At 43.0% G+C, this 60,948-nt stretch overlaps 3 protein-coding genes across 6 annotated transcripts in view; 2 read left to right on the top strand and 1 right to left on the bottom strand.

Moving 5' to 3' along the window:
* Window positions 1–2,363: 2,363 nt before the first annotated feature.
* tacc1 (transforming, acidic coiled-coil containing protein 1) lies at window positions 2,364–34,367 on the top strand. 3 transcript variants are annotated; one of them, XM_086198812.1, is made up of 14 exons: window positions 2,364–2,618; window positions 23,673–23,782; window positions 26,310–27,636; window positions 28,074–28,142; window positions 28,410–28,467; window positions 28,928–29,117; window positions 29,700–29,755; window positions 30,114–30,236; window positions 30,370–30,446; window positions 30,539–30,582; window positions 31,160–31,323; window positions 31,412–31,518; window positions 31,608–31,728; window positions 32,664–34,367. In XM_086198812.1, exons 3-14 carry the CDS (start codon window positions 26,381–26,383, stop codon window positions 32,727–32,729), a joined length of 2,331 nt encoding a protein of 776 aa, XP_086054938.1. In that variant the 5' UTR covers window positions 2,364–2,618; window positions 23,673–23,782; window positions 26,310–26,380; the 3' UTR covers window positions 32,730–34,367. The 3 variants fall into 3 exon arrangements, with proteins under 3 accessions (XP_086054938.1, XP_086054936.1, XP_086054937.1); XM_086198810.1 differs by lacking the exon at window positions 2,364–2,618 and adding an exon at window positions 21,459–21,972; XM_086198811.1 differs by lacking the exons at window positions 2,364–2,618; window positions 28,074–28,142 and adding an exon at window positions 21,465–21,972 and having other exon boundaries at window positions 32,664–34,366.
* aggf1 (angiogenic factor with G patch and FHA domains 1) lies at window positions 7,871–16,631 on the bottom strand. 2 transcript variants are annotated; one of them, XM_086198814.1, is made up of 16 exons: window positions 16,504–16,631; window positions 16,357–16,418; window positions 15,960–16,147; window positions 15,149–15,248; window positions 14,825–15,054; window positions 14,575–14,706; window positions 14,268–14,468; window positions 14,014–14,083; window positions 12,007–12,109; window positions 11,829–11,880; window positions 11,638–11,739; window positions 11,378–11,543; window positions 11,153–11,232; window positions 10,922–11,049; window positions 10,731–10,830; window positions 7,871–10,634 (listed from the first exon to the last, which is right to left on the bottom strand). In XM_086198814.1, the coding sequence occupies exons 3-16, from the start codon at window positions 16,137–16,139 to the stop codon at window positions 10,392–10,394; spliced, it is 1,887 nt and encodes a 628-aa protein (XP_086054940.1). In that variant the 5' UTR covers window positions 16,140–16,147; window positions 16,357–16,418; window positions 16,504–16,631; the 3' UTR covers window positions 7,871–10,391. The 2 variants fall into 2 exon arrangements, with proteins under 2 accessions (XP_086054940.1, XP_086054939.1); XM_086198813.1 differs by lacking the exon at window positions 14,014–14,083 and adding an exon at window positions 12,212–12,638 and having other exon boundaries at window positions 8,101–10,634; window positions 16,504–16,629.
* Window positions 34,368–37,571: 3,204 nt separating the features above from the next.
* loxl2a (lysyl oxidase-like 2a) overlaps window positions 37,572–60,948 on the top strand; it is a 29,730-nt gene continuing 6,353 nt past the window's right edge. The window contains exons 1-8 of the mRNA XM_086198802.1: window positions 37,572–37,682; window positions 39,299–39,611; window positions 43,674–43,846; window positions 53,829–54,037; window positions 56,132–56,348; window positions 57,925–58,108; window positions 60,455–60,606; window positions 60,685–60,852. Coding sequence (XP_086054928.1) covers window positions 39,329–39,611; window positions 43,674–43,846; window positions 53,829–54,037; window positions 56,132–56,348; window positions 57,925–58,108; window positions 60,455–60,606; window positions 60,685–60,852 — 1,386 coding nt within the window. The 5' untranslated portion in view covers window positions 37,572–37,682; window positions 39,299–39,328. The remainder of the gene's footprint in view (window positions 37,683–39,298; window positions 39,612–43,673; window positions 43,847–53,828; window positions 54,038–56,131; window positions 56,349–57,924; window positions 58,109–60,454; window positions 60,607–60,684; window positions 60,853–60,948) is intronic.

The raw sequence follows: 60,948 nt of genomic DNA, 5'->3' as shown, positions 1-60,948 counted from the left end.
AGAGTAGAGTAGAGTAGAGGAGAGGAGAGGAGAGGAGAGGAGAGGAGAGTAGAGTAGGGTAGGGTAGGGTAGGGTAGAGTAGAGTAGAGTAGAGGAGAGCAGAGGAAAGTAGAGTAGAGTAGAAGAGAGGAGAGTAGAGTAGAGGAGAGTAGAGGAGAGGAGAGTAGAGTAGAATAGAGTAGAGTAGAGTAGATTAGAATAGAATAGAGGAAAGTAGGGGAGAAGAGAGGAGAATAGGGTAGAGTAGAGTAGAGTAGAGTAAAGTAGTGTAGAGTAGAGGAGAGTAGAGGAAAGTAGAGTAGAGGAGATGAGAGGAGAGTAGAGTAGAGGAGAGGAGAGTAGAGTAGAGTAGAGGAGAGTAGAGGAAAGTAGAGTAGAAGAGAGGAGAGTAGAGTAGAGGAGAGGAGAGTAGAGGAGAGGAGAGTAGAGTAGAATAGAGGAGTGTAGAGAAGAGTAGAGTAGAGTAGTGTAGGGTAGAGTAGAGTAGAGTAGAATAGAGTAGAGTAGAGTAGAATAGAATAGAGGAAAGTAGGGGAGAAGAGAGGAGAATAGGGTAGAGTAGAGTAGAGTAAAGTAGTGTAGAGTAGAGGAAAGTAGAGTAGAGGAGATGAGAGGAGAGTAGAGCAGAGGAGAGTAGAGGAGAGTAGAATAGAGTAGAGGAGAGGAGAGTAGAGTACAGTAGAGGGGAGTAGAGTAGAGTAGAGGAGAGTAGAGTAGAGTAGAGGAGAGTAGAGGAGAGCAGAGCAGAGGAGAGTAGAGTAGAGTAGAGTAGAGTAGAGGAGAGGAGGGTAGAGGAGAGGAGGAGAGTAGAGTAGAGGAGAGGAGAAAATAGAGTAGAGTAGAGTAAATTAGAGGAGATTAGAGCAGGGTAGAGCAGAGTAGAGGAGAGGAGAGGAGAGAAGAGTAGAGGAGTGTAGAGTAGAGGAGAGGAGAGGAGGAGAGTAGAGTAGAGGAGAGGAGAGTAGAGTAGAGTAGAGTAGAGGAGAGGAGAGTAGAGAAGAGTAGAGTAGAGTAGATTAGAGGAGATTAGAGCAGGGTAGAGCAGAGTAGAGTAGAGAAGAGTAGAGTAGAGAAGAGTAGAGTAGAGTAGAGTAGAGAAGAGTAGAGGAGAGGAGAGGAGAGTAGAGCAGAGGAGAGTAGAGGAGAGTAGAATAGAGTAGAGGAGAGGAGAGGAGAGTAGAGTAGAGGAGACTAGAGGAGAGGAGAGGAGGAGAGTAGAGGAGAGGAGAAAATAGAGTAGAGAAGAGTAGAGGAGAGGAGAGTAGAGGAGAGTAGAATAGAGTAGAGGAGAGGAGAGGAGAGGAGAGTAGAGGAGAGTAGAAAATAGAGTAGAGTAGAGAAGAGTAGAGGAGAGGAGAGGAGAGTAGAGCAGAGGAGAGTAGAGGAGAGTAGAATAGAGGAGAGGAGAGGAGAGTATAGTACAGTAGAGGGGAGTAGAGTAGAGTAGAGGAGAGTAGAGTAGAGTAGAGGAGAGTAGAGTAGAGTAGAGGAGAGGAGAGGAGAGTAGAGTAGATTAGAGGAGATTAGAGCAGGGTAGAGCAGAGGAGAGAAGAGGAGAGAAGAGTAGAGGAGTGTAGAGTAGAGGAGAGGAGAGTAGAGTAGAGGAGAGGAGAGTAGAGTAGAGGAGAGGAGAGGAGAGTAGAGAAGAGTAGAGTAGAGTAGAGTAGAGTAGATTAGAGGAGATTAGAGCAGGGTAGAGCAGAGGAGAGGAGAGGAGAGGAGAGAAGAGTAGAGGAGTGTAGAGTAGAGGAGAGGAGAGTAGAGTAGAGGAGAGGAGAGGAGAGGAGAGTAGAGGAGAGTAGAGTAGAGTAGATTAGAGGAGATTAGAGCAGGGTAGAGCAGAGTAGAAGAGAATAGAGTAGAGTAGAGTAGAGTGGAGTAGAGAAGAGTAGAGTAGAGTAGAGTAGAGAAGAGAAGAGTAGAGAAGAGTAGAGTAGAGAAGAGTAGAGGAGAGTAGAGTAGAGTAGAGGAGAGCAGAGTAGAGTAGAGAAGAGTAGAGTAGAGTAGATTAGAGGAGATTAGAGCATGGTAGAGCAGAGCAGAGTAGAGTAGAAGAGTAGAGGAGAGTAGAGTAGAGTAGAGTAGAGTATATTAGAGGAGATTAGAGCAGGGTAGAGCAGAGTAGAGTAGAGTAGAGTAGAGTAGAGAAGAGTAGAGTAGAGTAGAGTAGAGTAGAGTAGAGTAGAGTAGAGGAGAGTAGAGTAGAGTAGAGTAGAGAAGAGTAGAGTAGAGGAGAGTAGATTAGAGGAGATTAGAGCAGGGTAGAGCAGAGTAGAGTAGAGTAGAGTAGAGTAGAGTAGAGTAGAGTAGAGTAGAGTAGAGTAGAGAAGAGTGGGGTATATAACCATAACATAGTGTGAGTCCTTTTAAACCTGCATGTCGCTGTGTAACTGCTGTGTCTTTAAACTCCACTCTGCTGCTGGCAAGCTGCCCGGAGGTTCATTTCCCATCCAGCCACATGGACGAAGCTCCACCACGCACAGAGAGCAAGTTTTTCTCACCCGGAGAGCAGCAGCAACTCTGACAGACATCCGAGCACAGACGAGGACCTAAATCACTGACCGAGGACCCGAGAGGAACCCAAACCTCACAGGCTGTCAGTCGTCAGAGGAACTCAGGTAAGACTCCTTCCCTCCGGGAAACTCAGCTGAGTGACAGTCAGCCAGGTGCACCTTTACTCCCGAAGCTTATCGGCTTTGAAGAGAAATGTTTGCAGTTGTTTTTCCTGGTATTGATCTACTAACTTCAGCGGGACAAAAGTTTGAATGTGCTGTGTCTGGTTAAAAGGTCCTGCTGCTGCCACGCGTGAGCTATTCTCTTTTACATGAACACAAAGCCGCTTTTCATGAATCTATAATTCCCTTAACCAGTGGATTCAGCAGTTTGCAGTGGATGTAATGAAAAGAGCTGGAAGCATTTGTGTGAACCTGTGACTGACAGGTCACTGAGAACTGAGATTGTTGCCCTGGAGGAAGAAGTTTTAGAGAGAACTTTGAGCTGAAGACTTGAAATGTGATGATTGTGTGAGCTGCTTTCTCACAGCAGGGACAAGGCTGTATAAACAGGATGCTTCTCTGGAATACACACACATACACACACACACACACACACACACACACACACACACACACTCAGACTGATGCTCTGGTTGAATGAACAGGCTGAGCAGCGGCACCTCCAGCCGAGATGTTTTCCTATCAACAGACTTTTTCATGCAGACGACGAGTATAGCGGCAGCATCACGTGGGCGACCGTGCAGCCAAGGCTTCTGGAGGGTTTTCTGGGAAGATGAGGTCACAGGGAGACACACCCAGAGCCTCAGAGCAGGAAAGGCCTGAGCTGGAATAAGACGCTCAACAGTGGCCATAGTTTTGTTGGAATTTCTATTCAGTTTGAAGCTCTGGAATGTCTGGTCTGGATGTGGTATTTATGATGACATCACACACAGGGGCAGAGTCATTTCCTGCTCCAATACAATGATGGCCAACAGAAGCCTCATGACAGTTTTAAGGGGGATTACATAATATGTTTTACTCTACCTTTTTTTTCCAAATGGTGTGGTTCCATTCCCCATTTATGTTCATGTGAGAAATGCTTTTTTCTTTTATTAGTGTTTCTTTAATGTTGCATGCAGGAATGCGGCTGGTATGACAGCCATTTCCTCTCAGACAACAAGATCAAGTTGAATGACATGTGATTTTTGAAAGGCTTCCAACCACCCACTTCCTGACCTCTCTTCCCTCCTCACGAGCATACACATTGCACAAGGGCTTCCTTTTATTTATGTGTGTGTGTGTGTGTGTTTTGACTGAACTTTTTCCACAAAGACCACAACCAAGTTTTGAAATAGCACAAACTGTTTCCAGCCCGAGAGAATTCTGATTGTAGAGGCTGACGGTCAAATATGGGGGGGCTGGCTGAGCCGGAAGTGAGGAAATGCAGAAGTGTTTCTCAGTATTGTTGCACTTCTGGTCTCGTGCCTCTCAGCGGAATCACAGGCCAGACGGAGACTGTCATAACACACAGAGATAGAGACCGGGGAGGGCCAATGTACAATGAAATCAGAGTGTGAAAGTCTGGATGAGGGGGAGGCTGGAAAACATGAGATGTTGCGTTGGGGGAGGTGTGTAAATGAGAACACGACTGAGAACATATTGGATCCTTATGGGATGAGCTTTAGAGAGAGTTATGCAATCAGAAACATGCTTGTGTCATACTTCATTACATACAATATATCTCAAAGGTCAGCTTTTATTCTTGGCTGTAGTGGGAATGACACACTAAAGGTTGAACTGACTGCAAAGGGTGGCTTCCTGTCTGCTTGCAGAGCTGTTGTCATCAGCTCGTAGCTGTAATAATCCTGATGATCTGTGACTGGACACGTGTGGACCATTAAAGTGTCTCTGATTGCGAAAGGCAGTCCTCAACACACTGAACAAGCTCTGATGGATCATAATGTTTTCCTCCTCGGACTGTTTCTCTGAGGTATGTTTTCCAAAATTACAGAGTCCAGGGAGTAGCGTTAGCAGCCCAGCCCTAGACCATAATGGTACGCTATGGAAATGACGTTTCACGTTTGGGCAGGAAAATAAGAATGATGAGGAAAGAGTTGCTGTATAGAACTACTGTGGTGTCCCTCAGTGAGGGACGTCCACGCAGGCTCTGGTAGTGTTGGAGTCAAGCTTTACTTGAAGACTGATCCAGGCAACCTGCACCTGCACATTTCACTCCTCCAACAGCGAGGCAGATACAGTGCGATTCGATAATTCAGAGTTCTTGTACAATATTCTTCACCAATATTGCAATGACTTTGAAAGTTTTCATTCTCTGAAATGTGTATTTACACATGAAAAGTGTTTCACCAGCTCGCATCCAGTGACAACCAACATGGATTGATGTGACAATCAATCATTTTCCAGTTGATTCTGGACATCGTACACCTTAATATGCAGGTACTTGTCAAGCGAATTTCTACAACTTTTCTAGGTTTTTTCCTGACTCTCCAAACCCTGACACTGTCTTTTAGTGATCGATTCTTTAGAACTGAATTCATGAATCTTGGCCGTCTCAGGTTCTGGGTTCGGTAGGAGGAGTTCCGCATGTTACCGCTGCAGATGTTGCAGTTTTCTCCCACCATCAAGGACTTAGTTGATATGGGACCGGGAGTTTAATCACATTACGTTTACGTATTACAGTTTCGGCTCCAAAAGATTGTGCATCTGTCCCTCCCTAAAGCCCTGGGTGCTGTCTGAACCAAAACACAATACAAAAGTTGTTTTTCTACTTATGACTTATTCTGTTTATCCAAGTTTTTTCAGCTGACCTATGTTTTAAGATCAAGGAAATCCAAAAGTAAATGTTTTTTGCTTCCAAATTTGCTCACCGCTGATTCAAGCACAAGATAAATTCTTGGTATCATACAGACGGAGGGTTCCTCTTCGTTTCAATTCATATCGTTTGCTCCCTCAAATTATTTTACTTTGAAGAGTTAAAAGGACCGGAATACAGGAAAATACGTCGTTTACAACTGTAAAAGAAAATGTTTGAGAAGTCAAGATTCAGTTGAACAGATTTTTTTCCCTCCACCCTTTAACAATCTCATCACCCATCCCATCTGTTCTAACACCTGATTTATTTATTGCAGGTTGCAGCAGCAGAGAAGGCACCAACAGTGTGAGCAACCTCACTGTTAATAACACATCACACATCACAGGGCCTCACGGAACATTAAAAGCCTCACAAAGTCTCTACTGATTAGAGTGACAAGAACGGCTCCTGCCTACCTGGAATCCCTCATCCAGGTCTACTCGCCCTCTCGCCCGCTACGCTCTGCCTGTGAGAGATGGCTGGTTCTCCCAGCCCAGCATGGCTCTAAATCTCTAGCCAGACTCTTCTCCTCTGTTGTTCCCAAATGGAGGCATGAACTACCAGACTCCATACCAACCAACGTCGGTCCCTTTCCGCTTTTAAGAGACATTTGAAGACTCAACTGTTCAGGGAACACCTCAAAAAGTTTAAGATCAGCTCTTAGCGAATACTTAGCACTGAAAATGACTAATAATAATAACAATAATAATAATACTAAGGCAAGGGATCTTTCTGTGTGAGTCTCCATGTTCTCCCTGTTCCTGTGTGGGTTCTCTCTGGTACTCCAGCTTCCTCCCACAGTCCAAAGACATCAAGAGAGGACGAGGCTGATTGATACTCTAAATTGACCGTAGGTGTGACTGTGAGTGTGAATGGTTGTCTGTCTCTATGTGTTGGCCATGTGATGGACGCGACCACCCTTATCAGGATAAGAGGTACAAAATAAATGGATGGACGGACGGATAGATTATTGGTTGTGATTAAATTATATTAAGACGGAAAAAACTGGCACTTCTTCCGCCACTAGATGGCAGCACCTGCAGCCAATCAAACGAAGCACTTCCTCGTACTTACTGAGGCTTTCCCTTCAGTCTAAATTCTTTCTTGTGTTGTATGTCGCTTTGGACAGAAGCATCTGCCACATGAAATTTTAAAATTGTAGAATCACTCTTAAATACACGGTAGTGATTCTGCTGGTCCCTCTACTGTTGCTCGTGTGTAAAAACACACCCACTAAATTAGAAGTTACTCAGGATACAAACAAATGTCAGAGAGAAGTTAGTGTGTTCTGGAAAAAAAAAAAAAACACGCATCAATGACAGTGTTTGATGATGTCATAGATTTCAAACCAGCAGAATGCAGTTTGTGACGAGAACAGATTGAACCAGACTGACTGCAGACATTCTTCACTTATCTGCTTGACACACTCCCATTGTCTTTATCTGATTTTTTTTTTCATACATGCAACACCGTTTTATGCGGCATGAAAGAGCAGCTGACCCTCCCTCGCTGCTCAACCTTTGACCTATGAAACCTCAAAGCTGCAGGACATGCCAACAAGGAATCCTTGTGAGATAAATAGCAACAACCTGTTGTACTGACTAGATGAAAACCCATCTCAACTAAAAGATAGAAATTAAAAAGTTGCGATGTTTGACCACCTATTCTTTTTTCAATCCTACATGCATGTTGGTCAAGTTGTTTATGTTGGGTTTTAAAATGCAACAATAAATCTGTCCTAACACGGAACATGAACTCTATTTCACATAAGTCCAAACCTGAGTCTGTTCCAACATTGACATGAAAAAAACTCGTCTCCTGGCTGTGAAAGTATACCACAGGAAAAAAAACAAGCTGAATATATTCACTGGATGATTACTGTTATGTTTTATTAGGAGCAACAAAAAATGAGTTAAAAATTTTATTTTGCTAATAAGTAAAATGTTCTTGATTTGTGGAGCTCCTTTATCTTACTGAGAGGCTCTGTTTTAGGTGAAGCGTACAAACCAGGTGAAGACAGGATAAACAGTTCCAGTTCTGACAAGTGACATTCTCTCAGATTACCATTTGTCACTGGTTGTGTTTACACAGCCTCTGAACACCCCAGCAGCTTGAAGAAGGCTCAACATGACCAACAGAAATAAAAAGAGCCAACTATTATTAGCTCGCAACCATGAATAATACTCGAATCAGCTGATTCTGCCCTTAAGGACTCCATGTTTTGCATAATCACATCTGGAAGAGAAAAAAAATGACATTATGAGGCAGCAGTGGAGAGAACAGAGGCTCAGTGTTCTTGACAGTGTCAGGAACTGGTCAAGCCAAATCAGTGGAAGCCCTCAGCCACATCTTAACACAAGAATGAATTCCCACTTTGTCTTATGACTCATACCATTTTTTATGGATGATTTATAGCAAATATAACAGGAAGAAAACAAGATCCCTCCCTAATTCGTCACATTACCGTATCAGCAGCTGAATAAGTGCAGTGGAGATGAGGGAGGAGGCTTAAGAAGGTAGCGGAGCTGAGAGAGGGCAGGAACCACCCTCCCACCTGTAAAGTGTCACAGAGGTCTAAGAGCAGAGCACCAGCTACTGGCTTGAAGAGGAGAGCATGTGTGTTAACTAAGGAGGACCTGCTCACACACACGCTCACACACACACACACACACTGGTGGTGTACAGAGGGAAGATCAGAATGGGTGGAAATATAAGTCAGAAGAAGGGCAATCAGAAGAAGGGCGGTAAACAAGTCAGCTCCAGGAGTCACAACAGTATCACGTGAGTCCTATCAAACCTTTTCAATGTTCCATCTCTAGGATCTCTTGCCTTTGTCAGTCACACAAAAACTGTCTCCTTCTCTTCTATTGTGCGTATTGTATCCTTCCTGACTGGGTCGAGTCTATCTGCAATGCCTGCCTTGACAGTTCTCCCAATAAAAACAGAACACCATATACTTTAGTGGGGGCTACAATGCTAAGCTAGTAGCTGTCCTCACATTCTTTTCCAAGTGACGGTGGGCCTCTCTTCAACTGTACACGTACACGCAAATATTCACACGCCCTGGAAATGAAGCAGCAGACAGATAAGACTGCACACAGACGGACTGTAGAACATGTTTGGCCAAGTGAGCAAGCATGTGTGTGTGTGAGAGAGAGAGAGTACTTATAAGCAAACACAACAACAGTGATTGAAACGGACTTCACCTGCAGTTGAAAGTTGAGAATAAAAACAAAAACAAAAGGGTGAGCTCAAAATTTTAATGTGCATCTAAGAAAAAAAAAAGAAAAAAGGCTTGGTACACTGTTGACACAGTGCGATCAGTTCCAGTGCTGTCTAAACACATCTCATCTCAGCGTGATCTCACTGTGAGAAATATAACTTGACTGTGTCAATATTTGCTCGAGGCGATTCATGCCCTCTTTGTTTGGAGAGGCTCGTTGGCAGCTCGGAACCCGGCAGGTCAAACTCTTCGCTGTCATTTGGACTGTAAACATTCCACGATTATGGTGCGCAGAAAGAAAAATGATGCAACCATTTTTGAGCTCGACAGAGAGATCATAGTGACATGATCATTGAGGTCGGATTTTGTTTCAGCTATCACACTTAAAGCCAGATTTACCGAGCAGTGCAAAAGTCAGGTTCTAATCCCTAAAGGTGGCTGTTTCTGCAGGTGACCTGACAAGGTGCAAATTTGAGAACATCATTCACACAATCAACCGAGAGCAGCGTAACTTAGCTCTTCGCATAGGCACACATGATGAGGGCGCAGGGATTGTGCCAGTTACACAATTACAGATCGTTAATTGTAATCCCGGCAACATGATACAAACGGGGCGAGAACAAGGCGGCGCCAGGACGCACCTGAGCAACGCCAACGACAGAGAGGCAGTGTGAGGAGAACTCCTGTTGGAGAAAAATAGAAAAGTTCCACCTGCTAGAAAAAGACATCTGGAGGACTGTTTTAGACGCAAGATTATTCAGAGCAGCATAAGAAAAAAATTGATAATTTGAAGAACCAGCTGCTGTTCTGACACCCAAGTATTCCTGATGCTGCAGCACACAATCAAGTGATTTTAAAACATACGTTTGTCTTAGAATGGGTGAGACGCCAGGGTGCGCGGTCTGTGTGTCTATGTACATACATGAAATCACCTGAAAACAACAACAGGCTGGTTGTCTAAACGGACACAGTCCACCGCTGGACACTGAGCCAGGAGACGTCCATGCGGTCCAGGGAAGAGATGGGATTTTATATCGGGAATACCAGAATTTGGTGTCAATGCTGATTTCTATTACAGATTAGAAATTGGAATGTTGGTGCTGATGCAGATTCCACAGCTTAGTTTGAGTCTGGCCACATGTGACTAGTCCATACAGTTCTACTAAGTTGCTTTGGAATCAATCTAAATATAATGTATTTGCATGTTTTTGCTCTTTCAGTGACGAGCGTTGCTTGGATTAGTAGTGCCTCATCATTTAACCTTAAATATAATGGCAGTGACAATAATCTTAACGGCGATGACATTGAAAAGGCTGGAGTATCTGAATCAGTATCCGCAAATGTGTTTCTGAATCTGACTGGTATTCAAAGATGTGGAATAATTATTTACAGCTTCATTTAAGGGGGAAGGAGAAGAGGAACAAGGCAGTGCCTCCTAGCAGCAGCTGTGTCAGCCAGGTCACATTTTATTTTAGGTAAAAAGTGGCACAATTGGCAGTAAATTGCCTCCCGCAATCTTTAGTAAATCGTATTGCACCTACGGTTTAAATACTCTCTGAAAGGGTTAACACCCATAAATTCATGAGCACAGATGTCAGTTACAAGTGACCCGTGTCCAAGCCTTTCCAGAGCTTCTTCTGATTGTAACTCTTTCGTAAATCTGGCCCAAAGTGATGCTTCATTGTGCTGAACGCTGAGTTAAGACAAAGTCAAATTACACTATTTACACTCCTTCCTGGTATTTACATATATACATGTTCGGGGGCAGGGAGGCCACTACTCTACATATGTACATGTCTTCTTAACTCTGTCCATCTGTGTCAAAACCTGTGGGGGTGGTCTCAGTCTCTTCTGCTCTGATCCAGGTTTTAGGAGACCTGTTTTGAGTTTTGGATGCCACGTCAGGCTGGCAGGAGTCTGCGAATCTCTCACGAGCTTTCTCCCAGTTCTTCTGAGACTTTGATCTGGTCAGTGAGGCGTCATCCAGGGACATGGCGCCACCAGCTCCCAGACCTGACTGAGATTTTCTGATTTGAAGCTGAATCTGAGGAGAAAATAATGACATAGTCAATACGTGGAAGGTTGGGTGCAAAATTCAACCGATGATAAACATGCACCCCACGATCCAGCAGAGCCTCACCGGGTCTTTCATTCCAGTCCCCTCTTTTCCGAGCCCCTCTCCTTTCTTCCAGCCCATCTTTTCCAACATCTTCCTTCCTTTATTGACTTCGCTGATCTCCCTTTGAGAGAAGATGCAGAAAATTAACTTGAAACACTTATTATTTTTTAGTTATTATTCCTTCGCAGTTACATCAGTGATGATATGCTTACACATGTACAGAGGCGGGGGCATCATCTTGTTGGAAAGTACCCTCACTGCCCACGGTCTGACGTCGAGACTCAGCTCTGTCCTTGTATTTTGGGTTCCTCAGGGCTTTTCCTTCCTCATACTCATTACTCTGTTTACAGAAAAGCAGTTGTCTGAGCTGCACACATAAAGAAAGGTTCTAAATGAAAGACAGTGTGTGTGTGTGTGTGTGTGTGCGTGTCCTCGTCAGTTACCTGCAGGCCATATTTGGCCTTCATCTGCTTCAGCTCCTTCTGTCTCAGTGCTTCTTTGTCCTCCTTAGAAAGAGCAGCACCTGTTTGTGTGTGTGTGTGTGGGGGGGGGGGGGGGCACATAAGTATTTTCTATCAAAATGTCAGTTCACATAAGAACATATTCAGATCATTCCTACAACTGGAGCTCAGTATATCACTACTCTTTTCTAGCTTCAGGTCCCTTACCTGACTTGTCTTCTCTCCTGTGCTTGCTGAGGTGAGCCATCACCTGACCGGGCTCACAGCCGTCACAGGTATCTGTTCCCGAGTGGATGTGGAAGGACAGCACCGTCTCACCCATTTTCACCTCGTCACCATGCATCAGAGCATGAGGGTCACACTTGGTTTTGGGCTGTAGACAACAAATAAATGTCACAGTAATGAGGAAGTATTAAGCAAAAGCAAAAAAGAAAAGAAAAGAAAAGAAAAGGCAAGAAAATATTGACCTGCAAGATTCTGTTGCCATTGATGACAGTTCCGTTCTGGCTTCCTTGGTCCACCAACACGTAGCTCTGCTGCTCCTGGTCAAAGTACACCTCAGCATGGAACTGCAACCAAGCAGAGCTCACTGTAAATAAGTAGAAGCACCGTGTAGGCCTCCCTTACACTAATGAGGACAGGTGAATGTGAGTCGTACCTTGCTGACTCCCATTTCTGGTATGCGAATTGAATGGTCCATATCTTTCTCTCTGCAACAACGAGACAGCGCGATGTCTTCAAGGAAACCATGTTAAATGCATTTTATCAGCATATCGGACTTTTTTACGAACATTTAACTTGTGCTGCCATGTGACGAGAAAGAAAAGAGCCCCAACCTGCCGATGGTCGCTGCAGAGTCTGCGGTGATAATAAACAAAGTTCCCACCTGCAGCACTGGAGATCTGACCACAGTCACTCTTACACATGGCGGCCAGATGTCTGTTGGAAAAGGAGTGAATAAGTGCATTGTGGCAGGAACATGGAGGTCTCAGCTCGTTGCAGTTGGACTGTGACTGATTTTAAGCTTGTTTGCCCTCTCACCTGCCTGACTCTGAGTCTCCATCTCAGGCTCTGGGCTCTTGTTAGAAGGGGAACTAGAGGATGCTGAGAATGAGGGGGTGGACTCCCACTCCTCTCTTTCAGACTCTGTGATCTCTCCCTCTTCCGGCTCACTGTTGCCATCTGAGTCATCACTCCGTTTCTTCTTGCGCGTCTCCGACTTCGATTTCTTTTTCTTCTTCTTTGATCTACCCTTACTATCATGGTGGGAGCCGTTTTTCTGCCTCTTCCTCTTTGATGAAGATTTACTTCTTTCCCCCCGGCGTTTAGAGTCTTTTTCTCGTGGAGGCACGTCTGGACTATGAGACCTTCGTTTTGGTTTTCGTGGTTCTACAGTCCTCTTCGCTGTCTGCCGTTCCACCCACTCAGTGTCTTCTTCTTCCAACTTTACCTCATCACATCCGGGTTCCTGTCATTGGACAGTCAGTGGTAAGAGAGCATCTCCAGTGATGGTCACTGAGAGCAGGAGGGCTGGCGGGCTTTGTAGATCCAAAGTGATTTGGTACAGCTTTCTCATACTTGGTCTCAGTCGTCAAAGACACGTCACTACACGCCTCCATTACTGAACTCTTCAGTGATCCAAATATGATTTGGTGTTGAGATTTACAAGCACAGGTGATCTAATACTTGAGTCATTTACGGTTTATGGCACTATACAAAGTAACCAGCACCATTTCAGTGATAAGGACAACTGTTAAGATCAGGGGTGGGCAATCATGTGCCATGGAGAGCCGTGTGTATGCAGGTTTTCCTTCCAACCAAACACTTTAACAGGTGATTCCACTGATTAACACACCTTCAACCATTAATCAGTGGAATCACCTGTTAAAGTGTTTGGTTGGAAGGAAAACCTGCATACACACGGCTCTCCATGGCACATGATTGCCCACCCCTGGTTAAGATGAACTCAATTTTAAAATTTCCCTCGAGAATGGTGGTCCCTCATCTTACACACCCATTAATTCTGATTATATGACATTTTAATGCAGCTGAAATCATTGGGAAAACAAAACACGGGAGCTTTACAGCTGATTATTGGCTTATATCTGCAACAGCCACAAGGACATGAGCAGGGATGAGACAGGTTACATAATAAACCACATTTCAGACTATCAGTATCACGGTTTTGAACTATCATTAAATTTGTGTTAAATTATTGGCCTTGAGACCAAAGCTGTTCTGCATTAACCGAAGTTGGCATAAGTCTTCTTGGCACGGCTGCACTGGGACATGATGGAAGGCAGCTGGAAGTCTTTGCAACCGTCATGTTTACATAATCAAACTGTGCTGCTGCTTATTTCATTTGGAGTTTCATTATAGAACTCGTTGAAGTGATTTTAATCTATCAACATCATGCTAACCGTGATCATTTCGGTGGGCGGCCCACTTGCCGGCCCTAATGTGCTTATCCAGTTTATCAAGTTTTAATATCTTCAAGAAGTTTGAGGTATATGGTAAAAGTGTATAGATTAAGTTAAAAAAAATCTCACGTACAATTACTGTACTTTGCAAAAATAGGTATTCCAATCGGATCAGGGAGTGACGACACCTATGATTCAATAACAGCACGTTGCTGCTGTAAATAAAGCTTTCAATTTGTGGCAACAGAGGTTTTAGCGTGCCACAGGCCACACTATCAGGTCAAAGTACTGTTCACAAGAGAGTAACAAATCTGTAGTCTTCACTGGCTCTGCGATTTATGACCACTTGGTGGCAAGAACCAATATTGCTTCAAAAGATATGTTTTGTTTCAATTGTTTTGCATATTGCAATTGAAAATGTACCTCTGTGAGCAGCAGTTTTCCAGTAAGAGCAAATCTTCATTTTAGCCAATGAGTTAGTCACCTCTCGCACCTAGGTCAGAGGAATAGCCTTTTAGTCAACTAGCTTCAAGTTTAGACAAAGGGAGAAGAATGCATTTGAAGACTGAGACCAAAAAGTAATCAAGTTGCTGTGATAAGCCACAATTCATAACTCTAGAGCCAGCAGTCAGCACCTTGGTATCAAACATGTCCGAGTAATTACAGCTGTTACAAACCTTATCAGCTTGATGGGAGGTTTTCTTGATGTCTTTCTTGAACCGTCTGCTTTTCTTTTCAGCGGTACACTTGTTTTGGGAAAACTCTCCACTAGTTTGTGCTGCAGGAACTTCAATCTTGGAATGAAACTGGTACCGTCCACTCTCTGCATCGTAGTAGTAGTAAATACCCGTGTTGGCATCGTAGTACAACTGACTGACCTAAGGATGAGAATATAATTAAGATGGCTGGTACAAAAAAAGTTCAACTTAACACTGGTAAAGACGAACCAATGATACAGAAAAGATGAGAAAGATGAGGACAAACCGAGTCGTAGTAGAAGCTGGTGCTGTGGTCGTAGTACATCCCAGTGGTCTCATCAAAGACAAACCCCGTCTGCGTCATGGCCTCCTCTGCAGTGGCCCTCAGCATATCAGCAATGGATCCTCCATCACTCGCCTGAAAGAGACCGCAACGAATGGTCAAATCAAGTAATAAATATAACAAACCAGTCCATTACTGAACATCTGCAGTTACTTGTAATTATTGAAATTCTTTAAATCATAAAAAGACAGACCTCCGCTGTGACTGCAACAGTGCTGTCAGGTTGATGTGCCACATCAGCAGCCACATCTTCACCCGCTGTTGAAACCTCCGCTGCCTCGTCCATAGCATCCACTGCTGCATCCACTGCTCCATCCACTGCTGCATCCACTGCTCCATCCACTGCTGCTGGGATCTGGCCGTCCTGGGCGTCAGCAGCTTCAGGGTTCTGATAGTGGCCTCCGTAATAGTAGTTGTAATAGTCTGTGAACAAACATCACAACGAGGGCTTCTCTCATTATCTGCGAAAACTAAAACATAAATCATTCCTGTCAATTTACAGTAGAAGATAACACACCAGTTTCAGTCCAGACATTTTCTTCTGTCTGGGTTTCAACATGAACTCTCTCTTTATTTTTCTTCTTCCATTCATGAATCTCTGCGCTCAGCTGGTCAACCTGAAACAGTACATTTGGATTTCATGGGAAATTATTCTTCAGGCACAAAAACACTTGTTGAAATTAAAGGATGAACAGATACGAAAATTGTGGAAAAAATCCAATTAGTGATATTAACAATGCTGTTACCACAGATATATTTTTTCTACGTATTTTTCACACCATAGGGGATTACTGCATAAAACCCAGTTTGAAAAGGATTCACATTTGTATCTACTAAAATACACATGTAAACTTAGTGAATTTGAAAAAAAAAAAATCCAAAACACTTGGAAAAGCACATGAATCAAATATTCATGGTATTGTTATTTATTGTTAAAGACTTTATTGTTAAAGACATTAGTAGTCCAGTTTTTGCATATTAAGCAAATATTGTGCATCCTCAATATACACGACTGCAATGGCATTAGAATGATTGGCAAATTCAGAATGATTTATCATGTTGTAACACCATAAAAATGCAATGTATATTGTTAATTACACATATGAAGCATGTGAATGTCAGTAATGTCCCTTATCAAATACAGACAGTAATTTAGACATCCATAACAAGAGTTTAGTCAGTAAAATTTAGCTTAATTACACAAATAGCGCAACAGAATATACTTTAGCATATAAGCCCTGATCAGACATCTGTGTCTGTGAGCTGGACAATTAACCACAGCTTCATCTGTCAGTATGTGAAATGCAGTGCAATAAGTGGGTTCTGACCTGCTTCCTCAGATCTTCATTGTAGCTCTCGGTGCTCCTCTGCAGCCTCTCAGACTGGCTCAGCTGCTTCTGCAACCTGGCCAGCTCGGCTTTGCACTCTTGAAGCTCCTCTTTCAAAGAATCAACTTTGAGACGAAGCTCAGCCACTTCTGAGTCTTTCTCTACTTCCTCGTTCTCCATTTGTTCAGCTAAACACGTGCACACACATATATTCGCAGCGTTACCGTTTGGAACACATTCAAAAACGCAGCTTGAAAATACTAGCAACGCTGAATTGAAGCTACATAGATACTCTGACGCACAACTGTGGGGCTTAACTGTTTTAACAGAGCCAGTTAGCATTCATTGTCAAGAAAGCACAAAAATCCTGTAAATACAAAGATGCTAACTAGCTCACCGTTTGCTTCGTTTTCGTCTCTCAGACAATAAACTGCCTGTCAGCGCGGTACATGATCCAACCTGAAAGTTGAGAATAAACATCTTGAAACCACCTCGTGTTTTCGACACACTCGAGTACATGTTTTGATGAGAATTTGACAGTTACAATTAAAACCGTGAAGATGCTGAAAGACAACCCTTACAGCGGCCGCCATTAACAAATACAACAATTACGTCAGAACGGAAGTAGTTCTTCTTCGGTTATGGCGGACTTGGTGGTCCATGATTCTCCTCACTGTCACAGTCAGAAGCACTTCACCGCCACCTCTCGACTAATTCTTGATGATAGACTGTATTGGGGAAGATATCTTCAGAACAAATTAGCTGTTATTGTTTATGTGTCGTCTTTTAGTGAATTCATCCAGAATTTTCTGCTTTTCATGAAAGGAGCTAAAGAGTTCTATTGCAGAGATCCAAACTTTATTCACTTTTACCCATTTTATGTACCAACTTGCTCCATTTATATCCAGCAGTCATCAATATTTTGATTTTCGCTTTTTTAAAGTTATATTCTCTCTTGCCTAGCGTTGCTTTTTTTGTGTTCTACATTTAGTAGCACACTTTTTATGTTAGGACAGAGTTAACAGAGTTAAGCATTAAGACCAAACTTGTGGATTTTCTGTTTTTGTTTTGTTTTGTTTTTTACAGTATATGTGTTCCTCTCAACTCCTTTAAGTTAAATTCTAAAGAGGTGTGATGTACAATAATGTCAGATGTAACATCAATGGGAGTACATGACATTTTAACTCTTAAATGTGACAAATTCTCTTATAATTGATGCTTTGTACTTGCTCAGATCAGAAGGAACTAGTACACAGTTTATTTGTTTAATACTAGCAAAGTCATCTGTACTTTTATTTTAAATATATTTTTTCTAAAAAAAACAAAGTATAATAAGTCTATTTCTGCTACTATTATTTAGACGTGTCATTGCTGGGTAAACCCAAGAGTAAATGACTGAATTAATTATGGTCCTGATAAATTTAATGTGTCTCATGAATTCCAGTGAACCAGAATAAACAATAAGCATTCCCTCATCTAAATGAAATGGTGCCATGATTAATGTGATCTACTAGCACTGCTATGATGTAACAAAATAGCTGCGTGAAAATGGGCTGATCAGAGAGGCCTCTGCACACGTTGATGACAGTATACATCATATTCTGACTCATGAGCTTTAATCAGAGAGCAATTTTCAGTTATGACTATGACGGGAGTTTTTGCTGGTGTATCACATATGATTTGTGTCTGTCATGATCTGTATCACAGTATCTGGCCTGTTTTTTTTAACAAATCATTGGCAAGGTAAACACACGCCATTATTTTACTGTTTGACCACTAGAGGTCACTGTTGTATATGAATTCTGCCTTTTGACAGAATGAGAGGATGAGTGCTTGTCTGAGTGGAGGCAATGTAGCGTCTTTGGCAGGATGTGGTGTTAATATTTAGTCAGAGTAAAACCTTTTCTGAAAGTATGTAGCTGTTTGTAGTTTCAGTTTGCTGACAGTCGTTTCTGGTATTGACTTGTCTCAATAGTTCTGATAAAGAGAAACCCACCAGCAGAAAATTACAACAAGGGTCATTGACTTGTCTGCTCTTCCTGTCTGTCCTCTGTTACTCAAACATATCTACTGATCTGATTTTGACTCACCTCCTTCCTCCTGCGTTTTCTGCTCCCATCCCCTTCCTCCCAAACTCTTAAAGGAATGATGCATTTGATTTGTTTGCTGGGCCATCTTTGCGTGTCTGCACTTATTTTAGGCTCCAGAGGAAAGACAGGTGTGGCTCCACTATTGTCCGCAGTCTCCATTTATGGATTTAGAGATGTACTGCATGTATATCATGTGATTAATGGTACAGATTTGATCTCTGTGAGACACTGGAGCTGTGGCGTTAGGCCGGATATCAGAGCGAGATAAAGAGAGAGATAAAGTAAACAGCCTGAAATGGAGGCTAAAGATAAAAGGGCAATCAGTCACATTTGTTCTTGAGTTGCTGTGTCAAGTGAGGAAAGCTTCATAATAGAGAGAAAAATCAACTTGTTTTTGTTTCCACTTTTAGTAATTCTCTGTTTTCTCAAAAAAATACCTCATGGGTTCTTCCCACCGTGACTGAAATTTGAGCCTTTTTTGGGAGTAGTGTTTGGATTTCGATGGAGCGTTGGACTTCTTGGCAGGAGTTCTGGTGGCTGCAGTGGTGGTGGCAGAGCAGCTCTTTGGAATGAGAGAAAGGGGGTCTTTTAAGTGGAGACACACACATACACACCCACTCACACATGCACATGCACGCACACACACACACTAACAGACACACACACACACAGCTGCCTAATGCTACTTAATAATGTTTATTGGTGCTGTTTTTTTAGAGTAGAAAAGCACCAACCTAACAATTCTCCTCTGTCAGTATGACTAGCACTTTGTTTTTGAGGGGGACGAGGAAATTAAGATTTAGTGTTGTGAGCGTGGAAACGTGGCAACTAATGGCGCTTATTTTATTTTGGCTTATGTAATCCATCTCTCTGTGGTTACCATGTGTTTTCTGGTGCTACCTAAGTTGAGTGCAGGGGGCCATTGAGAATAAACACTCCTTACAAGCCAATTTAGTCTTTGTTCACTAAAACACTGATGTGGAAAATTCACTGCTGAAGTTTATTGTGTATTATGGCTTTTGCCTGCCAATCGCCCATGCTGATCAAGGAATGCTGACTAGGATTAGCACTTATGTTGTTTTCTGAGGTCTTCTGGAAACAATCGTATCAGTAACCCATAAATAAAGCTCCACTTTGATTTACGTGTTCTACAGTTAATCCACCTGCAGATGATCAGTGCACTCCAGAATCCACCTCACCCTGAACTCACCACATATTCCATCAGACGGTTAAATGAGGCCGTAAGGACAAACTCCACCCTTGCAAATCTGGAAACTCTGACAGAGGCCCATGTGTCTCTTCTCCGCAGTGGGAATGTGGGAGGTGTGTGTGGCTGCAGCATAGCCAAGCCAAACCCTCCTGTTCCTCACACTGGTCTTTAAACTTGTATTTTAATACCCAGAAGATGCATTTCATTAGGGCTCATGCAACAAAAACATGCTCTACCCATCAGTTATGGAAAAACGTGGATTTAGAGAATGAGTTTAAAACAACAATAGCATGTCACCATTATTAATGCTGCTGCTAATACGAGGGAGTTGTTGATGCCCAAGGAGCTTCAGTCAGTTGTACAGTTCTTGGTTGATTTCATCTTGCGAGCACTGCTCCTCTAATCGTCCACCTTACACAAAATGAGGCCTGAAGGTCTTTTCCCCTGTCATACATTATTGGTTTTACTGCCAGTATGGACAGAGTGAATGAATACAAGCCCAGGGACTACAGGTTTAAATGAGCTATGTAGCTAACTCTAGCTTAAGGGTTTCTGTTATCAATAATTGCTCATAAATGAACCAGGAAACTAAACCAAACTAAGGAGACTGATGCCTCTGAGCTCTGACCACTTGCTCCATTTAAGCCCTCTGAAGCAAATTTGCACAAGAGCCAATTTGTGGGATTACAAATCTTGTCAGGAGATGAACACCTACACAAAAAATACTCCCCCCCCCCCCCCCCCCATAAGATTACATTATGAACGGAGATGCTGCAGATGAGTAGATACATTTTATGGGGTCTTAACTCATTTTTGAGTCTGATAACATTTTGAAAGTCTACAGGAGTCACCAGATGAAATAATTTAATCCCCATTTGGGTTACTCAAAGGTTAAACCAGCTCAGTTCATTGAACTCTCTTGTGTGCTTGCTTTATACCTGGAAGCCACCAGGAAGTTTTCCTTGGCATCATGCACCTCTCAGCAACTTTCATCAGATGGATTTGGCTGTATCTTTTTATACACCCATGGCGGCAGCATTATGTAACTTGAACTGACTAGGCAGGAGTTCCTGCTAGCTTCAGCACTGCTGTCAGGTAGTAGTTGCTAGCTTGGTACTGTCAGTACAGACGTAGTGGCAGAGCGGACAAGACTGAAGGTAATTTTTATGGAGGGACATGAGGAAGAGAAAAGGTGGCCTTTACCTACTGCTGGTCATACAGTTGTGATGCTAACTTTTAGCAACTGCAGTGTAACACCAACAGCTGTGGGTCCTGATTCATAGCCACTGTAAAAAGATCAATCGAAATAGTAAAGATTATCACAGTGCAACTAGAAGTCATATTTCCTCTTGTAAAGCATGTCTCCTCATTGTTTCTGTCTTGTCATCAAAATCAGCAGTTTCACTTCAAATCCATAGTGCGGCACTCTGCTAATCTTCAAATCAACACATTTAAATGCGTCCTGTGTTTCTTGTCAGCAGAGGCTGCTGCTGCTCCAACTACATAATGCTGCTTTAAGTCTTGACATATCTTGTTTGATTCTGACTCTTAAAACATATCAGAGTTGTTATTTGCACATTTCTATCAGGCCTGATCAATGAATCAGAGCAGCAGCCACAGTCATATGACCCTCGCTGGGCCGTGTTTGTGACTGCGGTTACTGAAATCTTTCCATGTATGTGTCAGAGTTCTCTACGTCAAGACTTTCTTGATGAGGACAGAAAATTGAGAGTTTTTTCAGACAAACTTGAGAAACAATGTTAAGATGGAAGAACTAGGGCGGCCTCCTTCCCTGCTGCACCTGCTTGAGAGGGTTTCTACCGTTCAGTGTTCAAATGCAGACTCTCAGGCCAATTGAATCCAGCCAGGTAGCTCTCCTGGGGCTATCTGACAGAACTGGTTCCCCTGGTCATGCATGCCTGAGTGCATGATGGTGAACTGCTAAACAGCCTGGGGGAGCTAAGAGTGCTGTTAGGTACAGCCCCACATTCCTAACCTCTCTCTGGGTTATAAAATGTGGAGCCCCAGCATTTGGGCTCCTCCTCTACCCCCTCCTTTTTCCTCTGTTTGTTTTCCACCTCCCTCCTCCCTCTGCCTCACAAGAACATACCATTCTTCAACCACAGGGGGAACTTATCTAGCAAAGTTGCAAGAAGCTACATTCATTTCCATGACAAGCTTCCATCCTCCCCCCTCTGTTTTTTGTGTTGGTGGAGTGAGCTGATGTGAAGGAGAGGTTGGAGGGGGTTCAGAGAAGAAGAGTGAGAACACTTTGAAAACCAGCTGATCAGAGAGGTGGTGTTCCTACACAGAGGCAGGGAGGCAGTGATGAAAAGAGCCGGAGTCATTTTGAGACAATATTCAAACTGAAGAGCAGGAAGGAAGTCTAACCTCCCCCACATGGGAACTCCTGAGAACAGAGAAGCTCCATGGGAGGACATGAGAACACTTTAGGGTGGAAACCTGAAGAAGAAAAAAAAGCACAGAAGGTGTTAGTCAAGTGTGTGAATCATCGCCCCGGAGTGAGTCAACAGGGTTGACGGGCAGAAAGAGGAAGGATGTCTTGGTTGTCACCTGTGTCATGGGCCAAATGGACGTGGACAGCAGTGCGAGGGGGAGAAGGAGAAGAGGATGAGGAGGGACAGGAGGCGTGCGAGGAGAGGGAGGACTGTGTAGAGGAGGAGGAGGATGAAGAGAGATCTCAAGGCTGCAGGCAAGTGGACACTCCTGACAGAGTAATTCACAGGAGGAGGGTGCCTTCATACGAGTGTGTGCCACCTGTCAGGTTGAGGAGTCTGAAAAATGCTAGAGGTTTGATGAATTCAGAGTAAAAAATGATGCAGAAACATTGTGTGTGTGTGTGTGTGTGTGTGTGTGTTGTTGTTGTTGTTGTTCACTGCTGCCACATTTCTGGCGTGGCTTTGGTTGCGATTGTGACAGCCATAACTATACATCCTCCTTTCTGTGTCAAAATAACACCCAGTCCAACAGTCAGGTTTAGTCTGAGTGTTGCACACGAACGCACGCACGCACACACACACACACAAACCATGTCTATTCTTTCATCTCGCTCTTTTTCGAGAGGACTTGATCCACGTGGACTTCTGTGCCGCGAGCGTGTCAATCAGAAATGTGTGGGTGTTTAACCTCTCTTGTACTGTTTAACTCGTGTAGGGTGAAGTCAGTCAATACCTGCAGCCATGATAAACTGCCAGTAGTTATCTCAGCAGTTACTTCAGTATCCAACAATATGATGTGACCTAATGAATGTTGCTGGACTGAAATGGTGAAATCAGTCTAGGACGGAGTTCATATTTTTAATTTCACGTCTTGAATGTAAAGACATCCCACATGGCCTGCAGTGTGCTGGCCTCATGTGTGTGGTGCCAAAAATGAGACAGGAAGAGTTGGCTGCTTTAGTTCCTCTTTTTCTTTTTGTCCTTTACTTTCTCTCAGCCTTGCTGTAATTCAAGCATCCACCCTGCTATTCAGCAGAGCTGTTTCACTGCTCAGAATCAGAAATCTCACTGATACCAGTATCAGAAATGTTTCTGATACCGGTATCAGTCTGATACTGGTTAAAATACCAGACTGGTATCAGCAGGTATGTGAGTCTGTGCATCGATGTGATATCACACCATTTATTATCCCTGAAACAGGATCCTGATACTTCTGTTAGCTTAGTTATCTCCTACTGATACTGCACAAAGGGAATCAGCTCCTCTAAGCAGTTCTAAAATTTTGGCCTACACAGGAAGTTGTTTGTTTTTTTAACACCGATGACTGGATCTGTTCTTGTTATCAAGTTCAATTATCTGAATCAGAACAAGAAAGTTAGATTTGGTATCGAAAACACTCAGTTGTTGCTGGACATGTTACTCTGAGAAGTGGAGAGAAGTTCTGTGGGGAAGTGCAGACTAACAGAAACAGTGATTGAGCACTCACTGCAGGGTTCACCCCCGACATTTGTACTCTTTTAGGTACACACTGGCCTAGTTTTAAGGGTCTTGCATATTCTGTCATATTGAAAACTATTCTGTTGTATATACAGTATGATTATGTTAAGAGACAGCTTTGTATGTATGCAAACAACAGATGGAAATTATGTGTTATCGTTCCTTCAGTTCAAATGCAATAAATCTGGCATCACTGTTCAAGAACAGGAATGAAGGATCTCTTATTTATTCGCCCGTTGGGAATAATTTTCTCACTAAGAGTCATTATTGGCATGATTGAAAATGAGTTAAATGATCTGGCATCAAGAACCCATTCCAATGTATTACATCACGGCAAGCCCTGACCTCAGCGCGTTATGAAATATAATGATAAACAACAAATTCAGACAGGATGTCAGGATCTCCTTCTTTTTCAGATTTGGAAAGTTCATTTCCTCTTCCTGTGTATCTTTCGCAGCTCTGACTCCGAAGGTCATTTCGACACTCCAGAAGCAGCGTCGCCCGTCCGCGCCCCTCCGCCCGTCCCAGGAGAGCTGGAGAACAACGACACGGATGCAGACAAACCAGGTGAGGCCACTGCTGAGCTCATACCAGACACAGAGGAAGACAAAGAGACAGACAGCACACGGTCTGACATGTTGACCTGACAGCACATAGAATACGCTTATCTATGAAGTTGCTACGGAAACAGGAGACTCTGATGTTAGTGTGAACCAGGAGACATCCAGTATGAACAAGTGTTTCCAGAGTGATATGATTTGTTAAAACAATCATTCACACTTTCATGAATTCCACCGCTGTGTCTTAACTGTTCGCATGGCGAGTCACTTTCAGAGTAATTGGATACATATGTAGTCTGGCTGCTTCTGGAATGTTCTACGGCTTTAGGTTTTAGCTGCCTTTCCTTCACTGTGGTGTTTACTAAAATACCAACTTCTAAACAGTGTAGCTTTAATTGAAGATCGTCAAGGTTACATAATAAACAAACAGGCGGAGCAGCGTGCACTGGATGCTGGCTTGTCAGACTCGCGGTATTGGTTGGACTGAGGGTGTGATGATAGCAGAGGTGATGTCATTTTCATTTGAATCACCAAAGGGTGGAGCTGAGTGTGGGAATGGCATTTGCCTTTGGAATTTAACAGGTTCAACAAAAGATTAGGGTCACTCTGTTGTGAGTTGGTCATGACAGAGGTCAGAGGTCAGGGAGTCACTGAATAAATCCTGTCATCAGACAAAGCAGCATACAGCTTTTGAGGTACTCTGACAGCGCACGCTAACGGTAAATATGAGACTGTTGTTCTTTTGGAGGGAATAATCCAGCCAGTAAAACAGCTCCTGTAACATTTTCCAAGAGTAAACATTGCCAAGGTCGTTAGTTGTCTCTCCTCTTGGGAGACTGGAGCAGAACGTAAAGATGTCTGTGACTGTGTTTGTTTGTTTCAGCCTCAGGTCATACCTGACACATTTCTAGAGAGTTGAAGGCATCATTGTTGCCAAGATGTTTGTGTTCAGAAGCCTTTCACTAGCCTAGAAATCTAGACTGCCCCTAGCGGTTTGCAGCCAGGGTCAGTCTAGCAGCAATACCTGAACTCAGGTCGGGCCAATCTCCTCATGCAGGCTTGTTGGTAGGCAGGCTCACCATCATGAAGCCAGGTTTGTTTGCAACCGTTTTGCAGTTGTAGTTCAGAAGTTCCTGTAAATAAAAAAGATGGCTGCTGCTGGCGAACAGCAGTCCTTCAAATTTGCGTTGGTCTCAATGATGAACAATTTAAAGTTAAGCTTTTCCTTGGAAGAAGAACAGAAAAGGGCACTTAAGTCAGTTGTGTTAAAGAAAGATGTTTTTGGAGTTTTGCCGTCTGGATACAGGAAAAGTTTGATATATGGCGTTTTTCCAGACCAACATCTTGATGTAGGTCAGGCTTGCCAGGCTGGCCTCTCACAAGTATTCAGATAAAAAAAATACATCGCATCATCGCTGACCAGCCTTTTTGGTGAATAAATGAGATCATTAAAGGGACATATTTTTGTCATTTTTAAAAGGAGATTTTGTTTTCAAATTCTCAACTACAGTTTGCTAACTTTGACCAGTTTCTTGCCAGTTTTCATGTAATTTTTCTGTTAAATTTCAGCTAACTTAGAGAATGCTCGATCCCGTTTCGTGTCTGAATAATAAAAGGACTTACTGAGAACCATTTTGGGGGTCAAGAAAAGTATAAGTTTGAGAAAGTGGACAAATCTGTGGGACATTGAACTGACATTTGACATGAATTAATGCACATGCACGCAGTGGTATTTTGCAATGCGTCGGTTTCAAAAATCAAGAATAACACATAGCTGACTATGTGTTAACCTAGAAGTGACTTTCGGGAACAGATTACATTATAAATACCATTTTGAATGGCAACCTAATGCAAAATAAGCTGTTTTGAAATTCAAATTCAAATTCAACCCCAGGCTTCATTTTTGTGTTATTTAAAACAGACTGTGCAGCTTTTATCCTGCTTCTCTATAAACACACGAGGGAGAGGACCAACCGGGAATCTTTTGATTTTATTATTCTCGCCTATATAGATGACGCATGTTAATATGGGCATGTTGAATGCAGGACTATTCTAAAATAAACTCCTGCAACATGATAATGTGACTGAAAGTAGGTAGAACCACAGCAGGCTCTAGTCTCCTAGCAACATAACACGACATGAATATGGTGGGTATGACAGGCGAACTGAAACACGCTGGGGTGTGTGTGTGCAGGCACGCGTGCAGGCACGCGTGCAGGCACGCGTGCGCGCGCGTGTGTGTGTTTGTGTCTCTTCCTGGAGGGCAGCAGTAACTGTCACTGTTGTCATCAACACACAGTAAAACATAAATCATGGTTTAAAATTTGTATTATCAAATGCACTCGTTGGCTTAAATGTCACAACCCTCATACTGAGATGTTGCCATAGCAACAGCAGCAATTGGAACAGTCGGCTGACTAGTAACCTGCTTTCAGAGGACCAATAAGATATCATGAGTTCATTCATGTGTATACTGTTCTATTTCTAATCCTCCTGTTATTAATTCTGCTGTTGCTACTGTTATTTATCTCCAGATGTGGATCCAGATGAGCACCTGATAGTTGCTGCTGCAACTGGGGACCAGAATTCTGTGCTCTTCCACAACATGGGTCAGGATGAGCCTGCAGTCCCTGTACGTAGCCCTCTGGACACAGACACCCAGACACCAGAGGCAAAACGAACAGAGACCCTGTCAGAGCCCGTGGACTCTGAGCCTGTCCCTGTTTCATCCTCAGTGACAGCAGATCCTGATGTAACAGTGCCATCCTCAGATCAAACCCAACCCTCTATTCCAGACTTAGCTGAAGAGCCAGTTCTGGATTGCACTTCTGCTCCTGCACTTGTTCCACCCCCAGAAACAGACTCAGTCCAGATCAGTGAACCTGCAGCTAGCCTCGTGACGAGGCTGCCTGAGGAGACGCCACTTGTTGACTCAGAGCCACAACACAATGACCTCCCCACCCACACAGAGTTGACTCAGAAGACCAAAACAAGCAAATCCAAACCTCCATCCTTGAGGATAAAGGCGTCACTGAATGAGAACGACCAAACGAACGACATACAAGAACTTCCTATTCCCAAGGGTAACTACAACTTTGACCCCGATCAGCTGGATGACAGTTTTAACCCCTTCACCTGTGGTGGATCCAGAATCCAGAACTCTCCCCCACCGTTCAGTTCAAGTTCTTTCCCCAGACCTGAGCCATTGGGCAGCTCACTGCCCGTCTTCGAAGACAGCTCAGCAGCACCAGCAGAGGAGTCTACATCCGAGACAAAACCAGTGATGCTGGAGTTTGGGTTGGATGAGGGGACCGTCAGCAAGCCTCCTCCTCGGAAACTAGGCAGCAGGAAGACAACCAGCAAACTGTCAGCTAAGAAGCAGAAGTCCAAAGTGTCAGAGACATCCTGCAAACCAGCACCAGAACCCACAGCATTAGAGCCAGCCTCCCAATCAGTCTCAGAACCAGTTTTAGAGCCTGATCCAGTTTCAGATCCTTCTTTATCAGTTCCAGACTCTACTGTACCTTTGAACCTGGATGACATTCCTATTCCGAAGAAGGGAACATACAATTTTGATCCCAGTCAGTGGGATGACCCCAACTTTAACCCTTTTGGTACCAATAGCAAAGTGAGCGGTTCTCCAGTGCTCTCCAAAGGTTCCTACAGCTTCGACCCGGATAATTTTGATGACTCTGTGGACCCTTTTACCCCCTCCAAAACACTGAGCACCGAGGACTCACCCAGCCTTGCTGCACAGTCTGAGAAAAAACTAAAAGATGGACGCAAACCAAAAGCAGAGCCCCCACCAGGAGGGAAGAAAGTTCGGCAAATTCCCAAGAAAAGCAAAGAGAGGACAATCAAGTAAGTCTGCTGCACAATAACTCGACGGGGATCCAGTTTCCATCCATATGTTTGTAATCTTCTTGAAAGGTGGTTACGTTAACACTCAGTTTGTAATTTGAGGTTGTAACAGTATCACCAATCATAAAACTGTGGTTTACTGCACCGAGCGTGCTCCCTCTCTAGCTGAAGGTATTATTATTTACATGTGCTGGCGGTGGGGATGCCAGACAGCGCTTTGAACACATGCCAGGCACTTAACACTGCACACTGGCCATTGGTGTGATTCCCAAACAGGTTAAATATAGCAAGTTCATAGATCTAATAGCTTCTGTGGGGCTGCTAGCATCTCGCTCCAGCTCTCTGCTGAGGTTCTAACACGCTGAGCCTTCACTCACACGCTCTCCTTTGTCTCCTCTTCATCCTGCATCCTCTTGTTTGTTATTCAACCCCTAAAGCACCGCTATTCCGTCTACTTCTTTTGGCCTCAGGACATCTGAACAAGTCAAGTCTCTCTGTTTTCTGTTGTAAGTACTTTCAATGCTTTCTTTCCTCTGGGAACGCTCTCATCCAGGCATGTGCCCCGTCAGAATTCCGCACATCTTCATCAACTTCACCTTGCAATCCCTTCCTACATCAGCTTCTGTCTTGTGGGCAGAATATATAACTGTGTGTAACGCTTTCAGCTGCAGTACATGGTTGTAAATGTACAGCGCATCGATACATTTAAGAATCCCTGTTTTGTGCATCAGCGTAAAACTTACAGGAAAATTTATACTCTTTTTGTTTTGTAGGAATTCCTGTAAAGCTCAGAAATATGACGAGTCGTTGGTGCTTGATGAGAGCAGTCAGGTAACGTGAGTGTGGATGTTGTGTTAGCTCTGACTTTACTGCATTGTCACTGCAATGCTTGTTATTCAGCAGATTTCCAACCCCTGGGACATCACCTCTTAACACAGACACAGACACACACACACACACACACACACACACACACACACACACACACACACACACACACACACACACACACACACACACTCTTCCATAAGCTGATGGGAGTATCAGCAGTCTATCTGGGTCTTCAGAGTTGTTTGGGAGTGCTGCAGTCAAATATTAGGCTGCTGTTCCAATTTGTACTTGACATTATTACCAACTCTACCCCTCATGATGTATGTATGTGTGTGTATATATATATATATATATATATATATATATATATATATATATATATATAAATAATGTATTTTTTCTTGGAAAGAATATACCGTAAAAGTTTTCATATGAAATAATTAATTGATGTACTTTTCAGGTGGAGGATGAGGTGGTGGTCCAGACCCCGGAGATGGCTCAGAGAGTTCACCACGCCACCGATGAGGAGAAGCTGGCGTCTACAGGCATCATGGCTCTGGCTGTAGACAGCCAGGAGGAGAAAGAAGAGACGGAATGCAAGAAAGCATCCGTCAAAGCACAGCCAGACAGCCCCATATCTGTCACAGATGGTAGGTTTGCTGCCAGTTTTCTTCCCTCTCCACCGTATGAAAGCTGTGTGTTTGACTGAGGTCATTATTGACATTAGGTCATTAATTCAGTTAAAGTAATGGTTTGAGTTGTTCAGACTAAGTGTTGCACTTATTTCTCTTTAATCTGACTTTAATTTAAGGACTAGCTACCTAAAGTGTTTTAGAGCTGCGTGCATCACCAGGGAGGTGTCAGCTCCAATACCACGAGGAGTCTGATCTGGGATTTATCTCCATGTTTTTCTCAAAAACCAGTTTTGAAGTATTGCCTGATCAGTGAACTCAGAACTGCAGAGCTGAAAGAAAGTGTGAAAAGCAAAACAGTGGCTCCTGCCTACTCAGCAAGCTCCTGTCCTGGATAAAAGGGTGTTATAAATATCACGCTGGGGGGGAAAAATGGCTACTAACAGTTGTCTGAGTCAGTGCTTCTGGCATCTCTGAAACCAGATAACTGACAGACAACTGATCTTCTGTGGATTTCCATGATTTTATATAATTTAAAAAGATCTTTACAGCCGCTGAAAGTTATCACTGTGTGTATGATTAAATGTTTTCCCTTCAAAGGTCCTGAGAGCCAGATAACAGAGGAAAAGGACACCTGCAGTCTGAAAGATGATACAGTAAGTGGACCAGAGGGAGGAGCAGAATGAATATTTAAACATGACCGGCTTGCCTTCATCTCTGTACGTTCTCACTCACTCATTTAGCTTGTTTTGCTAGGGACGAATAGCTTTTACTCAAATGCAGTCTTTGTAACCGCTGTGGGGTGAAGAGATGATTGAAAAAAACAGTTAACTCAAACATGAACAGAAAAGACATCACGTGAGTCTGCGTGAGCACAGAACTCCATCTGGGATCCGTTAGCAAGACTGAAGCACATCAGTCATGTTCAAGAGTTTGTCAGACGTCCAAATATCAGCCTGCGGCTTAGGCGGGTATTTGTTTATGAAGACATGCTGCGTTGTCTGAATATTGCAGAGTGAGATGTCTGCGAATGTAACGACTCTCAGCAAGTCTGCAGAGACAGCAGTGCTGTCCCAGGAAGACACACCGATGAGTGAGATGGACAAGGCTGCAGTGCTCACTATGATCAGAGAAGAGGTAACACACACACACACACACACACACACACACACACGCACGCACACACACTCACACAGAGGAAGTGAAGCTGGTGATTATTGCTTTTCTAGATGTTAACACACCCCTTCATATCTTCATGTCTACTCATCAGATCATCACCAAAGAGATTGAGGTGAACGAGTGGAAGGCGAAGTATGAGGAGAGCCGAGCCGAGGTCATGGAGATGAGGTACGAAGGCTCCTCCTTCATGTTAAGTCCCGCTGCAGCGGGAGGCAAACATCAATAACTTCATCAGCCTCTTTGTATTTTTATTTTGACAGGAAAATTGTTGCAGAATATGAAAAAACAGTTGCACAGATGATTGGTGAGTTACTGCCCCCTGCTGGCATACACAACACTGTATCATGCTGCTCTGTCCATATCATGGCTGCACTCATGCTGTCCTTGTTGATATAAACTTGAGATCTACTTTATTGTTAATGTCTTTATTTCTGCTGCTGTCCTTTCTTTTGCACCACTAGTTGTTTTATTGAGTTTTAACAGAACTTCCACAATCCTGAAAAAAATTTTGACTAGAAAAATAAGTGGAGCCTGCGTGGGTTCTCTGTGGTACTCCAGCTTCCTCCCACAGTCCAAAGACATCAAGAGAGGATGAGGCTTATTGATACTCTAAATTGACCGTAGGTGTGACTGTGAGTGTGAATGGTTGTTAGTCTCTATGTGTTGGCCCTGTGATGGACTGGTGACCTGTCCAGGGCCAAAAGCAGCAAGCAGCTGGGATAGGCTTCAGCCCCCCCCCCCCATCCCCCCATGCGCGCGCACACACACACACACACACACACACACACACACACACACACACACACACATTTCTAGTCGCATGGCACTTTAACATGTTGTGTGCAGCTAGCTAATCCTCTCTTCTTTGCTTATTTTTTCAGAGGATGAGCAGCAGCAGAAGACTTTGTCCTGCAGCAAGTCAGTCAGACAGCTGACCCTGGAACGGGATCAGGCCCTCGCTGACCTCAACTCTGTGGAGCGCTCCTTCGCTGACCTCTTCAGGAGGTATGAGAACATGAAGGGGGTCCTGGAGGGCTTCAAGAAGGTCAGTAGAGCAACGAGTGTCATGAGATGATGTGTGGCCTGCCTTCACGCAACATTCAGGTGACTAGATGTTCTCCACGTCTGTCCAGAATGAAGAGGTGCTGAAGAGGTGCGCGCAAGACTACCTGATTCGGATCAAGCAGGAGGAGCAGCGCTACCAAACCCTGAAGGTGCACGCTGAGGAGAAACTGGACAAGTGAGCGTCATGTTCCCATGCCTGTGAATTGTGATTCCAAGATTAAAATCCTGAAAAACCTGTCTGACAATCTCTCTCGGTTCTATCAGGGCTAATGAGGAGATAGCCCAGGTACGGGCCAAGGCCAATGCTGAGGGTGTCGCTCTAAATGCCAGCCTTCGGAAGGAGCAAATGAAGGTGGAGTCACTTGAGAGAGCTGTCCTTCAAAAGGTATGATCACAGTAAACATTGTTTAAGACGCATCTGGTGTGTTAAGTTTCGCCGATGCTGAAAGAGTCACCTTCTACTAGCTGAGATTTGTGTGGTAGTTTAACCTTCCCCGTGAAGTTTGAAGTCCAATACGTGATAGAACGCCACTGAAAATGACAGGATTAGTGGGCTTTTGTTTCACAGCAGTGGTGATATCTCAGTGCTGTTATCCTGATGTTAAGACCATTAAGGTTCGTAGGTTGGAAAAATGCTTGAGGGCCTCGTCCCCCAAAGCCTCGATAACCTGAAGCATTTTTACTTTCCTGTCACTCCGAGTGAATGAAGAAGCTGAGCTAGCAGCCCTAACTAAAAGGCCTTGCCTCAAAATGATTTTTCATCTTTGATTGTTTTAAGCAAATTAACAAAGGCCGCTCATTTTCTTTGTCTGGGGACTCCAGTTTATTATCTCTCTCTGTTATTTATTATCTCCGCCCTTGGTTAAAGACCGCAATTCCCTCAAAACCTGTTGAGTCCCGTCCTGCTTTACTTGTTAGGTTTATGTTTACAGTGAAGAATTCGCTGTCTCTTCTCAAAGTTAAAAACCAAAAACATTTAGTTCAACTTGTGTTCGAAATGTAAAAGTTCCTGTTTTTTATGATTAGAAGATTTAATATTGAGTAAAAAAATAAAAGTGATTAAACTGAATTAATCATGTTAAAGCTGCTCGGCCTTGAGTCCTTCAGAATGTGCAAACGTTTGCGCTGCGACTCGACAGACACGCAGCCGTTCATTTACTGACTTCATAACTGCTGGAATCATAGACAGAAGGGGACTTATTGATATGCAGAAGAGTTGGTTTTTGTAATATATCCTGTTGAATTCCATCTTGTTTTGATTTTGAGGAGTCACATGGTCCACCCATTCACAAACACTGTCTCTATGCGTTTGTCTCACAGAATCAAGAGATCGAGGAACTCACCAAGATCTGCGATGAACTGATCGCCAAACTGGGAACAGACTAGGAGGCCTTTAATCAAACGCTGCAGCGCCCGACACCCTAAGCACAGGTGCCCCCCCCCTTCAGCTCCAGCTCCAGACATCTGTCACTACAACATCTGCTATTTCTTGGTCACACTTTGTCTGAGCTCGTATGTTTTGACAAACGTATCAGTGTTACACGGGCTCATCCTGAGACATCCAACCAGATCATTGGTGTGTCAGTCAGCAGCAGAGCCTCATCCTGAGATGTATTTTCATTCTTTTGAAGGATCGGGATGACTTTCCAGTGGGACTTGTTGATCTTTGCGAAGCTTCGAGATGAATTTGGGGTGTAGCATGTCAGTTTCATACAGCACATTTCACACCAAATTGCAGTTAATGGTGAAAGCACATGTTTTAGCACAGCATCGCTACAGTATCTTATAACTGAGTGCCTAAACTGATCTGAGGTCATTTTGCAGTGCACAAAATCTTCTTGATGTCTTTTCTATTGCAAGGCAAATGTTTGCAGTAGATAGAGCAGTGATTCTCAAAGTGTGGACTGGCGCCCCCTCGTGGGCTATGAAGGTACCATAGCTGGGTCATCTACAATAAATACGCACCTAGTTTTTCATTTTGATTTAGTTTCAAAGTTTGAAATTACCAGAAAATATTTATGATAAAATATTTACATTGTAAAAAGTAAGTGAGATTTAAATCAGGTTTCTTCTTACCTTATTTTTGCTATTTTATAGCAACTTATATTCGGTGTCTGGTGTGTTCATTTTGAATCAACAAGCAAATCATTGGAAAATCAACATGAATCAGTGGAATACAAAGAGGACCTGATCAATACAAGAGGGACCAGGAGACGGTCTGGTCCATCTGGGTGCTGTGCTGGAAGGTGGCAGCAATGGAGAGTAGTGGTTTATAGCGATGGTGGCGATGAAAGTTTGAAGTTGTAAAACCTTTGCTCGTATTTACCCGTGTGCCATCTTTCATTTTCACTCATTCTACACCTGAGTGTGAAAAGCACATTCTTACGCTACCACGTCAATACTTTTGAATTGTGGTTATATTTCATGTGTGAGCCCAAATATTCTGGTGTGCCTTTATTTTTGTCTATAGCTTACAAAAGAAAATGTTGTGGGTGTGAAGTTCCTTGATTCTGTTGCCAAAGTTCATATTTCAGATCCAGATATTCTACAAACAAGAGCAAGTTCTAATGAACTTTCCACTTTTAATGCATTAGAACCTTATCTTAGATGGGATTGAACCTGAAGGAGCACAAAAGTGCAATAAGGTCAGATGTTTTCCAGACACGGTCATCCAGCTCCTCCTCTTCTTCTCTTCAGCACAATCAAACGCCATGTAAAGTGAGATGAGTGTGTGTGTGTGTGTGTGTGTGTTTGTGTGTGTGTGTGTGTGTGCCTGCGCGTGCGATTGTGTGTGCGTGCGTGTGTGTTCTCATTGTGGTCTTTCATTAGTTGTAAGGTGCTTTTTAATGCAAATCCATTGTAACAGTACAAAACTGTATGTGTACATTTTATACTTTATGACAAAGAATGACAGTTTTTGTTCTAATATTTGTACATTCAGTACTGATATACTCAGATTGTATATGTCAACTGCTATATTTTGTTCATTCCTGAATAAATGGTTAAGATTTGATATGATATCCTCCTTTTACTTTTATCATCAATTGTTTTTTTCCTTTTTTTTGGCACTAAGATGGCAAATACCACCTAATGAAAAATTAAATGTGTGGCTGCACGGTGGTGCAGTGGTCAGCACTGTCGCCTCACAGCAAGAAGGTTCTGGTTCAAGTCCCGGCTCCACCACAGGATCTTTCTGTGTGAGTCTCCATGTTCTCCCTGTTCCTTTGTGGGTTCTCTCTGGTACTCCAGCTTCCTCCCACAGTCCAAAGACATCAAGAGAGGACGAGGCTGATTGATACTCTAAATTGACTGTAGGTGTGACTGTGAGTGTGAATGGTTGTCTGTCTCTATGTGTTGGTCCTGAGATGGACTGGTGACCTGTCCAGGGTGAACCCCGCCTCTTTACATTGACTACTTAAGTAACTCAGTAATTTAGCAGATTTTTAAAACTAAATGGATTAGGCAGCAGGGCGGGGGGTGAGGAGGAAGGAGGCATTTATTATTAAACATCATTATTATTATTACTAGTTCTTAACTCTCAAACAGAACTGATACCTCACCTCCAGGCTGCTGCTGGGATAGGCTCCAGAATACCCAGATAAAATGTAAGCACGAGTAAAAGTAGAGAAGATATTCATTGCTTCTGATTTTTTTTAAGCATCAAAAGTAAAAAAAAACAACACATTCTACATCGTATTTGTGTATTCCAGCTCTCAGGAGCATCGAATGTTTGAACCCTTAACCTCTGAATGGTGTGTTAAAGTGGCGTGTGTTCCATTTGTGCTGCTGCTGTTCTTTCCTCTTGAGCTTTTTAGACTTTAAAAGGTCATAGTCATCATCATCGTCATCATCATCATCATCATCACTTTCAGGTTTTGTCATGATTCCAATGCATTTTTTTTCCTTCAAAGTGACCAGTAACTAATGGGTTCAGATAAAAGTAGTGTGGTAAAAGTACCCTAAAATGTACCTTCAAATGTAAATACTCATGTACAAATACCTCAACACTGTACTTCAGCATAGTTCTTGAGTTAGCATACAGAGATACTTTGCACTGTGAATTTAGGACAAGATGAGGGAGACTTTGAGAAACTGAATGTCACGATCACTGAAATGACATCACAGCAAAACCAATTTGAAACCAGAAGTGGCTTCACTGCTTCGGGGCTGTGTGACGAGCTGCAGCAGCTCTCAGTCGCAGCAACAACCTTCCTGCTTGCTGAACAACAAACTCTCTAATACTGTATCATTGGCCAGTTTTTATAATCTGCTCATAATCTCAAATAATCTAGCGAAACAGATTCCTGCTTTCCCCTCCTATCCACCCTAATGATGTTTACTCAGACGAAACAACTGGTCATCCCCGTTACACCTCAGCTGCCCTCAACTGCAGCCAAACCTGTTGGGACCAGTTTGCCAAATGTGACCGTTAAGTTTTAGTGTTGGAGCCGTTATGGGCCTGCAGATGAGTGGAAGAAAGCCTTCGTGTGGAAACGAATGAATTATTGTTAAGTTAAGTTAAGTGAATATTAGCCAAATCATGTGACTGAATGCCAACAGGTCAATTCTGATGACAACTAAGTATTAAATGCAAAATGATGTGCAATGAGAAATGTTTACTGATAAAAGCTGACGTTCTTTGTCATGCAATAAAAATTAACTTGGCAAACCATATTCCGGGTAATTATCTCCACCAAGGTGTGCTGGTCTGCCAGGGTGGGTTTCAATCCAGGCCCATGGAAGAGCACATCAAGTTTGGGGTCAGATCCAGATCGTGGAGCAGATCCAAGAGTTTCTTCTTTTTTTCTTTTTTTTTCAATTTCAGGAACTTCTCGTCATTTTCATATATTAGAGGAGCAGATTTGACAGAGGTCTGCATTCTTTCCCAGCGTACTTTTAGCTTGAGTCATTTGTTTATATTCTTTGTCAGTAAACTCAGCGTTATAAATGGCTTAAATATTTATGTTCGTATTCATTCTGTGTATTCCCGGGAGGAATCTGGAATCCTCCCATTGTGACATCCATCCCTGTGGGCATATCATGTCCCTCTGCGCAGTCGATGCACCTTCTCACCACATGGTGGTGTCTGTTATCACCATGCAGCACGGGGGCTTTCCTCTCATTACCTAACCGCAGTCGTCGGGATCTACCTCCCCTGCAGGTTTATGTTGGCTTTTTCCTCACTGGCGCAGTCGTAGAGGAGGATTACTGACGGCCCTGATAGCATGGAGGTGACATTGTTTTCACCTTGTGCGTGCGTGCGTGCGTGCGTGAAGCCACAACAGAGCTTGAGGGCTTAGTCGAGTCTGTCTGGACCACCACAGCTGTCCACAGTCACAAAACTTGACATATGAGCAATTTAGACTGAAATGAAGGCTGAGCTGATAAAACCAGCGTGGTCCATGAAAGGGAGCTGACAGTGGGGGTCTGAGGAGGGAGAAGGTCCATCGGTCCTCCACCTTACTTCCCTGGCGCACTTTCATGAAGTCTCAAAGCTTTACGTGTGTACTTGCCATCAAAATAAAGTTTGGATTGGATGGACCTTTGAGTACTGAGTCTCTGGTACCACGGTAGTGATGCCCACTGAGTGCTCATGGGTTTCATTCTATTTATTGTGTCAGTGACATCAGTCATAAGGGAAACATTTACACACTGTCTCTTGTTCTGAATGACTTTGAATGAAAAAAGTACTAAATTGAAGCAAAAACACACTCCATGCACGTCTTTCATGAAACGCTTTCACACAAATTTGTTCTCACAAACCGTTAAGGGTATTTTTAAGGCGTTAGCTTAGTCTTACAGACAGGAAAGAAGTCTGACGGCGGTCACATGTAACACCTACATATTTATTGTGTGACAAATGGCCTTCAGACTTGATCTCCTGTCTGAGAATAGATTCAGAGTTTAAAAAAAAGTTGTGTAAGAACAGATTTATCCAAAAGAACATCTTAACAATGTCTCAGCCAGCACTCAGTAGCGTTTACAGCATGTCACACAAGTATAACCCACTTGATTAAAACATTCAAAGAAACGTGTCACGCACATATTACGGAACTTCGTTAAGGGTTTCCAAACGGTCTGCGTGGAACGCCGGCGGTGTGCTTTTGTAACCCTGGTGCCTGGCCGAGAGGGGCGGGTTCAGGATGCTGAGGGCGCCTCTGATTGGCTGCTGTGAGTGGTGAGGAAAGGGACGACAGCGCGCTGCCAGCTGCAGAGAGAACGGACAGAAGAGGGCTGAAGGAACAAAGAACCGCTGCTTCGCATCTCATCCTCCTCTACAGGTTGGAATCATCAGGTCTCCCTTCAGAAAAACAGAGTCCGGCTTATTCTTGTGCTAAAGTAAGTTTGATCTCTCACTTTGAAGAAACTTCAGCCTACTGATGGGCTGCTGTCTTCACATGTGACCATTACTTTCTCAGATAGAATCAAAAAGTTTGGAGGATATGACTTCAATATGATTAATAACACATTACTATTTAACTGAATTTAATTCTGCAAGTAGCAAATTATGTGCTGTTACTTTGCAAGAATTCAAGAATTGCATCTCTCCTGTTTTGCTGTTGACAGTCAATTGAACAACCATCCAGACATCCATGAGGTCTGTTTTCGGTGGATGTGTTGGCTTCAGATAATGCGATGGTTGATTGGTAGTTTTCCAGCAGACAACAATACAGCATCAGTGGCTTTGAGCATCAGAGCAATAAATTCAACATGTGGACTTTTTAATTATCCTGTAAACTTCCTTTGCTACATTTCACTGACAGACAGCTTATTGTTTGGTCTTGTTCTTCTGATACAACATGTTTTCTTATTTCTTTATAAAACATTACAGTTGTTGCAGATGTGGGGAGCAGACTACCGAACCATTCTATCCACTTTACGTTCTAATTATAGGTGTATTGAGTTGATAAGTGTTTATTGCAGGAATGTTTCCTCCCTCCTCTTCCTCTCCTTAAGTATCTCTGGCTTTAATCAACTGCTGTGAAAGAAGTCACACTAAATATTAAAACTAAGTCATGCTGAACATGTTCCTTTCACGGGAAGATAAACCAGATGTTGAACTTGGAGGATCACATGTGATGTCTCACGTAGCCTGAAGATTTAATGGCTGTGTACTGCGGTGTGTGTGCGTGCGTGTGTGTGTGTGTGTGTGTGTGTGTGTGTGTGTGTGTGTGTGTGCATGTGTGTGAGTGAGTGTGTGTGTTCTCTAAGCTCGTCCACAGTGCAGTTTGTTTGGTTGTTACTATGACGTCAACCCCCTGCTCTTTCAACATGCTAAAGGGGGTGGAGGTCTTCCTCCTAGTCTTCAAATGCTTACTTTCACTGTCTTCCTTCCCTCTGTTTTAGTCCAAGAACATTCCTGCAGTGAGGGGGAACTCGGGTCCCTCTGTTGACACTTTCATGGTCTGCCATGAAATATCAGGGCGGAGTCAAGTCTCCCTCTGAACCTCAGTTGTGCAGCCTGCAGGCGTAGATCAGATAAATGAGAGGGGCAGCACCCTCCCTGCAGGAGCCAACATTTGCTCTCCATTAGGCTGTCAGAGAGACGGTGTCGAATTCTTCCCTCAGCAGAACCAATTTCTATCTCACCATTATCAAATTCTGTAGGTCTCTTATTGGTCGGGGACTTTTATTTTTACTGTTCACTTCATACACTGTAAAAAGTGGATTGAGGAGATTATAATTGTGGTTGGGCAGTGGGACGGTAGAGGTCCATGAGCCAAACAAAACCATCCCTACTGAAACAGCTCGCTCACTCAAATTATGGATAAAACTACCACACACCACAAATTACTGTCTGCCTCTGCCGGTCCTCAGATCAGATTCAAACCTCAGTTTAACTCCAAAGCATTGGAAAATGTAAGAGTCTAAATATTCAGAAAGCATAACTCATATCAGTATCTACTAAGTTATTCGAGCAGATGTTTACACTAACGTCTCCTATCTTCCTCTAGATCACGGTCTCTTTTTCCTCCTGCTGCATCATGCTGCACCCAGTCATCATCCTCTTCTTTCTCAACGCTCTGCTGTGCATGTGGGTCCACTGCAATGCCCAGTCAGCCTTCAGCACCCCAATAATACAGCTGCGTCTCGCCGGAGACAAGCGGAAACAGCATGAGGGCCGTGTGGAAGTTTTCTACAATGGCCAATGGGGGACGGTGTGCGATGATGACTTCTCATTCTCTGCTGCTCAAGTGGTATGCAGAGAGCTTGGCTACATAGGTGCTGAGTCCTGGTCGCCCTCAGCCAAGTACGGAAGAGGAGAAGGTAAGAAAACTAGCATGGAGTTAATTATCTGTTGGGTTCCAGGTAGGAACATAAAATTTGGGGGAAACAGGCTTATTTGCCATCCATCCCAGACAAGAAAATAGATACCTTTCCTCCTCTGTGTGTGCAGCAGGAGGCTGAGACCCACAGAGGCCAACCAACCGCTAGTTAGCTTAGCACAATAAATGGTAGTGGGTGGGAAGTGTTTACCGTACTTCTTCCGTGCCAGCTCAGCCTTCAAATGTTCCACCTCTGAGCATTCTGGTTGTGATAGATCAGAATCCCTTACAAAGTCAGCCTTGATTTGTAGCAGCACTGCCCCGAATCACTGCCCCCAGTCAAGAAAGTAGCTCAGAACGTTTATCTGATTCCAATATCTCATTTTTTCATAGTTTTAAGTAGAAAAAAAAGTGGTTATGTTAATGGAGGTATGATAACCCGCCCAGTCTCAACCATTCATTGTGCTAAGCTAACTCACAGTCAACTGATTGCCGTGGGTCTCATTTCCCCACTGCAAGCACAGAGGGGAGAGGGTATCCATCTTCTTGTTTGGGTCTTGGGAGGATGGACAATGAGCTAATTGTTAAATGCTGTGCCCCTTTAACTTGGTATTATCCAAGTAAAAGTCTTCAAAGTTGAACTCAAAGTCACGACTGTTTGTTATCTAAGAACTGAGGTGAAGGTCACAAGGGGCTATTATCAATCACCCAACCACCAGCCAACAGGACAGATGCTGGAAGGCTGTATACGTCCTCCTACAATTCCATATGCTCCATGAGTGAGCTACAGGTTTTCCCCAGTCTGACAGCTTATACCCTCAGGTCCTGTTTTCTCCATTAGACTGAGATGCACCAATCAGCACTGAGCTTGTGAAAGCAACTGGGAACACAGCAGAAGCTCAGCTGCACTTTCTGACTTGTATAAATTCCTGCATTTGCCTTCAAGAGTCCCACTGTCATCATTTACATTTATTAAGTAATCATGCAGAATACTTTAAAAAGATCCGCTAATGCAGTTGTGTGTGCATGCCTCCATTGGCTGTGCAACTATTTGCGCTACCTGTCAACGATGGCTTAAAGATGATGGACTCTTTGACCCACAGCATTTTTAAACAAAGTAGTCAATGTCTAATGGTGACACCCCCCCCCCCCCATCACCAGGTGTAACATTTGTAAGCTGTAATGTTTGGCTTGTACTCATATTACTCAATCTTTAAAAGTATTTCAGAGTTACTTCTTCACTATGATTAAATTCGTCATTGTTGTTTCAAATACTGGCAAAGTATGTGGGACTGGCAAGTGTTAGTCAATCCACCAGTCTGATGCCACATCATTTATTAGCCTTGAAACTGCTCCCTGCTACTCTACTGCCCAGTTAGCTCAGTTGGTGCTGACTAATATAACATTCAGGAAGTCATTTCTTCTTTGCTGCTTTAAAACTGCAGCCAATACAGGAAGTTGCGCTGTGCTTCCTCTGGCAAGTATTGTTTTAGAAGACATAGCCAGTATGTTCCATTAGTCAGATGCAGCTAGCTAGCAGCAGCAGGGTTAGCAATATATATACTTGTTAAACTAATCTCCAGAAAGTGTGTTGAAGTGTTTGTCAAGGTAACTCTTATCAGAGTAAAACAAGCCCACCAATATCAACATGTGGTTGTCAACATTAAATATCACATTTTCAAAACCCTCCTGAAGTCCAAACATCTTCTTTGTTTAGTGCACTTGAATCAGTTCCCGAATCTTCTTGGTGCATTTCACATCAGGCAGGTGGGAGTCCACATTTTCATTTCCGTGAGCCAAACTGTGTAAAGGTGAAACAAACTCCTGTATGGTGCATTTATGGTGAGAATGTGACCTGAAGCAAATCCGACTGAGCTCAGTGTTACTGGATGCAGAGAAAATAGTAGGAAATAGAAAATAGTAGAAATATGGATTTGTCCTGTATTTACTCTCTCTCTCCTGCCCAAGACACACGTGTCCAATTACACGAGCGAACAGATTTCTCTAAAGGGCAAAATGTTCCATCAACTGAATCATGTCAGAGTGAATGAACTCTGAGTGTGAAAACACCACTATATGAACTCACACCTGTTAATGCATGAGCTTGTGTGAAGGACAGCAAGCTGATAAGGTGTGATGTACATACGTTTATCCACCAACACACGTGCTCATCTAATTCTCAGCATTGAGAAGACGAGCGCCACGGCTAAAATGTATGTCTGCCAACAACAGATTGTTGGACTGGTTGGTTTATCTGCTTGGATTCAAAACTGGATTTGATCGTGATCAGTTTCTATCAACCCATCCTGACTCAAATGTTGGGAAACCCCTGAGTCGGGGTGAAACTCCCCAGGGTCTCAGAAAAATTACAAAAAAGCTGGAAGTTGACGTTGCATCCAAAGCTTTTATCACCGTATGAACAAGTGAACGATCTCACAAATATGGAATTGAGGAGGGTTTCTCCTTTGGAATCGGTTGGAAAGTGAGTGTTTTTGAGGCTACACACAAACTGAATGAATGGAAGATTTTTATTTGTGTTCCCTGTTAGTCATGGAGGCATTCTCCATTTCCCGGGATGAGGACTGATGTTTTGGTCGAAGAAGCCACTTAATGTTTTTAAGGAGGACATAATAAGTTGACGGAAATCCCTCCTGGAGGAGGAGTGTTTTTCCTTCAGGATCATTTATTAGATTCACAGCTATTATTCAGAACCTCAGTGTGTTAAAAGAAATCGTAAAAGGTAAATCAATTTTAGGATGAAACTTTCTAGATTCCAGCTGCACAAAATCCATTTAATACAGATGTTGTTAGGAACACCGTGCTCAGTCCAGTTGAGGCTGTGTGGCTGAAAGTGCCAATAAAAGATCAATCTGAAAATAAATGGCTCTTTTTACTTTGGAGAAAGGAAATTAAATTCCCTCAAGACCTACAAATGATAGCTTTGACAAAAATAATCCAGCTGTTCTTCAACTGGCAACAGTGATGATATTTGTTTAGACAAAGGTGTGCTGAGCCCACACCGGTTCTCAAACCTGGAAACTCTGTGGCAACTCCTGCCGTATTTCAATACCAGACTTGGACTCTTACTATGAAAACGGTCCAGGCGTAATCGTCTGCTGCCAAGAAGCAGCAACGTGACATGAAGTCACTTTCTTGGTATGATCAGGATCCTCCTCAGCAACATGTCGGGACTGACAGAGTGACCAGAAGTCCGCTGGTGTTTTCCATCGTTGTAGTCATGCGGTTTTACTTCTTACTGACTCAGACAGTCAGCTGGACAGGTGATGATTCACCACAGCCATGACAACATTTACTGGCCAGGTTTGAGTCGAAAGGATGCATCGGGTCATGTTAGAGAGCAAACACGGCTCCACGTGAGTAGCTTTAGTGTGTGTATGCATGCGTGTGTGTGTGTGTGTGTGTGTGTGTGTATGTGTGTGTGTGTGTTTGTGACCAGACTTCGGTGGAAACACTGAAATAGAAATCAGAAAAAGTGTGATGCGGTTTTGGCTGTCATGTTGCAATTTCAAAACATCCTTTCATTTTTATTTTCATACGGATTAATCCCCTATTTTGGAAAATTACAGGGAATTAAAGATTGTACAGGGTTTTATTTTGGATGATCATTGCAATGGAATCCATAATAGATTTATAAATAAAAAACACAACATATCGTGTTTTAGAATGCATTCAAGGAAAATTCTAGTACATTTCAAACAGATCCTGAATTTCTATGTTTTGAGGGTGGAATGATTGATGGGACGTTTCTGTCAGATACATGACCTTTATTATTATATGACATTTTCAGGGCTGCCCATCTGGCTTTTTTGCTCAGTAAAGGAATGATTCAAACAATTTCAGTTCCTATCAATCATTTCCATCAAAAAATACAATCAGACAATAGGGCCCAGGTTAAAAAATACCAGAACTACAACAGTGAAAATAGAAATCCCTCCGAAAATGAATGTGTTCATTTAAAATCAAGAAAAAAAACCCATCATCATCATCATCATCATCATCATCAAGTGTCCATCTACCTGTGTTTTTCCTCCGTCCATTCCAGGCCATATCTGGCTAGACAACTTGCACTGCTCTGGTAGTGAGAGGAGCCTGGCTCAGTGTCAGTCCAACGGCTTTGGAGTGTCTGACTGCAAACACTCAGAGGATGTCGGGGTGGTGTGCTCCCAGACACGTATTCCAGGATACCAGTTCATCCGGACCTACGGTCATGACGAGGTAGGTCCCCTCAGTGCAGCTTAGGCACAGATGAAGGCATAATTAAACGTGCACATGTGCTTTCCACTGACCGCACAAAGATTCAAGCCTGCACTCATATAAACATAGAACTGTCAACATCACAGAGGGGTCATTTGATCACAGCATCAGTGGCACTCACATGAACCAAACACAGTTCAACTGCGGATCCTGTCCAGATGTGCAGCACAACAAAAACAGGAACAGAGGTCTGGCCTCAAAAAAGAAAAACCTTACCATTGTCCTCTACTGCAAGGAGCTTGGTGTGAATTATTATCTCCACGTCCTTCCAAGTTTCCAGCCTGAGCCAGACAGCTGGGCTGGGGTGATGTCTGCCTGTCTGTGTGCCTCAACAATATGCTGCATGAAAAAACATTCATTCGTTAAGTCATTCGGTTATGAAACGATAAAAAATTACAAAAAAAAAACAAAAAACCCATCCATTTCCTTCCCACTTGGTGTCTTGATTGCTTGTTGTTATAACTTGAACTTATGGAGTGTCATCACATACACACAAACGCTTGAAACCACTAAATGACTGGCTACTTTCACCAATCTGTTGGAGCGAACAACAAGACTGCTGTGCAAATGCATTCAGCATAAAACGTAGTATTATGACAACCTACAGTCACACAGCACAGAGGGGGAACTGAGGACAACTCTCTACTAGCTTGTTTAGAGAGGAAGTCGCGCACATAGGGTTTTATTTGCTGATGAATACTCGTAAACATTTAAATATGACAAAAGAAATAAGCAGACACATAAAGTAAAATTTGAATGTGGTTGTTCTGGGTTGTTGTAGATGCAATATTGTGGACTCTGTGCAGGGTGAATTGCTCCTCATGTACATATGAAAGGCTCAATCCAAGCTAATAGTAGCACAACCTTTCTTATTTTTAGATGATTGTACACTCATAAAAAATAGATAAAATTGTCATATTCAACAGATGCTAAACACTGTCCCTTTAAATACTGTTTAATTCCCTACTAATAAGCATATGAAGCGGAGCGTATGAACAGCTTGCAGCTCCAGCGTTTGTCATCGGCATGATGGATCTAACTGGAATTGAAAAGATGGCTAACAGGGAAATTAGCATTTCTGTAGAAAATGAGACGTCAGTTTTTCTGGTTAAGTCATCTTCTGTTGCACTAGACAAGTGAGATAATGACTTTGTCAGACCCTTATTAGTCTACCCACACCCTTACCCCCACTCAGCACCATTGGGGACTTGGATGATTCACACTCTCTTAGAGGGGAAAACCATCCTGTGCGGTTGCAGGGAGCGTCTCCACACCAGATGGAAAGCCAGCGTGGGCTTGTGGACGTGACGGGAGGAAGGGAGGCAGAGAAATCCTTCAGCTGTTATGAAAAGTTTTCTAAAGACACAGCCACAGAGGGTTTCCCTATTAAAACCAGATGGAGAGAGATGAAGCCACACAGTTTTTGGCAGAGCAATTATGAACTGCATTCATAGTAGAGTGTCGCTTGTCATCCTGCAGTAGGTGTGGATTAGTCGGTTCAACGGGATTAACTGCCAGAGTAGAAGAGCCAGGAGTGTGACTGAGGTTTTTATTTGATTTTATTGGAACATGTCAGAGTATCTGAAAAATATGATTTGGAGAAGGAGGTTGTGTTTCTACTTTGATTCTTACATCTGTCTACCGAGATTTGAGACAAATAAAGCAGTGAAATGTTCTCTGTCCTCCTTTACTTTGAACTGAAAATTTGAGATGTGCTGCCTTTCTTACATTTCTCAAATATCTGAATTATTCTTTCTGACTAGAGATCAGAGGCAGAAAAAAGACAGACTGGAAGGTTTACTGATGGACTATGTTGCTCATCAAAAATGACCTTACTGCTAATGGACGTGTCGTATGCAACACCCGTTTGTTCCATATTTGTCCTGTTTATTTGGGGTCTCTGGGGCGTTACTGCAGTCCCCCCACCCTGTAAATATTTCCTTGGACTGTTTCAAGCCTTTCATGTTGGAGCAGAAAGGAATGGGAAAAGGTGTAGCAGCAGCTCTTTAAGCATGATGGAGCTGACGTCAGCAACGGTCAGCAAAGCCCCTTCAGTGCCTGAATCCACAGCATGAATCAACATGTTGTGCTCAGTCTGGAAAGTTCAAACACACCTTGTGTGTATGAAAGTCAAAGCAGAGGTCAGTTTGAGCAGGAAGAAGTTATTTTCGCTTTCTTGTAAATGCTGCAGAGCTTTAAAAAGATATGTGTCCAACCGCTGTGCTGTATCAGGTGTGATCATCTTCACTTTCAGCTTGGTGTTTCATGTAGTTTTACTGATCCGTCTGCAAATTTGAACTGCAGTATATTTTACTATGAGGAAAGGTGTTTTGAAGATCAATCCACTGGACACTGAGGTACGAAAGGAAGGGAGTGAGGAGGAGCTCATAGCAGTTTTGTCAAAGATGAACAAATGAGCTTGTAGGAGGATGGGATGGATGCAGGTAATGGTTGAAAACTGTGCTTGTCAACCCAGGCAAAATATTAAAAAAAAAATCTGATATGATTAATATTATTGATTGTGTGAGAACATAACTGGGCTTGCACTTGAAAACTAACAAAAATTGCGTAAACTTCAAAATCTATAAAACCAGTTCTTCAACTAAATCCTGCAAAGCTATATGAAGTACTACTGTTGTATTTCGACATCATCATTACCTCGGAAATATGTTTTTCTTCAAGATTTTTTAAGCCTAAAATACACATGTTGGCGGTGAAGTTATTTCAGTAAATTTTTAAAATACGGGCCATAAATATGCCCTCCATGGGCGAAAAAAGAAATCTAGAGCGGACAGGAACGGGGGTCACGGACCGCTGGTTGAATGAACCTTCCTACCTTCCTCCAAGCACCAAGTTGCACCAAACAACAATTATTTTGTGATGATACACGTTGAGACGCCTTCACTGTGTGCTGTATTGGAATATGTGACATAAGACTATAACATCTCAGTGCGGCATCGACCACAAAATCACAGCCTCACGAAAGCATCAGTCTGTCATTCATGAAAACAGCAGCTTCCACGAGCATGAGTTGCTCTTCTGTAGAGTTCTGAAGAGGTGCTAGCGTTCTCGGGGTGTCCTAACTCATGTCAGATCTGCCGTTTAACCTTTGACCTCCCTGACTAACGCTCCACTGAAGTCATGTCTGTCTTGAATGTTGATCTGACCTCCAATAAAAAGTGCTTCTCAGCCAGTTGTGCAAGAACCAAACAAATGAATCACAACTGTGAATTAAGCTGATTACTTTAACATGCAGCTTCTAATGCCCCACACGGCTGCAGTTCCTTAGAGTACCAGATGTCTGCATGACTAAGGGTTTTATTTTTTTTTAATTGAGGACTTATTCTTTAATCTGTCCTTATGAAATGTGCTTGATTTATGAGCATGTTTGTGTCTCAGTCTCAGCAGGAGGGATTATGTCTGTCAACAGGAACCGTTGTTTATCACTTGTCAGAGAGGAAATGGCTCTCTGCACATGTAACATTGTCGCTAAGGTCTGTGCTGGATATTAATTAGTACCAAAATAAAGGCACCAACTGAAATACTTCAGTACTACGTTGTAAGTACAAATTCATCGATGTACCTAGTTTTACCTGATAGTTCAAAGTACATGATAGAAAGAGAGAGACCCTATGATGTCATCCTGCAACAGGTTCAAGTCTGGTTAAACTCATCAAAACTTGAAAAGAAAGCAAAACAACAACGATCTCTCCAATATTTGGAATGAGAAATGCAAACTTGACCATGAAAGAGACGTAACATGAGGAAACAGCCGGTCCGACACGAAATACATCCAAAAAATGAAGGGCAAATAAAATCAAAGTGAAATTATTTTGATAAGCCTTCCCGATGTCGGGAAGCAAAAATGTGGCCCTGAATTTGCCGTAACTTCTACAATATCTAGAACTGGAATAAAAATGCTAAAGAATCAGGATGAAAAAAAAAAAGATATTTTTGCCATATGGCCCCTGCATTAAGTAAAGGCAACATTACTGAGAAAATGAGAAGTTAGAACTTAGAAATTTTTCTTTTCTATGACAGAGAATCTTTTTTTTTTTTTTTTTATCGGAACCCCGTTAAGTTTCATAGGATTTCCAGACATTTTGGGGGAACAGTAATGGAGTATGAGTGGTACCAGTGTTGTCCTGTGTTATCGTTGTGTAATATTTTGCCCCCCTGCAGATGAGAGTTTTTATAAATCTCTCCTCCACATCTTGTTCTTATGTGTTTATAAAATTCCTCTAATAAAGAAAGTCATTAGGGGATAAAAAAAAAAACCCACACACACTGGATTTTGGGGGATTTCCCACAAAGAGGTGAGGTGAGTTCACCCTCTTGAGAGAAAATGAGCAGCAAACACTGCGGCCTCGTACATCCGAAGAGCAGTGGAAATAGAATGTAGCAGTAAAAAGACTCCCCATTTTTTTACACGTCTAAAAAGGGTAAAGGTTTCACTCTTTGGGTGTAACAGAGTCTTCTTGAGAATTCCACTTCCTCACATTCTCCACTGTACGACAAAAGGAAACATGAGCCAAAGTTGGATTCCAACCTGATGTATGTGGGAGGCTCGTGAGGAGGAGGGTAATCGAAGGGAGAAAAGGTTGATGCGTGTCAGTTAGAGGAGAGCAGGAGAGAGAGGCAGACTCATCTACCACATGTTCAACAGCTGTATCCCATGGTGGCCATAAGTCCAGTGTTGGTCATGCAAACCTGCACTTTGTGCTTCAGACGTTGGCTTGACTTGTGCACGGTGCACGTGTACTATAAGCCCAAAGACCAACAGGTTTAGATATGGCGCCGTATCGGGTAGCAGAGGCTTATGTAATGCTTTTTGAGAGAATTTAACATTCTTATTAGAGCAGAATCCATGCGTTGATAAATGTCTTTGATGCTTTGGTAACATTATTTTGTTTAATTGATCTGAACCACCCAGTAAGAGAATTTAATGCTAAGCTAACAATCTGTAAAACATGACCAAAGCGTTCCTTAAAGCCCTGAGTATGTGCAGCTGTTTGAATATTGACCAGGAGGATCCACCGGTGTTAATGGGGATTTATACACAGTCGTAGATCTGTATATAAAGCCCTGCTGTAAAGCTATTATCATGTTGTGAGTCTGTCACAAAACTCAGCAAGTGTGTAGTATATTTGATAATGTAGTAATGACCTCTGAGTACCAGGCCTGTGCTGTAGCGCATCTTCCATTCCAGTTTCTCCCTAAGAACTTTTCATTAAGTCAATATTGCTCATGTTTGCGCTATTTGACGCTACAGGGGCATTTTTGTCTCCCTCTTCTGGCAGTGGCAATGACTACGCCTATCGGTTGACAGTTATGTCACCACCTCCATCGTAGGCTCCTCTGTTGATCCGGTTACGTTTGTGAGAAATGTTTGGAGCTTCCCATAATCTCTGCAAAATGACACTTTTCACTATCTCAGTTGGTCTGATAACACTTGGAAATTCCAGAAGAAGTTTACTTACTTATCACCATTCAAATTAGCTGAGTGCTAACAGAAATTAGCCTGCTTCTTCTGCATGATAGCTTTAAAAATTGCTGTCACTTTTATAGAGGAAGAACATTTTTACATTTCTATTTGTTCATCTTGAGTCAGTCTCAAGTCTCAGTCTGCAAGGTTTGCATATTCATTGGAAATTTGATTTGTTAAATTATACATTTTAGTCAATTTAATCTTTTTTTCACATATGTGAGGATGATCTTTAGATCAGTGATCGTCTCTCAAGTATGTTTGCTGCTAGTTTGCAATGGTGCCTTTTTATCATTTCCCTCTGTTGAGCAACAGAAAGTCAACAAATTGACTGACTTTGCTGCTGGTGAGATTTAATCGTAAGATATTCTCTAATTTATCCATCCATCCATCCATTTTCTTCCGCTTATCCTGTAAGGGTTGCGGGGGGGGGGGGGGGGGTCGAACCTATCCCAGCAGCCTTCAGGTGAGAGGCAGGGTTCACCCTGGACAGGTCACCAGTCCATCACAGGACCAACACATAGAGACAGACAACCATTCACACTCACAGTCACACCTACGGTCAATTTAGAGTATCAATCAGCCTCGTCCTCTCTTGATGTCTTTGGACTGTGGGAGGAAGCTGGAGTACCAGAGAGAACCCACACAGGAACAGGGAGAACATGGAGACTTTCCACACAGAAAGATCCTGTGCTGGAGCCGGGGTTCAAACTCAAAACCTTCTTGCTGTGAGGCGACAGTGCGAGCCACTGCACCACCATGCTGCCTCTCTAATCAATCCGTGTAACTTATTTTGTTAAAGTGTTTCTTTTTAAATCAAGAAACTACAGTCCTACACCAGCACAGCTTAAATAAACTGGATTATGTTAGAGTTATTTTAAGTCAATGTGATGAGCCTAAATATGTTACATTAGCTAATTATTCACATGTGCATTGATTTATACCAATATTTTGTCTTCTAAAAGGCTCATTTTCCTTTTTGCAAGCACAATAGAAGCATATCATTATAATGGATATTCCAGATGTTTTACACACACACACACACACACACACACACACACACACACAAACACACACACACACACACACACACACACACACACACACACACACACACACACACACACACACACACTCCGCTGTCACATCAGCCAGCCGTACTGGGAGCCAGTGAGGTAGAAAGTGGGCTGTAGGTGAAAGAACGATTCTGTTTTCTGTCTTTCATCTAAACTGCAGCTTGATAATCATTCATACTTGCCATGCATGTATAGCAAGTAAGGTGGGGTGTGCGTGCGTGTGTGTGCTTGTGTGGGAGGGGGTGGGAAGGGGTGTGTGGGTGTGTGGGGCACGTGTAGATAAACGTGAGCTCTGGCGAGAAAGCTGAATAAAGCGGAAGAAATGCATGGCAGTGGAAGTCTTAGTCAGACTGGCTAGACTACAGTCTCATGTTCACACATCTCTGGACGAGGGGGGGCAGAAAAACACTGTCTGCTCTCCAGTTGGAAACATTTTGGAGCTGGTCAAAGCTCACTGCAGTAGCGCCGAACAGCTGAATGAAGTGACCACATACAAACTATGACTTCATCTGAAGAGAAAATTAGTATTTTTGGAATTCTTGAGCAGACCAGAGAGTCAAGAGGAGACATCTTGTCCAGAAAGGATTCCCAACATGATGCGAGCTCATTACAAATGTTGCGGTTTCACACATTTAGACTAATGCCAACATAGCTGATGTTATCCAGGCATATCAATGTATTTCTGATCATGCAAGGCGTCCATTTTAATCATGAGTAATTTTTTCTTTTCAGGATTTTTCCTGCATTTCTTCATACATGAGTGCTGAAGATGGTCCTTGTGTGTAGATCTGGGCCTTGGCCAATCAGGATCATGCTGAGTTTATGTCTGGTGGTCTGGGTTTCAGGGCGGAAACGCCTCGACTGGTCCCAGCTGTGCGTATCTGTCCTCCTGTCTTTAGCCTCATGGTTCAGACAACCAGTTTCGTCCCTCCGAGCCAAAAGAAACACGGGTGAAACCGTCTCATTGCCCCTCACTGAACCCCCCTATACTCCCTCTGTCTTTTTTGGGTTTCACTTTGATTACTCACAATATCCGTTTATTTTGTGGTCTTTGTCTGCTGAGCTTAAAAGTTTATTTTGTTGTTGTGTATTCTGTTTGTGTAACGGGCAATTTGTAGTTGTGCTGTTTGCTGACAGAACTCACTCAGTCATGCCATGGCCAGCAGGAATCTCCTCGTGAAAGAGAGGCTTTAACCTCTGTAGCTGTGGTGGTGCAGCGGTCACCAGGAGGACCGGGGTCACTGTTGAGCCAGTCTGACTCAGTTCTGGCTCCTCCTGAAGCCTCAAACATTCCCTCGGGCTGACGGCATTTCAGGAAACCACCCTGTGGGCAAACGTTTAGTATTTCTGGGAGATGTGCCTGGATGTTGGTGTTTCTTCACAGTTAAATAAGCTGGCTGTTACAAAATTACTGAGCTCAGCATTCGCATTCCACAGAGCAGCTCTGAGTTTGGCTCGCCGCGGCAGCCGCCGTGCAACCAGGAACCAACCGGGCTCAAGAACAATGGCAGTAATTAGCTGGTTGTTTTCCCACATAGGCTGGAGGTCAAAGGGCACCATTCCTTCCTAATTTAGAGGTCTCCAGGATACCGGATGCTAACTGAAGATGGTGACCCTCTGGTCTGACCAACTAGCTTTACTGCCCTTCATAGTGGTCTGGAGACCACCCGCAGACTCAAGCTGAACTCTCTCTCTGTCTTAAGGCTCCTTTGTGATTTGGATTTGTTTCAGCATGTTGTGCTTCACTTATTTCTGTTTTCTAGCATCCGAGATGGTAGATCTAGTATCTGTGATGCTACGTGAGAAGTCTTTTCTAGACGTGTGAGCTGCTTCAGAAAGATTCTTCTTGAGGAAGGATTTGATTTCACGTGTCCTTAGAGAAGCTTTGACTCTAATGAAGCTTCTTTTGGTCTGGGAATCACCTTCACCAGATTTTGCTTGACCTGCGCTGCCACGTAATAAATGTTGTCCCCGCTGGCTCTCAACATCTTTGCTCTAAACTCTCATGGATGCAGCAAAGATGGAGGAAAAATTCCAGGCATTCACTCAAGCAGCCTCTTGGCAACACGAAACAAGTTTGAACAAAGAGTTCTCCTTCAGATTTTTCAACTTGACTCGTTCTATGTTGGGGTTCATACTTTGCAGTTATGACGAATATCCTTGCTGCTTCATAAACACTTCACATTCCTCCCTGACACACGGACTGTGTTGTATTTATAATATATCATGGAGAACAGGACAGCTGGAGTCCAGAGCACAAATCATATCAGTGACATCCAACATGTAACATGTAACATGTGACGTGTCTCCTGAGTATACAGGTTTTTTTTTGAGTAATTAGGTAACTGCGTTTTGACCACTCCCTTTAAGCCCTGAGCTGATGCCCACTTTATTTTAGGTGGTTTTTCATAGATTTTTGAAAATTATTCAATGAAGAGATGAGCAAACACAAACCATTTAACACAGAAGCAAAAGGTCGAAACCTTTTTTTTCGTCGGAGTTCTTTTTCGTGTCTCTCGGGAAGCAATTTCAGAAAACTTTTCAAGAAAACCCTCAGGTTTAGGAGGTGGTTTACAAAAATAACAAAGGTTTTTTTGTTTTTTTTTTAATCTAAAAACAGCAACAAGAGTATTGGCAGTTGAGTTCCAGTTCCAGTGTATGATTTAGAGGGAATAAAAAAAAAAAAGACAATAGAGCTGAGAAGGAAGGCAGAAACCATTGTCTCTGAAATCCCTATGGACTCCAAATGTTTGGCATTTCAGCTTGTAGCGTGTAGTCCTTGAAGCGCTGCTGTTTCCAGGGATTAACTGGCTTTATGAAACGGGAGAAACCATAGACTTTGTCATTGGGCTCTTTCTATTTATGTATTTTTACGCGGATGTTGAAATACGTCTTTCAAAAAGTTGATGGGAATGTCAGAATTTTTTTTTTTTTAACCAAAATACACTACAGTTGCTTGAGGTGTTTTGTTTTGGGTTTTTTGGGGGGGGGGGGTTCTTTTTGCAATTTCTACTTTTTTTTTACTGAGAGCTCTACAGCGCTAAACCTTTTCCTTGAGTTTTTTTGACGTTTCAGAGATTAGCTTTATAATTGCTGCAACAAATAGAGGGAACCGTGCGTCACAGGATTTTTTTCTGCCAATAATCTTTCAGTCTGTCACTTTCTTTAGTCTTTTGTACATTCTCCTAATTGGACGTGGCAAGAGCTCCCCAAGAGAGATCAGCAACCAAATAGTAGTACAAAATAATGGAATTAAATTATCTGAGCTAATAGGACAAAGCTAAAATGAACACAGAAAATGAATTCAGTCTGATTGGTGTTAGTCACTTGTATTGGTTGATATTCAGGACTGTGATGGAGTGTCTCTCCTGTGTATTTTCAGGCTGTAACGGTGCAAGTGGAGGATGTGAGGATCAGGGCCACGTACTCCCACAGGAAGAGGATTCCCATCACCGAGGGCTTCTTGGAGGTGAAAGACGGAGGCAAGTGGAGGCAGATCTGTAACGAGGACTGGACAATGATGAACACCAGGGTCATCTGTGGCATGTACGGTTTCCCCGGAGAGAAACGTTTTAACGACCGACCCTACAAGTGAGTAACGGTGCCGGAACGTGAGAGATTAAATAAGGCCCGAAGGTTAATTATCTTTTGGTATTCGAAACATTGTTGTGTCAGGTTTTTATGTATACAGACACTTTTTATGTTCAAATATCACATTTCCTGTAGGTGTTTTCAGGAATGTTGGACCATACAAACTGATGTTAGGCTATAACCACGTTTGTTTATGCTACTCATCACTCAACCCTTCATCCATTTTCCACACTGAGACTAAGCAGACTCGGGCCTGGAGATTCTTGACTCAAAGCCAAACACTGCGACAGGAAGTTTTAGCAGATGAGGGATGAGCCTTGCTGGGAAACTGAGTGCGATCCTCTGTGAAACAGTGGCTGCAACTAATTGTTTCCCTCTGTGAGTGTTAACACGCTGACATTCTCAAATGTCATCAGTGAATATTTGACTTAAAGCACGTGCAGTTATTTCCTTGAATGCTTTGTTGCCTGTTCATTTTCATGTGTTTAAAAGGAAGTCCAAAAGGAATCAGCACGTGGGTATAACCGCGACAGAGGCTCCTGATTTAAGACCCAGCTCGATCATTTTGTCCTTTCCGTCTTCACATTTACAACTGGTTTCCGAGGGAGAGGAAGGAGAAGTGTCTGTATCCAATCACTACAGACAGAAGTATCCACCTGGATTCAGCTTGAATTAAAGTGTTTTTTCGAGGATTTAAGAGAAGACAGAACAAAGTAGAAACAAACAAGGATGTTGGATGACAGTGAGAGGACACAGCATACAGCTTGACAATGTGTTAGTGGCACTGAGCGGACAGTTGGGAGTTTTTTCCAACCCAGAAACTGCTGTTTCATGTCATGTTGCTAATGGGGGGGAATTCAAAGGTCTGCACCGCAAAATGTTTCTCCTCTCAGCAGCTCAGCCCGCAGTAAATGCATGTAGTGACCTTCAATATGACCTTTTATGACCTGTAATCATTCAGTAATCCAATTCTTTCACAAAATGCATGCCTGCCTTAAATGACATATTTAGTTGATTTCATTTTGAAACACAAGTGTCATCTTTCACAATATCCAAAATGACTCCCAGAACAGCAATCCAACCACATGAAATCAGGAGTACACGGAAATACATTTATTTATAACTGCTTCTAGGAATACTTGTGTAATGTGGGTAGATCTGCTCAACACCAAAGCTAAGACATATACCTACAAGATGGCTAGAATAATAGTCACTTTGATTTTTTTTTTTCAATTCTGTTTTATAACGGTGGACTGATCTGAACTAATCTTACAGATGTCGCAACAAGATACATCAAACAAGTGATCAAAACGTTTTAATGACCGTGTGGTTTCTCAGGGCAAGATGCAGCTGCAGCGCCACATGAGCGTCTGTCTTTTCAATGAAACAGCAACAGCTTTTACCAATCCAGCCAAAACACACCAACAAAATTAAAAACCCTCAATCAAACATCTTCAGATTTCACAAACCACTGATGTCTATTGAGGTCAAACCGACTTGAAGCCTGTAAGCGGAATGCTGATCAGCAGAAGGCTGAGGAAGAGTTGTGCACTCTTCATCAGTGTAGCACACAGGTGCTGTTGTAAAATACTTCACAGCGTTTACCTTCTAAATCAGATCTTTAGTTTGAAGTTTTCTCACAGATGGAGAGAAATGCGTCACACTCGTTGTTGTGGTGTAGAGAAGATAGTCAGTGTCCCACCCGCACCTGAAGGGGGGACTTCTCAAAACAACTTTAAGCTTTCAACAGCTTGAACATTCGGCGGTGATGAAACAAAACATACCTTCGAGGGGAGGTGTTGACTGAGATGGATGTACTGATAGAAGTATGAACTGGTAGAAGATGAACATTTATAAACTTGGAGAGCACATAAAAACCCCAAAGGTGAACAAAGACAGCTGGTTTTAGCAGATGTGGTTGGTTCTTCCTTCACCCATGCTACACCTCTCCTCTCAGTTTGGTGAAATAGGCCTCACGGTTTTTGCGTAATTCTGATTACAGTCAAAGAAACACCACTGAAACATGAACAGATTACTTAGATTAGATTATGACATGAAGGAATCTAATGCCAGTCTGTCTGTCCGCTCCCTCAGGTTGCTAGCCAAGCGTCGTAAGAAGAACTTCTGGGGATTCTCTATCAACTGCTCAGGCAACGAGTCTGACTTGTCCGAGTGTAAACTGGGCCGAGAGGTGGAGCTGAAGGGCAACAGCACCTGTGCGAAGGGCATGCCTGTAGTGGTCAGCTGTGTTCCCGGACGTGCCTTCGCTCCCAGCGTCAGCGTTGGCTTCAGGAAGGCCTACAGGGTGGAGGTGGGTCAGATGTGGTCCAAGGCTACCTCTGCTGTCTCGCAACAAGTCAGACCTCAGTGTCAGTCTTGGCTTTCCCTCCTTGGTCTGGGTTTAGCTCCGTTTCCTGCTACACAGAAAATGAATCTCAGTCCTGCCAGTCTAGTTGAACAAAGCTGTAGCCTGAAGCTCCCAGGAATCAAATCATTTTCAGAAAACCTTTCACTGCATACAATTATCACAGCTTAGTTTTAGCAGGGGTCTGTGAGGTCTGGACTATCTTCACACCAAACAAATTGCAAATTGGTTAAGCACACCAAAGGTACCTCAAATCTTCTTGGAGGTACATGCAAATATTAGTTGTAAAAAAAAATGCTGAGGGATAGAATTTTTACTGCAACATATTTCTCAAAAATCTAATGATCCACAAAAATAGTCTGCACTTCATGTAGTGAAGAGGAGGGTTGTTTAAGGTCAATTATTTCCGTAGATTTAGTTGGTTTTGAACAGAATCAGATGTGTGGAAAAAATGAGTCGTTCCAATCACAGACTGAATGAAAGGAGTGGATGTAGCCAGTGTGACATCACCCACTGGTTTATGGAGCTGGAGAGAAGCGAGGGCTGGATTAGACCCTGCCTTATCATCTCTAATTGGGACCATAATATCCTAAATTAACATCATGCTGCTTTTAAGAATTCCTGAAACTACACATTAGAAACTCGTTAGGAAAAATCTTTGTGGACTGATAAATCAAGTGAGAGGCAGGATGTGTTGGGTTTTGACCTTCAAGGCCACTGTTACAGCATCATTTTGCATTCAGTGATGGCGCTCCCTGCTGGCCAGTAGAAAGACTGCACATATTGGCTTCAATCCTAGGATCCAAAGGCTTTGTCTTCTCTGTTATACAGTCCTTGTTTCGAGTAAGGAAGGAAAGAGCGTGATCCCATCTGGAGGAGTGGGTGTTTCTCTGTGTGGGGGAGCAACTGTAAACTGAAAAATATCTACAGTAAAGCAGTTAATGGATTCCAGTTCGCCCATATTAGTCTGCAGCTGAAACTTGATACACATAAGGACTGCTTGTAAATTTCAACTAATTGTACATGAATTTAAAGGAAATGTATAAATGTTAGGAGCTAATAGTAAAAACAGTCTTGACTGTGTCCATAAAAGTCTATTGTATTAATTAATGGCAGCGATCAGACGCTGAATAACAACACTTCCTGCACAAGTGGCTCTTCAGTCGAACATCTGGAAACAGTTAAGTGGATAAGCCCTTAACATCTGTCATGCATAGACAAATTATCAACATTCCTTGTCTGTGTTTATTGTTTGTTTATTTAGTTTATTGCCAAGGAAACAGGTTTTTTTTTCTTTCTATGGAAATCAGATCCCATAAAACCCAGTGCATCAATGTTATACAATCAGCTGATGTTTTATCAGCATCTCTTTACAGCTTTATTTTAAACACGTAACTGTTGAGCTCCTTCCTGTCTGACCTGAGTGAATTGAAGGGTTTATTCAGGATGTGCAGCACGAGCATCAGTGACTACTGGAGTTGTTGATGGTGGTATTGCTTTTTCGGCATTTTCATTTCTACAGCAACCCCTGGTGCGACTAAAGGGCGGAGCCATGATAGGAGAGGGTCGAGTGGAGGTTTTGAAGAACGGCGTGTGGGGGACGGTGTGCGACGACAACTGGAACATCCGAGCCGCCACCGTAGTGTGTAGGGAGCTGGGATTCGGCAGCGCTAAAGAAGCCATGACCGGCGCCAGACTGGGACAAGGTAACGTGCAACCAATCCGTCAGTCCATAATACACAGGTAGAATTGAACTGTGGAAGGATAAAGTTTGTGTGGCCGATGTTATCAGAACTGATTGACAGGAGCCTGTTGACGTCATCAGAGGTGGCCTGAAGTATGGCTACGTGCTGATTGGTGCATGTGACATCAATGTCTAATGAGCCAAGCCCACAAATCAGGGAGGACTGAAATTTCTCATGACCATACTTTTATGTTTTAAATTGTGATGAAACCTAAAATGCATTTATAGCAATTTTAGATTAAATCCCAAGTAAGAATATGCATCAAAAAATGTAACCTTATTTTCTCTTTCTATAAAACAAAATGTGACTCATGCTTACGTAGGCTTGAACCAACTGATTTCAGCCAGTCGAGTGACAGCAAGCAATCTTGGTCTTTCAGCAGCAACACAGTAACATCGGTGTGTAGTCTGGTGTTCGACACCTCAGATCTTATCCCTAAAATCCAGATCCATGTCCCCATCAAACCTATCCTGACTCTCTTGGAAATTCACACAATAGAGAAGCTCGGCAAACTCAAAAGCGCTGTTTCATCTTGAAATTTTAAACGGAATTGAACAGCATTTAAAGCTTTTTTTTTTCATTTTATTTTACTATTTGGATAATCCTCCAATCCACTTTTTTTTGCGTGGGACCCCATCATTCATTCATTGAAATGAAATGAAAATGCAATTCATGTTATGATTGTTTTGTTTTTTTCACACCACAAACACAGGAGTGTAATAACTCTTCCTCAAATGTAGGGACTGTCTCACCGTGGCATTTACAGCAGGATCACTAAACAGGACCCTAACGTGCATTCCCACGTTATCTTCCATGTACAAATATATACAAAACGTGGCAAATGTTTCATATAATATATAACCATGTTCACTTGTGTAACAGTAAGCCCTGTGAGACCGCTCTCAGCTTTCTGCTGTTTTGAGTTTTTGTTTTTTTTAAGACTTACATCACCTGGTCTCAGATGTCTTTATGAAATCGTTTTGTGGAAAAAGTGTTTTTTTTTTTCTTCTTCTTCTTCTTTTTCTACTGGGGATCATACAAAGTTACTCTAGTGGAATGAAAATACAGAGCTGGAAATAATTATGATAGGCTCCTTTTTAAAGGAGAACAGACATCCAGCTGGGAAAACGAAAATGTTGAGTGAAACCAAAGAGCTGCACCTCCACCTTATCTGTGGCCTCGGTACCACCACCTGTTTTTGTCTCACTTAGTCAGTCTAGACCCTCAGTCAGCATGTAGGCAGCTCAGGTCAAACAGAAAAGAGGCTTCAGGGAACATATAGAGGTAGGACTACCAGCTTTAGACCTCGTCCTAGAATCTGATCCTGCGAAATGCAATTCACCACAGACTTATAAGAATCATATGTGCCTTGGAACAGTCGTCTTCTACATGATCCTCACTGCAAAACAGACGAGTGCACAAAATGTTCCAGCAAAGAAAAACAGCCTTTATGGGTTTCAGAAGAGGAATTCTTTGTTGGAGAGAGTACAAGGTTATTAAAGAGCTGACCGCTGGATCTGAAAATGGCGCCACACACAGATTGTAGACTTGAAGTAGCGGATGATGTTTGTTTTCAGAAGTCAGTGGAGTAGATGAAAAATGACTGAAAATTAAAATGAGTGTGATTTCTACGGGGGACTATGCTTGTGCCTCTCATGTGAAATCAGAGAATATTGAATTCCATGAATGTAATTTGTGGACTAGCAGAGTTTTGTTAGATCCAGAGGGATTTTTTTGTCATGCAGCTGACTTTTACTACATTTTAATCTCTTCTAGTCATCTGTCAAGCCTGGGAAGTGAATGTGTGATTACAGCAGCACTGTGTTCAGCCTGTTTTGAATCTATTTCTCTCTGCCGGCTGGCGGTGGCTTCAGAACTCACGTCCCTGAAGACATTCCTGCTCGGTCACATGGGAAGAAAACCCATATGATGGGAGCTCTCACATATGCTTCGGAGGAATACGTGCTCCACTGAAATTAATTTTCTTCTTTTAAACTTGCGAAATCTTTCAAAGTTATTTATTTTTAAATCCTCAAGTGTCTGACTTTCATTTAACAAGGACCACTGCTCATTTCCCCTGCATTAGGATGGGAAGGAAGCGGGAAATCTTTTATCTGTCCCTGAGCTGACGTGTTCCAACAGGCGAAGCTGCTGCTTTTGAATAATGAGCTGTACACCATTGTGTAATCCAGAGATCAAGTTTCTACAAACATGATGTTAACTCTCCAGCTGTTTGTCCAGTTGTCAGTCACAGTGATTCAAGTCAAATAAATCAATTCATGCTTTGTGTGTTTGCTCTGTCTCCAGGTATCGGGCCGGTCCACATGAACGAGGTGGAGTGCTCTGGATTTGAGAAGTCATTGACTGAGTGTTACTTCAACCGTGACGCTCTGGGCTGCAGCCATAACGAAGACGCAGCAGTCAAGTGTAACGTTCCTGCCATGGGTTTTCAGAATAAAGTGAGTTGCTCTTTCCACAGAGTGAAATAAACAAATATGGGCACTTTGTGAACACATTCTGTCGATCTGTGTTCTCAGCTTCGGTTAGGCGGCGGACGGAACCCGTATGAGGGCCGTGTGGAGGTTCTCACAGAGAGGAACGGCTCTTTGGTGTGGGGCACGGTGTGCAGTAACAGCTGGGGAACCATTGAGGCCATGGTAGTATGCCGACAGCTGGGCTTGGGCTTCGCCAGCCTCGCTTTCCAGGTGAGACAACTGGAGTGACGGTTGCAGTCCCCACCCGACTCCTCTAAATCATACTGGGTTTGCGTCGAGTTCAGGCTCGGACACAAAACTAACACT

This window comes from Aulostomus chinensis, chromosome 3 (genome assembly GCF_037954235.1).
Source record: "Aulostomus chinensis isolate RoL2024-O1b breed Wild chromosome 3, RoL_Achi_v1.0, whole genome shotgun sequence".
Taxonomy (NCBI): Eukaryota; Metazoa; Chordata; class Actinopteri; order Syngnathiformes; family Aulostomidae; genus Aulostomus; species Aulostomus chinensis.
Note: the sequence above shows the minus strand (reverse complement) of the source record. Positions and strands in the feature narration are given on the sequence as shown.

Bases quoted from the DNA above. Each gene is read 5' to 3' on its own strand.
- aggf1 (XM_086198813.1), bottom strand. From the start codon at position 16,139: ATGGAGAACGAGGAAGTAGAGAAAGACTCAGAAGTGGCTGAGCTTCGT. The intron at 15,055-15,148 runs GTGTGTTATCTT...GTTTGTTCACAG, and splicing joins AAATGTCTGGACTGAAACTG to ACTATTACAACTACTATTAC. The intron at 11,050-11,152 runs GTAACTGACGAG...TTCTGTAAACAG, and splicing joins AGGCCAAATATGGCCTGCAG to AGTAATGAGTATGAGGAAGG.
- tacc1 (XM_086198810.1), top strand. From the start codon at position 21,818: ATGTCTTGGTTGTCACCTGTGTCATGGGCCAAATGGACGTGGACAGCA. The intron at 29,756-30,113 runs GTAAGTGGACCA...TGAATATTGCAG, and splicing joins GCAGTCTGAAAGATGATACA to AGTGAGATGTCTGCGAATGT. The intron at 31,324-31,411 runs GTCAGTAGAGCA...ACGTCTGTCCAG, and splicing joins TCCTGGAGGGCTTCAAGAAG to AATGAAGAGGTGCTGAAGAG.